Raw genomic sequence first — 65,966 nt, 5'->3', positions numbered from 1 at the left:
AAATCTTCCTGAAGAGAACATGGAGTATGTCTGTAGTTGCTTCTATGTGTGACTTTGTTGCATAAGCTAGTATACTGTCAGGTCTTGCTGGCTTCACACTGTTGATTTGTCTGATGACCATCCCGATTTCCTCGATCGTTGATGGAGTGACATCTATAGGAAGGTCTGTGTGTACTGCTTCGATGTCCGGTGAGTTCATGGAACTGGTCTATTCAAGAGTTCCTCAAAGTGTTCTACCCATCTTTCCTCTGTACTTGAATCTCGGTGATTGTCTTGCCTTTTTTGTCCTTGACTGGTCTCTCCGTTTACTGTTTCCCTGTCAGTTTCTTCGTTGTGTCATATAGTTGTTTCATATTCCCTTTCGTTGCAGCTTTTTCCGCTGTCGTTGTTAGGTCTTCCACGTATTTCTGCCTGTCAGCTCCAATGCTCGTCTTCACTTGCTTGTTTTCTTCAGTGTGTTCAGCTTGTGCCTTGACGTTTTCTATTGTTGTTCAGCTGTTGTTAAATGCTGTCATTTTTAGCGATACAAACATGACTGATCCGATTTTCTACAGTGTGATCCGGTATGACCTATATAGCATTGTGTGGGAATATTAATACCCCTTTAACCATTTTGTTGAATGCACATAAATTTACAAATCTCTCATCATTCTCGTTCCCATGCAATGAGTCCTTTACGTGCTTCTTTGGACAGCATCAGAGCAACTCACTGAGTGTGCGGAGCATTTTCTTCTTGGGTGCAATGGGTTTCACTTATTCCGAGAACTGTCAGTTTGCATCTTCTCATTTCCGTAGCTCCTTGGTTGGCTCTCCCACACTGTCAGAACATTCCGTGTATTTATGTTAATTGTTGCTGTGGTTGTTAGAAGGAGCATCGGCCTCGTGACTACCGAAGAATCTCGGCTTCCACGATGAGGCGTCATAATACTTCCTTCAATTCCCAGTACAGAGTTTCAATGGTTTGATTTGTTTATCGCGTTTGTCGTATGATCATGTAATAATAAAAGATAGTGCAAATGTTGATGGAGCATTTGTACTATTCAGTACGATCATAATAGTAATAGAAAAAAATTCTGAACATATATGACTTTACTTTCACCTAATGGATTGAACTGTCTAAGAATGTGTCAAACATCATAATTGCTAGGCTTCTATAACATATGATCGTTGTTTCATGTACAGCAGTTCGTATGGGACCTTCTCAATTGTTTTTCGTAGATCAAGGTAAAATGAAAAGGTAATTGACCTGCTATCCTTAAGTTCGGTTATGTAGTCAAGGGATTCTAGATGACAAATCATATATAAGTGACATTTTATAAATCCATGCTTAGCAGTATAAACGGGATATACATTACGACCAACATCAAACTGCATCTAAAGGCAAGTTCTAACTTTTAATCCTGTAGGAAATCGACAAAGAGGAAGGCCAAAATCACACTGCGTCCAGAATTGAAAGCAGACACCAAACAGAAGAACAGCAACTGGAAAGTACTGCCCAGTATATGGTTCGATGGAGATTGCTGGTGAGTGGCCTATGCTTCTCCACGAGTATCAGCAGGCGTAAGTAAGCACATAAGTAGCTCCTTTATGTACGAATTTATTAACACGACGTACGCGTTTTTCAATGTAAAGACCACAATCCAACAGTTATATTAAAAGAAATTAGAATCAATCGAGTATTTGGACTGCATAGTTACTTAGCATCACCACAGTTCTAACAACTGAATGCCGAATTTGGGTCAGAAGTGGGTTAAACAGATCATGACAACTGTTGACTCATCGTTAAAAACTAACAGATAGACCTATTAACTAATTTGTTGTTACACCTGCCCGTATGTACTGTGATTTATTTTCACTGAATGGCCCTATTGGGTATCATCTTCTTTGTTAATACATGTTGTGAATTAATGATAATGATAGTAAAAATTTGTAGACCTGTTATGTCAGAAATATATTATTGTCACACGTAGCACACATAATTTAAAATTAATAGTTACTTCATAAAGATTTGATGGCAGAACAATAAGATATGAATTAATGATTTACAGTGGTGCGAAGAAAGTCCTGACTGATAGCATAGAGAAACCATCAAATGAAAACTTGTATGACTTGTAAATAAGTTGTGAACAAGTTAAGTGCAGTGTAGGATTTCGTGTTTTTTAATTAGAAATTCTGGAACGGCAAGTGTAAAATGACTTAAATTTCATCATATCAGTGATTATGATAAGGATGAATACAAACCTCAGCGGTTCAGCTGCGTTAAATAAATACTCAACGTTGTTTATATAAATCATTGGTAATCGCACTGCCGTTTAATAGGTGACACAGACAACTTTTGGAGAGCAAGTCATCAATGGGAATTTTAAAACGAGTTATAGTTTCACGGTAAGGAAGGCTTAGTGGCAGTCTTTTCTTCACAGTTGATGGTTTCGTGATTCGTTTCAGACCTTTTGTATATAGGATGAACTGTTGTTAGTTTTTGAGTTCCGATAGGTTCAGTTGGTTGTCTATGTACTTCAAAGTAAGAACAAAGTGGGACTTACATCTAATTAGAAGTTTACACTATAATGAATAATAGGCAAAAAGCAAACAAAACTTGGGTTCTGATGTCACTTAAACGTGTATAAAATCCATGTTATTTGAGTAAGGCGCATATATTTTCATACGTGTTAGAAGATCAGTGCAAGAAAAGACCTCACCACGATATCTTCCAAAGATGTGTGATCTATCCACCATGTGTATTTCCGAAAGGAGACTGTTCCATATAAGTGAACACGTGATAATGTCGAGTTTTCCCGAGTTTCTTGGTTCGACTTTGATTAAACATGTGTTACTAGTGACAGTTGATGTTGATGCTATGCCGCTGTACGATTTAACTTTATGAAGCGAAGCGTACCGGTTATAAAATTGAATGTGATAATTTACAATGATGTTTTTTGAAAATGAACTAGTCAGCGAAGTTCCGTTGCAAAAGCAAGCTCAGAAAAATGCAATAATTCCCACTTTATCTGTGTTAGTAGTTTCCGGTCGTTAAAGTTGATGTCGTTTATTATGAAGTTGCATTGATAAAAAAATTTATATCAACTTAAGGTCTTGCCAGGTAGATAACGTAGATGTGGGTTCATATCAGAATCAATTTCATTAGAGTTTTTTATGCGCTCTTCAAACTTTTGAACTGCTGTTTTTATCCAGATTGTATCTGAGGATATCTTGTCGAAGGGATAGTAAGGCGCTACTTCCCCGAAGAATCTGATGTAAAACACAAGAATAGTCGAACCCGTGACGAAAAACGCTTCTCACATAGTTGTAAACAAAAAAAAGTATAGATGCAGGGTCGAACATTAGTCGTTCAGGGTCTATTAGTCGTCAATAATCACCAAGTAGGCGCAATAATGTTCGTTCCACAAAATTTGAATGTGTTAACATCTTTTATGTATTTTAGAAATTTTCCGACTTGTTCTTTTGTAGACTGTATTAGATTGAGACTATCATCTCGTCTTTTATGTCAGGTACATCATACCCCTGGAAAATAGTGTTGACGGACACTTACTAGTTAATAGATACATAACTCGGAATTCGTTTACCACAAATGATATATAAGCTCCCAGCAATTGACATTGACGCGTCTCTATCTTCGGATTACAGTTATTTCATTGATCGTTACTCTTCTATGTCATAACTGAACACCTTATATTTGAAATACATTATATACGCATAGTCTCTGATCCCAATATTAACTCGGTTAATACTTTTCTTACTTACTCACGCCTGTCACTCCCGATTGGACGTATGCAGCCGACCATCATTCTCCAACCCACTCTCTCCTAGGTCTTCCTTTCCAGTTCTATCCAATTTCCATTCACTTTTCTCATGCGTGTCTCCTTTCCTCGACGTAATGTGTTCTTTGGTCTTCCTCCTTTCCTTTGGCCCTCAGGATTCCATGTGAGTGCTTGTCTTGTGAAGCAGGTGGGTGCTTACCTCAATGCTTGTCCTATCCGCATATAGTGCTTATTCCTGATTTCTTCCTCCGCTAGAATCTGGTTTGTTTGCTCCCACAGTAGGTTATGCTGGTCAATACTTAATAATAACTATACACTCAGGTCATTTACCTAATTAACCGAGCTCTCTAGTCACCCAGTATTATATCATGACAAGTTACACTAGTAAAGTAGAAATTCAAGCGATTTTATGCCAACTAAAAGGTCAAAATCTGTAACCCCTGTGACTGACGATTCAGTACCTGACAATATTAAATCTTTACCTTCTAAACCCAATGAGTTTTGCGTACAAATATAAACATCACCACCTGGTTCTCCATATAAAAACCCCTATATCTCTTCGTGCAGTATGCAGACGGTAAGACTAGTTGACATAAGAAACAAAATACCCACATGCATCGAAATGTCAAAATAGGCTACCAGACGGCATGTTTTACCAAGACTTAAATCCAAAATCTCAAAAACCAAAGAGTTTAATACTTTATTTCACACATACGAAAACAATGATCGGTATAGTACTGATATCCGTCATTTACAAAACACAGAATCACAATAAAATGAATGTAAGAGTTATATGTGCTGAAGGTTACAAGTTCCTGTGAGAATAGTAGTTATTAAAAGAATAAATATGACTCAGCCACCATACAATCCCCGAGTCATAGGCGCTTTTCAGAAAGCTAGTACAAACAATGTAAGTTAGAAACACATTCCACAGCCTCCACAGCAGCAGACATAACCTCGAAGAAAACAAGTAACACAAGAAGCCAGTGCTTTTTCATCTACCATTTTCGCTTTCATTCTTACCTCTTTTGGATCATCTCACAAGAATCTACGATTGCATTGGCCGAGTAATGTAAAATACCTCTAAACTATCGCAAGCGTGTCAAACTCTAAATATTACATACTTGCTGTTAACCCAGGAAAGTCATTACTTCAAAACTCTGAGACCGTCAACATTTTCGTCGCATAATGCAACTTTTCGATCAAAGTCTGACATCAACACAATTATCCGAGAGCTTATACATCATTCGTATTAGGATCTTACCACAGTCTAACTCCTAGAGCGGTCTGGTAACAGCTAATAGATTTCACTAACAATACCGTATCAAAAACATTTCTTTATCCTTAAAATCATGTATTTTCGTGATTATTTGCTTATGCTCAAACGTAGTGTGGTTATTTGCATCAGCCTTATTCACAAGACAAAATGTTTGTTGCTTTTAATATCGAGCGTTTAAATATACTAATTTTTAAGGTGACCAACTGAAACTATAACAGCGTGTGGCCTTTCGAATTTTTTTCAAGTTATAAAACACTCACGTTCGTAACAAGGACTTATTACCATTTGTGTTTGAAAGATGGTTTACAACTACACTAGACCTCGTGGTCCGATCGCCGCAATGTATAGCAGCCCAGGACCATGTTATGCGCTTCCTAGTTTGGTTGGCTTTCCAAATCACGACCCTCGTTCAAATCATCTCCGTGGAGCACAGTGGTCTTTCGGAATTCGACACGAAAAGTTCAACAGCGAATGTAGCCCAGGGCCGTGTTATTATCCTGACTCGAAAATACTACGTGATGGCAAAGATGGGACACCACACTACTCACTATATAGCCGTCAGAAGGAGGCAATGATATTTTCAAATCCTGGTCCAGGAGCCTACACTCCTGAAAACAGTGATCACTTCGTTTTTAGCAAAGCCCCGGCGTACTCATTAAGCTCTAGAAACAAGGAGTTCAAGGTGGACGATGTTCCAGGTTTTTTACCATTTTCATAAATCTAAATCGATATTGTAGGTCCGAATAGATACAATATAGATCCTATGCTCGGAAAGACAGTTAGAAGTCAAAAGCAATCAGCCCCAGCATACTCGCTGTCCAGCAGAACAAAGCTTTTCGGTGCTGCTGAGGTAGGTTTATCCGAAAGGAATTTACTGCTGTAGACACCTGGAGCTGGAGCATATAATATCACTGATCTTAACTTGTACCGAGAAGCTGCCCCTAAATATTCTGTAACAGGAAGAAATCAGCTGCCAACCGACACTACGAGGAAGCCAGGTCCAGGCGCTTACTATCCCGAAAGAGTGAGATTTTTCGTATAACCTTTGCAAACATTGAAGTCGAGTTTTAAAATTAAAGATAGGAAAAAAATAAAAATAGACTTGTGTTTGTGTAATGAATGGTGATTCATTGACATATGTTTTTGTCTCACACTGTAGTTGTCAAGGCTTCTTAGTGGCTGATGGATAAGTTGTTTATCTGATTTCAGAATTTTGTCGACATATCCATGTTAATTTTTCTATTAATGAAATACTTTTGCGTTCCCGAATAAAACTTATGAAACGTTAATTTTCAGCAGAATATTTTGGTGTCATGAATTCCATTCTTAAAAAGATAGCTTGGTGAATGTTTACCTTGAATATTTTCTCCATCTTATCATGTGAATAATTTTGTCCAATCCACTTTTTGTGGCCATTGATTCCAATAACATTGATGTATTTAATCAGATTCAAAGTATTAGTTTCAACAAGAGCTCACAGTTTTTAGTAGATAACGTAACCATTAGACGTACTAACGTCAGACTTGGTAGCATTTTATACTAGACCTGTTAGTTACCGAAATAAAAGTACTTAAATTCAACAATTCTTCTGAAATATATATATATATATTTATATAATTTTTCTTATCCCTGCATATTTCCAAGAATATCTTCTCTAACATGATAATAAATTCGTGTGCTACTTCATTTATCATTGAACTTTCGTCCTTTTAGTGGTTCTATGATATGGCAATGATTAGCCTTCTATTTAAAACAAAATAAAACATTGATACTTACAGCCATCTAGTTTGACTGGTATACAATCTAATACTCGTTTGCCATGACCAAACAAGACGATAAGTACATGTTTTGGTAAGGTTTACCCATCCAGAATGGGACGGATTAGGAGACCATTTGCAACTTGTAATATAATTTTATGTATAACAGTAAATCTGATTAAATGTGGATTCAGAAACGTAACGTCTGAAGTAACGTATACAAAAATAGAAGGGGACAATAATTTAGCCCTCCAGTATATTTGATTACTAGAGATAAAGGTTAAAGGTCCTATTTGGATGTTTTGTACATTCAAACTTAGTGTGATTGGCAAGCATATGACAGATTAGTATCCTATTTGAGTCATTATAACGATTGTCATTTTTATTTAGTTAGGATAACTTGGTTTACTTTTCCGTGTTTTCAGTGGACTGAGTATTTTATTCCATTTGTACAATGTTTTTCACAGGAATGTTTGTGATTGTTATTTGTGTACTTCTACAACGCTGTTGCATATTTACTTTATTGTGATAGTAAGCCAAAATTTACTCCAATGTTTACAATACACTATAGTGTACTCAAGCAATACCATTTCCTCAAAGTCTCAATATCTGTTCATTCCGTTAGTTGACGCTTGGTATATTAGCATTCCATAATGTTATGTTTTACTGCCAAAGTGCATTATTTCCAAACAGTTGTGAGAGTTTCTGCTTCAATACCATACTTCAATGTTGACAGTGGCTAGTAGAAAAACACAGCATCGTCCCATTTAAATTGGGGTAAGTAAAACGTCATATCTACCCACGTGTTACTGGAGAAAATTCCGGCAAGTATAGCCCATAATTTTTTCAGTGAGTCAAAATATGTTTTGATAAGCTAATCCCATGAATACAAACCTTGAAACCGAAGTTCAAAACGTTTCGTGCAAGAGTCGTAATGCAGGTGAATGAAGGTTTGTTCAGTAATTGGTATAGAATATAAATCTAAGCTTCATATGAAGCATTATAAACATGACCTCAAAGTAGTTATCCAATCCCCTACGGTAAAAGTTACCGTTAAGTTAAATTTTCTGGAAACACTTTGGCTTGATATAACCTACTTTTGACTGAACAATCATTTTCTAAACGCCTAGGTAAAAGATCTTTGGATTAATTAATCGCTCCATTTGGTTATACAATACCCCTGTAATAAGTCTTCTTGAAATGATTCACGCAATTTCGGCCATTGTTTCTTCAAAAAGTGATGCTCAGACAAATTTATACAACAACAGATTTAAAAGAAGCTAGCCAGTTTTACAACACAAAAAACGTTGTGCCTATTAAGCTGATCTAGATTTGGTTCTTCAGACCGTCATAGCATATAGTAACTGATAACTACATTTGCTGCTAGATTAGCTTACTGAAGTTACATGGCCATTTTTAAATGCTGGAACATTTAATTAAATTTACGTGTTATGTCAAAATAAATATTAACGGCTTGAAATCAAACCTTTCTAATAACGACACTTTTGTTTATCTAAATCTCACTTGCGGTAACCACGCAACACTATTTATCATAGTAAAAGTGAGGCTGTTGGGTATGTTCTGTAAGCTTTCACACCATTCAATAAAATTTTGGTAGTTATTTACTTTGTGCATAATTTAACTGAACTATTTTCATCTTAAATGGTATACAATTGTCAGTAGTAGTTTGACTAAATAAACTTATTTTTGGCTATGATGTCTAAAAGTATATTAAGGTTTACTTATTGGTTTATATTTCTGTGCATCAAACATTTCTTAAAATTCAGCAATGTCTTAGTAAACCCGACAAACCTCATAAAAGTGTAGTGAAATTACAGTGGTCATTAATAAATGTTCGACAAAGCTTGTTTGTAAAGCACTAAGATACTGTTTAGTCCGTATGCAGTTTGAAACTGCCTTAAAATATGAAAACAGGGGTTTTTAATGCCACATATATCATATCTGGATTTTTAAATTTTTAATATTGAAGTGCTTTCAAGGCTTATACATCTTACATCTTGGAAAACGATGACTCTAAAGTAAAATATTCACCAAATGTTATCTCATTTGAAGCTTTTAGTTAGTGAGAATATTTTGGTATTTTTCAGTGTGAAGTCTACTGAATTTACTTAAAATCTGATCCTGTTGAATATAAAAGATATCACACTATATTCATTCTTTATTTAGCACATATAGTTGTCTTAGTTATACATCTGATGAAGGTCGTTTTATCTCTTATAGAGTGTGGCGCTTTATATATTTTTTTCAAGCTCAATAATATACTTTCTAAAACTTTTACTCTAAAATTTATTCACTTTCAAAACTTTATAGTCATTTCTTCTTGGTTTTAGGTTCACATGAATTCACAATCTGCTCCACAGTATTCATTTGGAATTCGCCATTCTCAGTATAAGGGCGAATTCATAACAGACGCTGATCTGGATCAATAACTATGTATCAAAGACCTAAACGTAAAGAGGAAATATTAGATTATATTACTTCGCGAAAACGAAGAACTGAAACTTAATAATTATATACGTGATAATTTATAACTTATACGATACATGGCTTACAATTTAACTGCCTGTGATATAGAACAAACACATCAATTCTCCTATTTTTATTTAACAAAACGTACTATTATAATTGGTTATTTTAACTTCAATTATCTGCTTTTAATATTTTTCTACTTGTTACTTGCAATTCACTTAATAGAAATAATTTAATATAAAAGTTGCTAATGTCTTTGATGTATTGAAGCTGATGAAAATAGACAGAAATATAGACACAAAATTGTTCAAGACCATATTTTTGAACTGTATCACAAACGCATGATAAACGCCTGAATTAGGCAACGCTTATGCAGTGTATAAAAACGTAAGCTGAAAGGCAAACTAAATTCATGCAGTTCTGATGAAAATATAGTACATTTTCTATAAATGCCCCAAGAACAAAATAAGCAATATATAAATGATCAAAGAGTTCTTTGAGTTTCAATTCTTACAAGCAGCACTGATGCTTAAGTAATAATTAAATAATTCGGAGAAATATAACATGCAGTTAAGGAAAATCCAAAAGTGTTTTGCTTTAAACTTATTCAACTTAATAATGTCAGTTTCTATTTAGTTGTAACTACGTAGTTAACATATTTTAATTATTCTATTTTTCACGTTCTATCTATTATTTAATTTCCCCGCTGAATGAGCTCTGGATACGTGTAAGTACTATGTCTATTAAATAAATACATTACTCAGTGCAAGAAAATCAGCGAGGCGTTCCCCTCAATTTTATGTGATAGGAAAAGACACCGGTTGTTGCTTAGTCGTTATGTGATTTATGCTATGCTCAAAAATCAAAATGTCAAAAGTTGTTGCCCTTTAACTAATCGAGATCGAGGTCTGCAGGACAAGCTGTGAGTTATATGTGGAGAAATTCAAATGCTTTACTTCCACCTGAAGTTTGTGCTAATGGTGTCGTTCAGAAGAACAATGAAAGCTCCACGACCAAACCATGCAACTAAGAGATCAAAGTTCCACCTAAAGTATCCAGAATTGCAGTAATATAATCTCGGTCACCATTCATATTATTGTTTAATAACAGTATAACATGGCAAACAAAAAATGTTTTTATTCTGCCGATTTATCCATTTCTGTTGCATCTCTTGAACGCAAGAGGAATATATTTGTTAATGCAATATAATTTATACTATAAAATGAATCAAATAATCTTCATCACGTTGGTGGAAGAAATTTAAGTGTGTTAACTTCCGGCTAGTATTACGTATAATGAACCCAACATTATATGCTCAAAATCCAGTTTTAAGTACTGAAAGTATGAAACTAATCCCTTTACTAGAAATCTTGCATAAGCTTATAAGTTCTAAAACGTTTCTGAAATACAATGTTAAATGTAATCTGACACCAAATTTATTTGAATTGCAGACCGAACGCAAATATGGATCGGTAATTAAACAAATCTTGAATTTTAAATCGTTGAGTTTGCTGATAATTTGCTTATTGTTCTTTCGCTCTTTAAACTAATCTAAAAGCTTCTGTAAACAAAATAACTTCACCTGATGACTAAATATAAAAAGAAATTGTTATTATAAAGTATATAAAAGTTAACTATTCGATAAGTTGATGTAGTTTGAATAATAATGTTTATGGATTTTTCGGGCTGATGATTCTTGTATGTCACTAGCTATCAATTGTGTATCTAAGGTACTATTGTATTTGCGAACAAAGCACGTTATATTGCCCATTTTTACCAGTTAATGATATCATAATATTCTAACTAATGAATTTAACATAAATTCGTTTCTATTCTTCGCTTTTATTTCTCGCTTCAGTCAATTCACCTGTAAGTAGTTTTAGACCGGAATACTAAAGGATATGATCTACCATAGATAACTCCAATTTATCGACTTAATGATACATAGTAAAAATATTTTATTCTTCCTTATTTTTATAAGAAGACACACCAAAGGATTTATCTGAATGCGGAAATGACATTGAATTTTATTTTACACTCATTTTTCTTTACTTAACTGAATAAATACACTGAGGGGACTGATCAACAAAATCGCTCTTTTGAATTTAATGAATAGCGTATTATAAACTTGTTTTCTTTAGAAACAAATGTTCAAAATATTTAAATCGAAATCTGATTTTTAACAGTAGTTCTTGTTGGCTACTAGCTCACTAATCTAATTATTGTGTTTGCTCTGTAGAACATCAGTCTGATTTCGTAATCTATGCACTAAAGTATACAACGGACAAATTGACAGCTCTTGAAGATATTCTCAATCAACGATCATGATGGATATCACGACGTATTTATAAAAGTCCGTATGGAAACGAATGTTTCCTCTGGGAACATTTAATATACAGGTTGATGATAATTAGCCGTATGATATGAAAGAGCATAAAAGCGGTGAAATAGTATTTCAAGTACAACGTTAAAAAATGAAATATTGATTTATCAGAAAATTCCCGAATACAACTGTATATTGCACAGAGATTCAAACTTGAAATGAAAAGGACTAGCTTTTTAATTTCACTTAAACTGTTCAAGTTAGCGGAAAGACTTTTCACAACTGGTCTTCTTGAAATAATGGATTGCATACGTCCATCATTTGGTCTGCTTGTTCTTCTGTTTAGAAAGTACTCAAGAATGCTATATTATTGGACATAAATTATCAGATATGGCTACTTGCATAGTTGCACACACATACACACACACATAAAATTACGCTAGCTTGCGATCATATTTCAACTTGACTTATATGGGTATATATAGATGTTTTGAGATAACTGGATAAAATCAAAAATTTTCTCGACCTGTTGTCATGGTGATTAAGGAAACAAGTATATTATTTTGACATTTTAGTGTTTATGATTTTTTTAAGTGTTTTGATTAGAGGAAGGACTTTCATGGTATCACAGATGGTTAATAGTACTGTGAAAGTCTGAATATGGTTTAGTTTAACGAGTTGAGGCTTCGACTAACCTCAACTTTTCAAGTACCCACTAAAGACAGATTATTAACGCATTTATATTTATACATTGATGAATAAACCGATAAAGCGATTGACATAAGATCACAGATAAAAATGTTTTTTCCAGTGCAGAAAACACTTTCAAAATGACTGAACTCATAATGAACGAGTGATTTTTCAAATAAGCATTTAACTATCGAGAGTGTAGAGATTATCCATCTACATTATTTGTTATTTAGTTAGTAGAGCCAAATGAGATCTCCTATTAGTAAAGTTCGTACACTAAAGACGCTATAAAATTGTTAAATCCCGATGAGAATAATGAATGGTAATTTTTAGGATCCATTTATGGGCCAATACTATACGTATATTTTTATCGTATAATTGTTAAATAGCTAAACTATACATATTCATGTCCCTCTTATTATGAGTTTTATTTTGACCTATGGACTATTATTATACGACTTACCATTCTTGAGTTATGGCCTGTCTATCAATTACTATCTCCCTTATTAATAGCCGCATTTGGCTAAATCTTGTGCAGACGATATTTCCTATTTTATGGTACGATGTGGTCTGTTTGGTTGGTATATAAACCCAGTATGTTTGAAATAAATGATTCATATCACAGAGAGCTGAGATTGGGGTTCTGGGATTAAAAGGCTGGGCTAGGCACGAAGCAGGACCGATAAGGGCTCTAGACTGCTCTTACGGGTCTTATGTGTCATTGGTTCGGTCGATAATTCACTGTTCTCCAATTGGCGGTATCATCACGTAATACATTAACAGGGCACACAGGCCACAAGTTATAACAAAAATAAGAAAATTCCTATCCAAATTTAATGTATAATAGAACCAAAAAGCATGATGAGAATAATTCATCTAAAATAAAAAAGGCGTTAATGAGGAAATCAAATGTAATGGAGTGTTATATATGTACTTACTTAGTTACTTACGCTTGTAACTTCCAATGGAGCATAGGCTGCCGACCAGCACTCTCAAACCCACTCTGTCCTGGGCCTTCCTTTCCAGTTCTATTTAATTTTTGTTCATTTTTCTCATGCCTGTCTCCTTTTCTCGACGTACTGTGTACTTTGGTCTGCCACTTTTCCTTTGGACTTGAGGATTCCGTGTGAGGGCTTGCCTTGTGACGCAGTTGGGTGCTTTCCTTAATGCTTGTCCTATCCACTCCCAACGCTTCTTCCTCCGCTGGGATCTGGTTTGTTCTTTCCCACAGTAGGTTGTTGCTATTAATGTCTGGCCAACGGATCCTACGTATTTTGTGAAGACAGCTGTTAAACACCTGTATCTTCTGGATGATGGCTTTCGTAGTTCTCCAAGTTTCCGCCCCATACAATAGAACTGTCTTGAAATTTGTATTGAAAATCCTGACCTTGGTGTTGGTTGACAGTTGTTTTGCGTTACAGATGTTCTTCAATTGTAGATATGCTGCTCTTGCTTTGCAGATCCGTGCCTTCACATCTGCATCAGATCCACCCTGTTCATCAATGATGCTGCCCAAATATATAAAGGTTTTTACATCTTCTAAATCTTCTCCGTCAATTGTGATTGGATTGGTGCATGCTGTGTTGTATCGGAGAATCTTGCTTTTCCCTTTGTGTACATTGAGACCTCTGCTGCTACACTGATCGTCTTCCGCATTTGTTGTTGCGTGTGCGATAGGAGAGCCAGATCATCTGCGAATTCTAGATCGTCCAGCTGCATCCTAAATGTCGACTGTAACCCATGCTTCCCCACAGATGTTGACGTCTTTATGATCCAGTCGATCACCAGGAGAAAGAGGAAGTGTGAGAGTAATTAACCTTGCCTGACACCGGTCTTTACTTCGAACGAGTTTGTCAACTGTCATCCATGCAGGATTTTGCAGTTTAGTCCATCATTGGGATTCCGTATGATATTGACTATCTTCTCAGGCACTCCTTAGTGTCAAATAAGCCTCCATAGTTTTGTCCTCTCCACGCCATCAAATGCTTTCTAGTAGTCAATGAAGTTGATGTAGAGTGATGAATTCCATTCAATCGATTGTTCCACAATGATCCTTAGTGTTGCGATTTTGTCTGTACACGATCGATCCTTACGGAATCCAGCTTGTTGGTCTCGAAGTTGGGCGTCTACGGAGTCCTTTATTCTGTTTAACAATACCCTGTTGAAGACTTTTCCCGGCATTGACAGAAGAGTGATGCCGCTGTAGTTATCACAGTTACTGAGATCGCCTTTCTTTGGTATTTTGACCAGAAGTCCTTCTTTCCAGTCTGTTGGTACTTGTTCCTCATCCCAAATCTTATTGAAGAGAATGTGGAGTATCCTTGCAATTACCACTACGTATGTTTTTAGTGCCTCTGCTGAAATGTTGTCTGGTCCTGCTGCTTTGCCATCCTTGATTTGTCTGATGGCCATGCTGATTTCTTCGATTGCTGGTGGACCAACAGTGATTGGGAGGTCCGTGTGTGCTGCTTCGATGTTGGGTGGGTTCAGTGGGGCTGGTCGATTCAAAAGTTCTTTGAAGTGTTCTACCCACCTGTTTCGTTGTTCTTCAATGTTGGTGATTACCTTGCCTTCCTTGCTTTTCACTGTTTGCTCCGGTTTACGGTGATTTCCATAGAGTTTCTTTGTTATGTCATACAGTTCTCTCATGCTTCCTTCTCTTGCAGGCTTTTCCGCTGTCCTTGCTAGATCTTCCACATATTTACGTTTGTCAGTTCTAATGCTCCTCTTCACTTGCTTGTTTACTTCTGTGTATTCAGCTTGTGCCTTGGCTTTCTCTGTTCTTGTTCGGCTGGTATTGATTGCTGCCTTCTTGTTCCTCCTTTCTTGAATCATATCCAGTGTATCAACAGTGATCCATTCCTTGTGATGGTGCTTATTGTGGCCCAGAACCTCATGACATGTTGAAGTGATTGCCTCCTTTATCCCTTTCCAGTTGCTCTCCATAGTAGTTCCCTCTCCATTGAGTAGATCGTGAAAGGCCTGGAACCTATTACTGAGGGCTATCTTGAATTCGTTGAGTTTGTTACTATTCCGAAGAAAGTCCGTATTAAACTTTTGTGATGTTGTCCACCCTGTTTTCCAGTGCTTCTTGAGTTTCAATTTCATCTTGGCGACCAGCAATTGATGATCTGATGCTATATCAGCTTACCTCTTGGTTCTCATATCCTCCATCGTCCTTCTGAACTTTTTGTTGATGCAGATATGGTCGATTTTGTTCTGTGCAGTGTGACCCGGTGCAGTCCATGTGGCTTTGTGTATGCGTTTATGTGGGAATATAGTGCCGCCTATGACCAATTTATTGAAGGCACATAGGTTTGCAAATCTCTCAAGATTTTCGTTTCGTTCTCCTAGTCCATGTCGTCCCATGTCTTTGTATCCGGTGTTGTCCATTCTAACCTTGACATTTAGGTCTTTTATCAGAATGGTTAGGGTCCTTTGTTGCGCACTTTTCGACGATTGACTGGTCTATCGTAGAATTGATCTGTAACGTCTTCATTGTAGTCGTTGGTAGGCGCATAGCATTGGATGACATTCATTGTAATGCCCTCTTTCTTTGTTTTGAAGGAGGCTTTGATGATCCTTGGTCCATGAGATTCACATCCTATAAGTGCATTTTGTGCTTGTTCGGATAGCATCAATGCAACTTCTTGTGTATGTGGGGCATTTTCTTCATCATGGCCGGAGTATAACAGAAGCTGCCCTGAAGTTAGTTGTTGTTGTCCAACTTGTGTCCAATGTGTTTCACTGATTATAAGCACCTCTAGGTTGTGTCTCCTCATTTCTGCAGCAATTTGGAAGACTCTCCCGGTCTCTCACATTGTACACGCATTCCATGTAACTAAATAAATGGTTGTTTTGATTGTCAGAAGGGGCATCGACCTCGCGACTTCCGAAGGAACTCCACTTTCATCATAAGCCGTCATAACTCTTCTAAATGAAGACCTTATGACTCCCAGGACATAGTTCAAAAGGTTTGGATAATTTTTTCTGGTTAGCGTTTTTTTAGCGAGTTCGTTTTCTACGGGATGGGGTCGCTAACCACATGCACAACCCTTCTCATTTACTTGGGCGCTGGACCGGCAGTAGCCCCCAGAGGGACTCCAGACGGAGTTGTGTTATACATGTAGATAAGATCAGATAACAAAACTAGAGTTTATACACTCAAAACCCTCAGTTGTTTTTAATTTTTAGATTTTAATCTATTCCGAAGAACAGTGTTTATCATCGCTACAATAAGATGCATGAGTAAACCCATAGAGAATTCATAAATCAGTTATCGAGTTGTATGAACGAAATTAATTACAACATAACATTACACTGTCCAAGGCTTCAGTAAAGTCTTTTTATAATACTTGTTGTTCGTATTTCTCTTTGAATCCAATAGATTTTAACTGTTTAAAAAAATGAGTGCATCAAGTTATACAAATTGTGTTCTGATTGCAGCACCCAATATCCTGGATGAGCGGATCTTTATATTTCAAATTATTTTCATATTTTCTTCCAGATTTCTGAAAATAAGTACCAGCTTAAATGATGATAATAATTTATGTACTTCAGCGCAGCCTAGAAACTTTAGTAAGGTCCGTTTCGACAAAATCGCTTCAGTAAATAGGATAGCACAACTCACCATCAGTATTATTTTGAATGATCACTTGGAGATTTTCACTTATGAACAGAATAAATTTCTTGGAATATTTTAAAATGGAATTTGTAGCACTTGTTAACTGTTTTTCTCTGATAAAGTCGGCGGAAAAAACTATATCCTGAAGCAGAAATCTCGGAACTGTCTGTGATTTAGAACTACAATAGAAATGACAAAGCAGAGAACTTATGTGTGTTCATATACTATGGTCACGGGATTATAACTGTATTTGAGTAGTATATTATTCGTGATCTAATGATCATTTCAATCCAGATGAAGTTCATGATCTGAAATTTTTCAGATATCTACTTCTTTGGAAATTGACTATTAACTGAGACTTTGTCGAGAATAACTTAAATGACCGAACATTTCACCACTGAAATGTTTAACGTAAAGGAATTTGAAAGAGAAAGGACTTTACATTGTCGTTACCTCAAGTGAAAAAATCATTCCGATAGATTAGTGATAGGTCTATTTGTTTCAATGTTCAATGTTTGAACCGAGATTTTCAAATAACTTCAGGAGTAGTTGAGGCTTGCACCGGGAAAGGGATTTACTCTTATGATCCCAGCAAATCAAAATAATCGATTTGCTGATCTCGTGTAAGCCTTCCACTCAAATAATAAACTAGCTGTACAAATTATTAAACACGTGATTAATTTCACGAGATTCGGGATTTTGCTTTCCAAATTTATTGGAATTTCCAAAGTTTGGTTATTATAATTACAAATAACATATCCCTAAAAAAAATCAACAGCCAATACCACCCTTCATTTACGAATCTATAACTCTTTAATCAAATATCTTGAAAATGATTTCAAAATGACCACTGTGACCTTGAATTCAAACATAAGGTATGACATAAAATTAAATCGATAAACCCTATTAAATGAACTTGGAAAATATTTTCTGGAAGATATGTCGATGATTTATCTCCATGATTTTGTCTTGGTACTATATAAACCCTCCGTGAAGAGTTTAGATCAAGCTCATGTGTTACATATTCCTTATAATTGTAACATAAGGTTCATCTGCAATACAGGTTCCAAAGTCATTAAACTCTTATTTGAAAAGGTTGTGATTTAAGGTATTGAAAAAAAATAAGATTTATACTGCTGCTTGAATTAATCTTAAAAATTCAAAAAAGTAATAGTTTGGCTGATATAATTTAATAGACCTAAAGTACAAATTTTTTTAAAATTCAGTTTGCAATACAAAAAAACTGTCCCGAAAAATCCAATACGAAATAGACTGTGCCTTCGTAACTGAAGTGTTTTTAAGCAATAAAAAATACAGTAAAAATGGTTTGAGATAAAAGCTATATGTTTTTGTTTAACGGAGATAAGATTGTAAACAATGTGTCATTTGACTAAGCATTGTACAATTCAATGTTATGTAAGAACAGGACTGAATCCATTGTATATGTTTAATACCATTTTTGTGTTCAACTATTTAATTCACTAATCAGTAGAGGTTTACCTTAGTTATAATAAAGATGATGTCATTTATATAAAAAAACATTGATTGTACATAAATCTGAATTGTGACTAATCATATTTTGAGACTACTGGTATTCTTAAAAATGCTAAATTACTGTTCAACGTATTACAAGCACTGTGGTAATTAACTATTAAAACCAAAAATCGAAATCCTTTGTCTAAACATTAAATATAGATATAACTAGATTCTTTTGTATCTTTGTGAACGAACACATGACTTGTCTGTAACATCTTCTAAAGTGAATGCGTAAGTTAATTCAAAATAACACTAAGGTATTAAGAAATTCTGGGATCTGATAGGATCAAAATAAATTTCCTGTCCTGTTAAAAAAAGTTAAACATGACATTTTAAAAGTGTATGTTCATCGTCAATTGTACAATTACGACACCTCTGTTGAGTGAAGCAAAGTAATGGTCAAATTACGTTAATCATGTTTGCAGTATACTAATTAGTCCGTATAATTCTGTATGACAGTAACTTGAATCATAAGCAAAGATGGATGGCGGCTAGCAGTGGAATCCAGGACGCGCCACCATCCGTCTTTGCTTATAATGCCTGTGACTTCAGGCGATATCGAGACAATCCTCACGGGATGCACATATATCAACAAGAGACTGATTTATTTGCAGTCCTAAACACCGATGAGAAGGCTCAAACAAACAATACGAAAATGAAGTGACTCAAATTGTTTTTAAATTATAAGGAAATTTTATCAGGTAGGCAAAGAAGAACTATCAGTTACATCGAACCATTCATCATAGCTTTAGTTTATTTCTCAAACATTAAGGAAGAAATTATATTTGTAAAAGCTTCAGCTGTTGAACAAATATAGTTTCCTTCTTAAAGTCTTACATCAACTTGGTGTCTAGCGACTGTCAAACTGCTTTTTCAAGTCTATGCGAAGGTTCACATAACCTTATATCTAAGAGGTTAAGCGTTCGCGCGCGAGAACGATAGGTCCTGGGTTCGAATCGCGCGAGACAGGATCGTGGATGCGCACTGCTGAGGAGTTCCACAATATGTGAAAAGGCCGTCCAGTGCTTCCAGGTTTTCCATGGTGTACTAGCTTCAGTTGACTTATGATCTCAACTATTGGAATTATGTCTAATAGCCTGCATTTCATACTTGTTCATATAAAGGACTAAAGCTGACCAGTCTTTGTTGGCATACAGGGAACGTAAGCCGATTGCCTCAACATCGGCATTTAGTCACAAGATTTTAATAAATTTAGATAATGTAGAGAAGAAGAATCCAGAAAGTAGGCTTTGTCCTATTTTGAACTTGTCAGCAAGATGTACATAGATCTCCGTGTCTTGTATTCCACTGCTAGCCACTATGGTGCTTTAGTAAAATCTTATGACTTAATGGCAATACCAGTGCAATCAGCTCAAGATGCCCATATGCAATTATACACTGACTGATTGCAGGCTTTAATATAAATAACGCGTAAAGAAAACCCTTACATATAAAACTCAGACCCGTTTCAGCTAACAGCTATGTGGTCCTGTAACTCAGTAGACAAGTGGATGGTATTGGGTTTGAGTCTGAATGTAAACATCAGCAGTTAAGTACAGGTGCGTCCAACTAACAAATCGAAAATAGGATTAAGTGGGCATCTTGAATTCCACTGTTAACTAACACGCAACTTTAGTAATAATACAAATTTATTTGAAAGTATTCACAAAATATGAATCTCAGCTTTTAGTGCTAAAATTTGTTTTGTTACATAGCCACTAATCACAGATATTATAAAACAAAGTACACATATTAAAAATTAAACTTCATAATTCCCCAAGATTTGCACGCGTTTTAACAGCTGAATTGATTTTCAATAAAAAAATTTTTATCAGTTTAATTAATTTTCCGTCAGTGACCAAAGCATCGTTAAGTTTTGACCTGACTTTCTTAAATGTCATGTGTTGGCAAAGTTAACTTCCATAAAATGACTAAAATATATGTATTTCAGTTTGGTTTCTTTTCGTTAATATCACTGTCCAATTATGCCAAGGTTCAAAATTAATGAAGCTAATATCGTCATGTATAACTAGCAGTTTATTTAGTCTATTGCAAAAGAAACAAAATTATATGACTATAATCCAATAGTGTAAAACATTAAATAATGCAAGATTTTCACTTTATCAAAGACACTTTTTACAAAATCTCTGATAGTTCTGTTATTTATCTATTTCAAATTAGTGAATATAGCGAAGAATAAATTCTAAATAAATTTTAAAGTTGATGAATATTTAATAAGAATTTCAGTAAATCAAGCTTACTGTTTCCATCTGTTCACCTTTTCTATTGAATAAGTTTATAGTAACTACTAACAAATTTTGTTTTAGGATAAACAATCTTAGCGAATCATTTTCTTACTAATATTAAACGAACAAAAACAACATAGATAAAAATAAGTTTCTTTGGTAGAAAACGCTATTAAAACCATCCCGGTCCAATAAGTTATGCCTATTTTATAGACAGTTAAAATTTTAACTTGGAAGATAACAAATGATTGGTTTGCTTTGTAGGCAAACAAAAGATGAAGATAATAATAATTTATTTTCAGTTAACTAAGTATAACAGTTCTTTGTAAAATGGATTCTAATTTCAGGCTAAATTAATACAATTAATCATTTTTAAGTTTACTACTATTTCATAAACCACCAAACAAGAAATAATTAATCTATAATCGTTGGGCTATGTTCGAGCTACTTTGTCCATCTGTAACAAAATGAAATGCTATTGAGATGGTGAAGAAGATTTGTAGCTCACGTGGATGATTTTGAATGGCTACCCAATCAACTTCATCAAAAAAATACTAGCCGAATGCATCATCAGAAACAAAGTCAAGTACAGAAATTAACAAAAGGATCATGCTACCATACATAAAAGGCATATCAGAAACGACGGTGAGACTGTTGAAAACCATCGGAATAGGCGTTGCACTTAAACCGACAAAATCCCTACAATCAATCCTATGCAAACCAAAGGATGAAATGATGAAAGAAAACAAACCAATCATCATCTACAAAATAAATTGTGCCAACTGAGAAAAACACTACATCGGACATAGCGGACGCCCTCTTCTTCTTCGCCTGCATGAACATCAATTAGCAGTCAAACGCCATGACATATCTACTCTTATATCAATGCATGTGGACAAATGAGGACACTCATTTGACTGGAAAAATGTGGAAATGTTGAATAGTGGAAATTCCAAAAACATCAGAGAATTTTTGGAAGCTTAGCACTCAAGTCAAGCAGCAATTAACAAGCACATTGAAATCGATGCAATTTATCAACCAATCCGGAAACTTATGCACAGACATAGGAACAAAAATTAGACCAGTGGGAGATATAACTAAAACAATGATAGTTTTAAGGTCAACAAGAACCAGTCAACATCGTCCAGAAGAATGATGAAAGCTCCACGACTAAACCATTCAGCTCGGAGAACAAAACTTCATCAAACTGAAATGATTTTTTGAGTCAATATAAACGAATGATAAATTACGATATCCATTAAACATGACAGTTGATTAGGTCAACAAAATAAATCTTGAACTCGTTGAATTTCGACACTTGTGTAATATCCATCAAAATAGTATGAATAAAATTCTTATAACAGAAATTCAGCTCCTATTCAGCTGTCTATTGAAAACTATTATAACTCTAATTTAATTTTACAACTTTTCATATCTGTTAAGTACACTTCACTTTATTTAAATTTTGTTTTCTCAGTATAATTTTAATATTAAAAAAAAATAAAAGAACATATGAACTTTTCATTTGAATGCCCTTTCTTGTTTTAAAAGTATATTATTTTTTATAAAAGAGAAAATACAAATTCATTCCCAATAAAGTACTTAAAAACTGTGAAATCAGGTTACTCAACACGCTTTTGCACTATTGTTTTCTTACAAAATGATGTTACCTAATTCTAAAATACTCCTGTTATTTGTTAAGCCTGGAAATAACTTCATACGATTCTTCACCATTTTGTGTATTATAGTGTAATGAGGACATATTCTATAAACGACACACATGAACTTGCTTCAACAACCGAAGAAATCAAGATGACCATCAGATAAATCAAGACACGGAAAGCAGCAGGGCCTGACAACATACCAGCTGAAGCACTAAATTCAGACACAGAAGTAACTGTAAAGATGTCTCGCATTCTATTCAGAAAGATTTGGAGGAAGAACAAGTGCCAACAGACTAGAAAGAAGGACACCTCATCAATATTCCAAAAAAGGAGAACTGAACAAATGTGAAGACTATAGAGGCATCAAACTGCCGTCAGTACCAGCAAAAGTTTTCGACAGAGAGTTGCTGGACCGAATGAAATATTCAATAAAAGACCAACTTCGAGATCAACAGTCTGGATTCCTTAAGTATCGGTAGTGAACAGACCAAATTGTGACACTATGGATCATCGATCAACAATCAATTGAATGGACTCGTCAATATACATCAACTTCATTGACTATGAGAAAGCACTTGACAGTGTGTTTAGTACAAAATTACGGGATCTTCTTCGACACTATGGAGTTCCTGAGAAGATTGTCAACATTCTCCGGAATTCATACTACGGACTACAGTGCAAAGTCGTGCTTGGAGGACAGTTGACAGATGCATTCCAAGTAAGAACCAGAGTCAGACAAGGCTGTTTACTCTCCCCCTTCCTCCTTCCTCTGGTGGTTGAATGGATTATGAAGATCATGATATATGAGGGAAAGCACGGAATACAATGGACGGCTCAGAACCAATTAGACGATTTGAACTTCGCGGATGATCTAGCCCTCCTATCCCATACACACGAAAAATGCAAATGAAGACAACTAGTGTAGCAGCAGCCTCAACATCCAGCGGCAGGATACCATCAGCAACAGCCTTCTGTGGGAGAGAACAAACCAGCTTCCAACTGAAGAGGAAATTAGGAAAAGACGATGGAAATGGATAGGACATATCATACTATCAAACTGCATAACGATTCAAGCCCTAACATGGAATTTTGAAGGGAAGCGGTAAAGAGGAAGGCCAAAGAACATATTACGTCGGGAAATAGTAGCAGATATGAGAAGGATGAATAACAACTGGAAAGAGCTGGAAAGGATTTTCCAGGATAAGGGTGGATGGAGAGTGCTGGAGGGTGGCCTATGCCCCTCCATGAGGAGTAACAGGCGTACGTAAAAATCAATAAAATGTAAAAAAAAAAGATAGCACAACACCAACCTAATGGTTAAATATCCTTTATCTAAGTGTACGATTATATAAAATTACACAGTGATAATATACTTTGTCAAACAAGCTGGTTTTTTGGACGCTAAAGTAGCCATTTACTGTTTTATTTAAATCAATATGAATGTTAATGACCAGTGACTAGGCCGAACTTCTTTGACATCCTATATTTCACTAATCTTATACTTCTGAATACAAAACAAACAAGAAAGTTGAAGAGTTTTGTTTTTATTCTGTCCATAGTTTGATGTTATATACAACACAAGTTTTTTTCTAGATAGTATTGAGAAAACGTATGGTCAACTAACTTGACAAGTCTCTTACTTTAGACAGAAACATGAGGAAACTAAACTGACATGCATTATTCAGGAAATTAATCTTTTTTTCATTTGCTAAAAAAATTTGTGGTAATGTTTGACTTTTAAAAGGCAATGTTTCCTCTGAGATAACCTGATAAATTCATGAATTTTGAGCTTCTCTGTCTGAGTTATGGGATGCTGTACATGAATTAAAGGTAATATTCCTTTTACGAATTAATATGGGCTTGTACTACACTAACATGCGTGTTCATTCACCTTTGCTAAAGTATATGAAGAAAATCTGAGAAATGAGAAGAAATAGTCTCCGTAATACTTCAGTCACATTACTTTCGAAATCATGTCAGGCTGCCAACTTCAACATTGAAAATACTTTACTTCTACGCGTTCACTCATTTCTGATTTTGTTTCAGATCAAACAAGATAATCAAGTAAAACTTAACTGTTATATATTTTGTCCTTAAGATAGTTTGACCAATGAAATAATATCTACTGACTGAATAAAATAAATAATTGTGAATCGCTACTATGTTTTTATGAACCATTACATTTCGAAAAGCAAGTCTCGCCTCAAATATACCCCTAATAACAGAGGGTCACCAACCGATCACAGATGGGTCTTCCTTTTCTTTCATCTTTATCTTGAAATTTCTCTGTGAGGTCTATATACCACAAATTAATAATATACGAGTTTCGTTTAAAGTCGACTTCAACTAGACATGTTGCGGGAGGGAAAATTGTATAAATACTAAAAGGATCACATCTCAGAACATTTTCAGTGGTATATATGGAAAAAGATTGTTTCTTGAAAGATAATAAGTTCTTCAAACTAAAATATCTTACTCTTCACTGTACCATTTGAATTTTTCAGCAATGATCATTCATTTTACTGAAACAAATAGGATGAAAACTTTAAAAAGCTCAAAATCTAGATCTTTATGAAGAGCAGAAATTGTGACATCTAACCAAATTCAGTTAAAACTTTATGGTTATCAAAATGACTGTTTGGAGAAACAAGCCCAAAGAACCATTGAGAATATTTAAGTTTCATTGATGTAACAGGTAAGCACAAACTCAAGTGAGAAATTGACAGTTTACGGTAATCACATAACTACTGATTTGGTTTTTCTATACGTACAAATGTGGATGACTTTAAAACAGATCACTTTGAATGAGGTTAACTTTGACCTTGAACTCCTTTTCTAGCTTTGACGGTGATTTGTATTGTTTAGGTGATTTTCAGATGATAATTTATTAAAACGATAGGTGAGTTTCACAAGAAAATAATTATAGGAGTTACAGTATTTTTATTACTTAACCTTTTGAATCTGTATCAATGAAAATATAGTTGAAAAAGCATTAGCTTCTATTAACATATGAAAAAAATTAATGATCAAATACTCATATACTAGCAAACATTAAATTTTGAAAGAGAATGAAGCAGGCCACTAAATTGTTCAAACTTAATAACCTTGATGAAAATGTCATTCGATAAAATCTTAGATGAAGTACAAATGGAGAATTAAATCCGGTTACGTCTTGCAGTTGGCTAGATGAATTTAAATATATGAACACAATCTGACTGACCATACAGTTCAAACTAGGGGCCTTTAGATTATTGCTACATATTCTAGAAAATAATAAAAATGACAAAGGAACTCAGTAATTTAATTAAAATTTAGAATAAATGGAACCAAATTCCAAATGATTTACAGGCTACACGTTCATCTTTCAACACATTTTTCACCACATTACAATAAAAATAATATTACAGGATATAAATAGATAAAGTCAACTATTACTTATTCTAATAAAGGTCTACTTTCAGGACATTTTGTTAGGGTTGATCTAATAATTTTGATAACAAGTGTAAGTTAAACTTTAGTATGGCTGAATATCTATCATTTATAGTCAAATAAAGATTAAAATTTGTCTCAAATTACTAATGAACTAATCGTTTTTAAAACATTCAATGACTAATAATGTAGTGCTTCATACAGCTTTAGTCAAATTTAATTAAAGAATTTAGATAGATTTCTTTATTTCTCTAATGAAATAAATAAAATGCTTATGTATGATAGATAGCGAAAATTAATTTCTGTAATTCAAGGGTACGTGAACGTTTAGGTTGTTTTGTGTACAGGATTTAACTTTCAGATCAAAAGGTTTGACAACATATTGACTCAGCACAGGTTTTTTCAAGTAGATTACAGATCAACATTAGTTTTATTCTGGAGGAAATGTAAGTCTTGAAGACATTATCAATGTAGAATCTGCTATCGATTTTATCGTTGGCGAAGTTACTAAACGAATGATCTTTCGAAATAACGTGATTATCTATAACACACCTGACAAAATCTCCCTTAAATCTATAAGGAATTCGATACTAAAAGCACCTAACCTCCAAGATAGTCCATGCCAACGTATTCGTCTTAATAAAAAGCACTAGAAATACTCATGACCTATCTTGCTTAGATTCGATTCCTATTTATTAGCTAAACAGTTGAAAGAATCCTAACGGCTAATCTGTGCACTTACGAAGTTTAGGAACACTCGAATAGTCTCAGATAAAACCACTAATCAAAGACTTACGCCAAAATATACCTTGAGATTACAACAAATCCCGTTGCCTCAGTAGCTGGATCCACTGATGCGCCTAACCTATCTCATGTCCAACACTACGATTTACATTTCGTATTCTTGTGATTGATTGTACTCTAAGTTATGAGTCCAGATGTAATAAACATGGACTGGACCCTTTGTAGAAGAGAAGACTCAAACTAAATTTAATCATTTTCATCAAAATACTTAATAAACTATCTTTTACATTCGGTTAAGTAATTCAGTATGCAGAAACGTTTAATTACAACGTCCGTAACTTTTTGTCACTAGTGAAACAACCTTATTCTAAATCATTTCTCTACATGAATTATTTTACCTGTAAATTCTCCAGACTCTGGAATAATCTACCACAATCTATTCGTAAGATAAAATCACTCTTATCCTTTGTTGGCTGCATTGATACATACTGCTCCTCTGAAAATGCATTAAATGTTCCAGCACTTGTAAGTGTATCTCATTCCACAAGTGGCATTATAGGAACTTTAAATGTTTAGACATTCTTTTTAGTGAGTTCACTAAGTAAACCGCCTACCTGCTGTTACTTTACTTTAACACAGACCATGGCAACCCCAACTAATTTGAATAATATCTAACATGAATAGTATATCACTGAGTCACATGACATATGCATTATGGTAGACCCGATTGACGTATTTTACTAATTATTGCTTGTTGTTCCGTGCTCTCTGTTTCCATTTCTAGTTGTAGATGATCATAGTGAATTCGTTATGGCACAAGAAATGACCTTAAATGCACCGTTCACAAATCAACAGGCTATCCACTTAAGAAAAATTAAAAGCTACTGGCTGATGTATTGCATTGCGGTAAAATACATGTTATGAATGTACTACCTGAATAATTTTTTGAACTAGTAAACTTGAAACAATCTTATATCACATATTTGTTCTCAACATTTAATGTTACTATGTATGTCAAACTGATCATGCCTGTAAACTGACGTGAATTCTGTAATTAGTATTTCTAGAATATATTGTTATTATTACCTTATTAAAAGAAATTCGAAGTACGCGATTTCACACTTGCTTGTTGAAAACTAGTCCATGTAACATTTAAACTACATCGCAGTTGTCTTTTTTTAAATTCTTCAATGTATTCAATTCTAGAAAATCGACATCTGAAATTTCAACATGCATTACAACACTCATCGTTAGGATTTTTGATCAAAATTCTGTACCTAACTGTTTTCTGACTTAAAATTTATGTGGTAAGAATTATCTGAAACATGAATCACTTTTTCTGAGATAATGAAGGTTCAATTAGAAAAATTCTATTCAATTTCAACACACTATATTGATGTAACTAAATTACAGTCAATATTTATATTCGCGCTTCAGAAACATGCGCTAGGCATGTTGACCTCCTCTTCATAAGAAACAAGAGTAAGTAGTCGTTAGTTCAAGCTTACTAAAAGCAGTTCCCTATTATTATTCATCTTTTCTGGACAGCTTCATAAAAAATATAAATAACTGTCAGTATAGGGTTGTGGGAATTATTGAGTCTTAACTGAGATCATGAACCGATCAATGTTAGGCTACCATTGAAAACCTGAAAGCACTGGACAGCCTTTTTGTGCTTCTATGGAACTCCACAGTAGTGCTCATCCACGATCCCTCTCTCTGCCGCTCTGGACTCATACCCAAAACCTTCGGTTTCGTGCCTAACTTGTAAACCACTGAGCCAGGATCCAACGGAGTTTATGTATAACTTCAACCAATCCACGATGTTGCGCAACCATCTTCCGTTGTTTTCGGTGGGTAAGTGCAACATACCCAACTCGGCTGAAATCCACTGGTCACGGCTTTTCGTAGTACGGCGAAACGGCCGTCCAGTGCTTCCAGGTTTTAAATAGTGGTCTAACATAAATCGGTCCATGATCTCAATTAAAATTAAATGGCTATTGGTATGTAAATTCTGAAAATCGACGTTTTAAATAATGACCTTTGAGAAACACTCTATTAGCTAATATTGAATAAAATAACTACTGGGAACAGATCATTGACTTCTAATAAACAATTTCAGTCTAAATTAGTAAAGTGATATTGTAGTATTTTTACTAAATAATGATTCCTTTGTACTTGATTTCGCGCTTATTACGAATTCCAAATAAAATACGTCCAGTTGTGTTCATTTAGATTTACATGTCTTAAATGGAACTGTTTCGAGGATTATTAGTTAGCACATTAATTCGTCTACTTCGAATCATTATAGATACATTCCTCCATCTTTATAGAATGGGGTATTTCATACTAGCCTTTAGATAATTATTTCACTTGTCATATATAACATATTTCGTCTACCCTTATCAAAACATCTATGATAGTTTTACGCACTGACATCTTGTGAGACATAGAGTGGTTGTTTTAAAAATTCAGACTTGAATCAACATAGGCTTTAGACTTATACATTCTGTCAAGACAAATGAAGTGGTGAAATAAGGTCACTAAGCTACAGAGAATTGTTTCCTAAAACAGAAAAAGCTCTAACAGTGATATCATCTTTTATATTATTTAACAATTGAAAATTTTATTGCTCGATATACGAGGTCTTGAGATTTCTGGCTTTAAATATACTCACTGTAAGCGTGATGATATGTCAGACTAGATCATTTCTAAAATTGACTTTCCTGACTATCAACCATTCAGACTCCTGCAAATTATAAAAATGAACACAACTGAGCATAATAACTTAACATGTTAATGATGCACAAATCTGTAAAGCAAATTACCCAGATTGACAACTCAGTTCTTATGTTTCCAAGCTCCAAATAAACTTAAATTACTCCTGTCCTAGTTATCTACGAAAAATCAGGAAAATATTAGAGAATTATACTTGTTACTACTCACAGTAGTTAAATTTTTTCTGGAAATTAATTTGTTCTTTAAATACATTCATTTCTAATTTGAATCCCTAAATGACTGATAACTGCTTATAGAACCTAATTTAACTTCAAAGAACTTATATTCTTTTGTTAACGCATATTCACGAGATTTCTGTGATCTTAACAGACAATTTCTCAATAGAGATAATAAACTTATAGACATTCTGATGTGAGGATCAGCCGTCTAAATGAATCTGAAACCATTTCGAAACAATACCACTAAATATTTTTGCAGTTTTAGATAAAACATTTTGGAACTATCCAACAGAGAAAATGAAACAATCGTTAGCTCTGATAGTGTATCTTTATACATTAATGTTCCTAATGATAAGTCCCTAGATTTCATTGATGGTTTACGAGAGAATGATAACACTATATCTTCGAGATGCCTGTCAACTACTAGTTTAATAATGAAATCAATTTAACTATACCTGCATTTGACTTAATCTACGTTCAAATGTGCTTTGCATAAGTAAACTGATAGGGTAGCCATGAGGTCGCTTGTATCACTGATCGTCACTTATTTATTTATGTTCCATATAGAACAACGTAGAATCGAAACATTCTATAAAACAACGGACACTTTGAAATGCTTTTATCAAATAAAACGTAAAATCCCTATCACTTTGATGCAGATCTGCGTCTACAGACTAGAATGTGTAAATTGTGATGCTTGCTGCATTTGCGTTTTTTCGTAAAATCATAATACTAACAAAGAATTTGGCATACTAAAAGACCCCCAAATAATCGTGTAGAATCTGCAAATCAAGTCAAAAATAGCAGTACATTCCAGTTTTAAAAAACCATTAAATAGATATCAATTATATCAAAGTAATTCAAAAAGGTTTTTTTAATAATCAGAAGTAATCAAATTCTGTATACTAACTAGTAATACCTAGAACTGTTCAATATGTACTCTAGTTATTACTTAAGGACCAGTATTCACGTCAGAGAGAACTTGATATAACGAGTCAATCGAAAGTGGGCAAATGAGATCCTTAATGACGGTAAGAAATCACTTGAAAGATAAATGAATGTATTAGCCAAGAATTGGGTTGCTTTTCTAAGGGGAAGAAATGCGTATATATAAATGAGTATTTATGCATATCATTCGGTAGCTACGATGTTTGCATGAACTAATGATTACTTTGAACTTGTGTAGTGAAGGAGAAAACAGGAGAGGACAATTGAATTACACTTAGCACATTACAGAGTTAATTGGTAAAATAGAAAAACCATACTATAATACCTAATTTGCAAAATGTTCAATAATTGTCTCGGACTTCATTGTTCTTGCATTTCTATACTAATTGCTTTCTATTCCCGTTCTTCCTTTCTTGATCTTCCCAATCTTCTGCTGCCAGACATTACATTCCTGGCTCGCGTTATATACTACTTATTTCAATATAAGTAGCACGCACCACACTTGGTGACTGCCTGATTTCGAATTCCATATACAAAACACGTTCGTTCGTGCTCACCCATTACTTCTTGATCTTAATTGAGTTATTTCTGAGATTCTTAGTCCTTACAATATTTAAAATACTTCCAAATATCACAGTTGCCCTATAGCCTTTCTTTCCCCCTCCTACCTTCCCTTCAGACCTATTTTAGTTTTGATTGTACTGTAAGTTGTCCACTTTGTGTACATTGTATTATCTGAATTTGTGTTTATTTAGTTTTTTATTTACTTTTGTCCACTAAAGAGGTATCTTACACTAAGTCACCAAACGTCTGAAACCTAGAATACACTCATCGGGACTTGATTAATACACTTTTTTTTATTGAGAATCTAACCAATTCCGAATTTATTCGAAATTATCGAGTGAAGCCTTTGTACTGACACTTATAAAAATCTATTTATGTTAAGTCTTTTTGTTTTTTTATGATTTGCGTATTACACTTAGATGAAATCGACTATTTAAAACATTCTTTCATATTAAGGAATCCATCTGTAAGTGACGTATACGTAGTTTTGAGAAGTCCATAAGAAGTTACTGTCAGCAAAAAAATTTAATCAGTTACTGTCACTTAAAATCTCTCAGTTTGTAGTTTGAATCCGTTATTTGAAATACAACTTTTTGTTTCTCAGTTTAGATTTTCATTTTAAAATATTGCGGTTGCTTGAAACTTCAAACAAAAACGTATATAGTGATACTTCTGTTACTTTCCCTTCTTTCGAATGTATACCTACCTACGTTATTCCCTGTCTTGCTTTATCAGCCAAGACCTTTGATTCAGAATTATGGTCCTGTTATGTACAGTTCAGGTCAATCTTTTCCATATTGGATTATTGGCTTTATTTATCCATAAAAACACAAATCGATTTATACTTTCCTTCACGAAGTCATATCCAGATACTCATAGGAACATTTACGTGGACATTATTCGTGCGATTACTTAAGACAAATTTGATGTACCATTAAATGTGTTGTTACTCTTGGTTCTAATATTTGCATATTTTATTTACTTTGTGGCTCTGTATAAAAAATGCTTATTCATTTTACTCTCAGTGCAATTTTTTAGTATATCATGTTATATTAGACTTTGTTAATCGTGCCCGAGTTATTCTTTAACTTGTCTGGCTATCATGTTTTCTGTTGGGTTTGGAAAGTTACAACTTGAGATGAGTGAACTGATTTATTGTATAGCATTTGATTATTTCCAGATTATTGTCGTTCTTTTGTGGTTAAAAGCAGCTTCAAGTTAAATTACCTGATGTTTTTACTAGATGTGGCTTGCATAAAATCTCGGCCGTTCACTTCTGAATTATCGAATAGTTTGATTCTTAGTCAATTGAATCACGTCTCAATATAGTTAGGGATACAACTGTTCTTTGAAGTAAATATTCTTTATCCGTTTGATTTAGTTTCATAATTTTAGCGTGCTACTTTTTGTTGACTAACTCTTTCAGCTGTATAGCTTGGATGTATTTTAAGCACTTCTCTTGTCTAAATTTATGATGTCTATAGTACGAACCGTATCCAACCACGCTACTGTGTTCTCAAGTTACCTGTGGGGAAAGACGATCATCTATTATTTCACTGCAGTCCGTACAGATATCAAGATATACCAGTTTGAAAGTTACAGTGACCTTATGTTCGTTTTCGGGACGGCTTCAATATTACTCCTGTTTTATTCCCAATTTTATTTTAAACTCATTAAACTAGAGTGCGGAAAAAGTGCCTTACTTACGAATTATTAGGGGGATAGAATCTTCTTGTATACGTCCTGCGTTTTGTGCTGAAGCACTACATGTGTGTACTGACTCACTTTCAGAGTCAGAAGGCAGAAAAGTAATCTATGTACTATTGCTAAACGGGGTCATTAGCAAACAGAGAAAATTCCTAGCTATATTTCGGTTTATTAAACGACTCCACCGACATTGAATTATAAGGAAACTCACCATTCTTAAAGATCATGGAATTATAACATTCATATATCACTTTGACAAATCGTTAAAATATTTTCCAGCTACCGAATTCTGACAAATAACCGTCTACCCAATTGTTCCACTATACTATTTAGAACAGCACTGATAAACAAAGTAAACGCGTAAACTACATATCCCGACAGTCGATATAATATAAACCTGTAGATACTTCAGGTTGTTTACCATTACCGATTAGTCGTTCGGTTAACTTTAAAAAGGCTAGTCAACACTTTGGGTGTATACCCAGTGCTGCAAAAGATGCTGATCTGAAGCGTAGATTTCCCGACTACTGTGTCAAACGTGACGACTCATCAACTTCGCCTGATAGCATTCTGTGCTTAAATGATCGTTTTGTTATTCTTCCTTCATTAGAGTAGTTTGATCTTAGCGATCTTCACACTGGATATTTGGGAGTTGAGAAAGTTAAATCGTTAACAAAGACTATGGTTTGGCGATCAAAAATAAACGGAAATAGATGTCCCACAAAAAACAGACGTCAGTTGTATCGTCAGTCAAGAAGTCATAATTCAAAATGGACTCCACGATCAGCATCGTCTAAGGCCTGACATTGATTTTATTCACGTTTTAATGTTCATTTATGGTCGAATATTATGCCATCAATAAGCTTTTAAATGGTGTGAAAAATTCTTTACAACTTCACTCAATGATGACTTCATAATCCAAATACTAAACAAAATGTCCAGCCAGGAAGGAAACCTCACAGTACTGGTAACTAATAATGGTTCTAATTTCACTGCAAATGCAGTTATCACTTTGTTGAATGGTACAGGCTGAAAATATCCATTCACTCTGAAAGATCTTTGTTTTAATCGTTAGTTAAAAAACGTTTTCAAGACCTGAACCTCTATTTTTCTAGTAGTGTTACAATGTTCGATGAAATGAAGATGAAAGTAAACACTTTTTCTGTGTTGCAGGCATCAGAAGCATTCTAGAACAAAAGAGAACCTACTACAATTAGTGGAAAATAAACTTTCGTTCGAATATGAAGTATAGCAGAAAGAGTATGTAGCGGTAAATAAATCCCCAAAATAAATAGCACTGTAAGTTTTCGACATTGGATGCTGACCATATGTTTTAGTGGACTCATCTAGCTGAAGGCGCTCGGTCAGGCATCCGCACCAGATCACGTGTGGTAACGCCGTGCTCAACATCAACCGCAATCGCTAGCCAGATTAGATCAGAGAATTCCGATATATTGGTCATCGCCAAATATACTCTTCCGATCTCCTCGACTCTGTCTTTTGATTTCTCTGGGTGGGAACGAAATATATTAGGTGTTACTGGTAGAAGCGTTGTCAAACACTGAATACCTGTGACATCATCATTGGTGAGACCGACGTGATCTGGTACACCTAATTGCAACTGTGAGTCTGTTCCTTTTTGGGATTTTTATATATCATTGCCTTATTTTTTTATTTTTTTTAAACATTGTGATTTTTTTTCGTGTTTTTTCTTGGATATATATATCTTTTCCCCTCGTTCATTATCGTACTTCATACTTCATCATGACTGAACTGACACCTAAAGTACTCAAGCTTAAGACTTTGTCCCTGCCTTCGTTTCAACTGGTGCCTTTCTGGCCCGACAACATCGAAGCCTGGTTCTGCTACGCAGAAGCCGACTTCCACGAGCACGGCGTGATCGACACACGTGCACAATTCCTCGCAGTAGTCAAGGCACTACCGCGCGAATTCAACAGGTACGTAACACCTAGTATGTTTACTAGTGATGTTTCTGAACCTTACGAAACCTTAAAACGTTCGATTGTTAAACGAGGAGACCTAACCGATTGACAAAGGTTAGATCAACTCTTTAATAATATAGACCTGCAGCACGGTTCTGCGACGGACAGGTTGCAAAGGATGAGAGAGGTTATAGGCTCTTCTTGTCTAAACTTCCCCAACAGGTGCAAGCGGTTCTGGTCTCGTTTCAGAACAACGCCCTAGACGAACTGGCTGCATCTGCCGATCGTATCTTAGAAATTACGAAATCTTCTACTCCCGAGGTATTTTCAGTCAAAGAAAAGCCTCAAACGACTCAGAATGACATAATCAAGTTATGCCATACACTCACGCGTTATCTTAGTCTTCGTACCGACCGTAAGAGATCGCGCACCCTACGTAGAAGCACTTCACGTAAGCGATCTGTCTCTAGACCACGAGAGACAGATAACCCCGACTGGTGCTGGTATCATAACCAGTATGGAAAGTCTTCCAGAAATTGCAGAAAACCCTGCAATTTTCCCAACACGAAACCGACTGACCCGAAAAACAACTCAGGAAACTTCCAAGCCGGCACGCGTTAACGGCAACCGTAGCCGGCGAACATAGCCGTCTGTTGTACGTCACAAATGTGACAACGAGAGTTCGCTACCTCGTCGACACTGGCGCAGAAGTTAGCGTTCTCCCGGCGAATTCCAACGACCGGCTTCACGAATCGGCTCTAAACTTACAGGCGGCAAACGGAAAACCTATCGCTACGTATGGCAAAAGGTACGTTTACCTTAACATGGGCTTACGCAAACCCATTCACTGGATCTTCGTTGTTGCAGATGTTTCTATGCCAATTATTGGTATGGACCTTCTACAACACCATAATTCAATCATCGATACGCGCAAACGGAGGCTAGTGGACGGAAACACTAATTTATCCGTTTGCGTAACTTCCTTCTCTGGTTGCAGATTATCCCCAGTCACAATTAAGCATATGATAGACACACTTTATCAGCCACTACTCGATAAGTATCCTGGGATACAACAAACGCAACCGAGATTACCGTGTGTAACCAGCAACGTTACACATCACATCGCGACTACAGGACCACCTGTATTTTCTAAAGCACGACGACTAGCTCCCGAAAAGCTAAGGTTAGCGAAAAACGAGTTCGACCATATGATAGACTTAGGAATCATACGACCGTCAAGTAGCCCATATGCATCGCCGTTGCACATGGTCCCTAAAAAGGACAGCAACGATTGGCGTCCAACCGGTGACTATCGGCGATTGAACGCGAAAACCATTCCCGATCGTTACCCGTTGCCTCACATTCACGATTTGACAGCTACCTTGAAAGGTACAACTGTCTTTTCGAAAATCGACTTGGTTAAAGCGTATAACCAAATCCCTATGGCTACTGACGACATACAGAAAATAGCTATCATAACTCCCTTCGGACTCTATGAATTTTTGCGAATGCCTTTCGGTCTAAGGAATGCTGATCAAACATTCCAAAGATTCATAGACGACGTTTTTCGAGGTCACAACTTCGTACATGCGTATGTTGACGACTGCCTAATCGCAAGTCCGGACAGAGAAACACATCTCAAGCATCTGGATCTTGTTTTCGAACGACTACAAAAACATGGCACTACTGTAAACGTTCAGAAATGCCAATTTGGAACCGACTCATTAGACTTTCTGGGACACACTATCGATGCTCAAGGTATCCGACCCCTTAGAACTAAAGTGGCGGCCATTCTGGATTACCCAGAACCGACCACCGTCAAGCAATTACGCACGTTTAACGGCCTGGTAAGTTTCTATAGACGTTTCATACCGAAATGCGCATTACTTATGAAACCTCTGACCGACCAACTTCGTGGTAATGCGAAATCCATTAATTTGGACGACACCGCACGAAAAGCATTCTCCACAGTTAAGGAACTGATCGCTAAAGCAACAATGCTTGCACATCAGGACACTGAAGCACCCATTAGCATCGCAGTAGACGCATCCGACTCAGCAACCGGAGGAGTCTTACAACAATGGGTTAACAACTCCTGGCAACCCTTGGCATTTTTCTCTAGAAGGTTGCTAGACACCGAATCGAGGTACAGCACATTCGGTAGGGAACTCCTAGCTATGTATTGTGCTGTACGGCATTTCCAACACTATATCGAAGGCTGTGAATTCACTCTTTTCACGGACCATAAACCGCTCACTTTCTCGTTAAGCTCTCCTTCTGACAAGTACTCTCCCCGTGAGTCTCGACAACTGGACTACATTTCGCAGTTTACTTCGGATATTCAACACATCTCTGGAGCAAACAATGTAGTTGCAGACGCCTTATCTCGCATAACTTCCTTGAACAGTTTCCAAGGCATCGACCTTCTTAAACTCGCCGAGCTTCAAAAAGAAGACAGTGATCTTCAGCACGAGTTATCGTCCACAACACTTAAACTACGCATCAAACAGATGGGAACAGGTAAGGAAACCTTACTTTGTGACACATCGACAGGTAGGAATCGCCCAATCGTGCCGAAACATTATCGACGCAATGTCTTCAATACATTGCACAAACTTTCTCATCCAGGTGTTCGTGCAACCATCAAGCTTATAGCAGAACGGTTTTGCTGGCCTGGCATGAATAAAGACGTGAGGGAGTGGGCACGCTCCTGTGTAAGCTGTCAAAAATCTAAGGTTATCAGACACAATAAATGTCCCCTAGGCTCGTTTAAAACTCCCGATGCTCGTTTCGACCATGTTCATCTGGATTTGGTAGGACCTTTACCAGATTCAAATGGATACTCTTACCTCTTAACCTGCGTAGACCGTTTCACTCGATGGCCAGAAGCAGTACCTATTAAGGACATCACTGCTGAAACAGTGGCCCTCACCTTCGTCGAACGATGGGTAGCAAACTTCGGTTGCCCTTCAACCATCACCACAGACCGCGGACGTCAGTCTGAATCTGAACTTTTCCGTCGTCTGACCACACTTTTGGGAATCACTCGCTTCCGAACGACTGCCTACCATCCACAAGCAAACGGGTTGGTAGAACGCTTTCACCGACAACTAAAAGCTTCACTATCAGCTGCAAACGTTTCACAGTGGACCGACGCTCTTCCACTCGTCTTACTAGGTATCCGCAATGCAGTGAAAGCTGACATTGGATACACTGCGTCTCAACTCGTTTATGGAACGACACTTCGACTTCCAGGAGAATTCGTGGATCCTTCATCCTCGTCAGTGAACATGGACCTAACCTCCTACACGAACAGGCTTACAAACGCAATGCGTTCAGTTAAACCTGCTTCCACTCGACCACAATCAACCGATGTTTTCGTTCAACCTAACTTACGATATAGTACACACGTTTTCGTTCGTCGAGACTCGCATCGACGACCATTCGAATCAGCATACGAAGGACCCTTCAAAGTTCTTCAACGTGAATCTAAGTACTATATAGTCGACAAGAACGGAACAAACGATAGCATCAGCATCGATCGCTTAAAAGCAGCGTATTTAGAAGGAAATCCTATCCACGTCGATTTTCCTTCAGTACAATCGAACGACACGACTCCACTCATAATTTCTCAACCGACAACCAACACTAGCGATGATACTTCGAATGTATCTGAAAATATACCTAAAACGACGCGTTCTGGAAGAAGAGTAAGATTTCCAGAACATTTAAACGACTACTGCACGTAAGGCACTACTCGACATTTTATATTATCTCGATCTTTCTTTTTAACGATATATAATTTTTTTTAAAAAAAGACAATTTTATTATGCCTATATATTTTTATTTTTATTTTAAAAAAAACAAACATAAAAAACATTTTTTTAACGCTATTATGTGTGCTTGAGTATATTTTCCATTTTTTCGCCGACATTGTGTTTTTACGCACATACGAATGTATTTCGACATGCACTTACAGTTTCTTTTTTCTTTTCCAGGACGGCTGGAAAAGAACGATGACGTTTATGAGGAGCCGAAATTTTCACTGTACATTTTCTTTTTTTACTATGTTGTACCTCCGTCCCATATAGTAAGGAAGGACGACCAGACGCTGCTAAATTTAGTAAGCTATCAGAAGAGTGTTTACCAACGACAAACTCGTTGGGTTTAAACTTCTGGCTGGTCACGTCTTAGGGTCATCATTGCCACACTAGGGGGGGAGTGATCTGTAGCAGTAAATAAATCCCCAAAATAAATAGCACTGTAAGTTTTCGACATTGGATGCTGACCATATGTTTTAGTGGACTCATCTAACTGAAGGCGCTCGGTCAGGCATCCGCACCAGATCACGTGTGGTAACGCCGTGCTCAACATCTACCGCAATCGCTAGCCAGATTAGATCAGAGAATTCCGATATATTGGTCATCGCCAAATATACTCTTCCGATCTCCTCGACTCTGTCTTTTGATTTCTCTCGGTGGGTACAAATTATATTAGAAGGTGTTACTGGTAGAAGCGTTGTCAAACACTGAATACCTGTGACATCATCAAGTATGTTGAAAATTCCTTCACAGCTTTTTATTTGACACTATTATCATTTATTTGTTTCTTCTCCTTGCCTTGTATTTCAATCTTCTTTCAGGTCTTTTTTAACCTCAATTTATGTTCTTTGGTCTTGCTCGTCTGTGCTTTTATTGTTAGTCTTTGATTAAAAACCCACCTTAATTTTACTACTGCAAACTGCTGGACTATTGAGAGTAAGGTCGTATTTGTCCAAATTCAAAGTCGCAGAGTGGTTTACAGTATGATTGTTAATCTTTCACTGTCTGCCTAGAAAGATTGCAGGAATCCTTAAAGGCAGATATCTGAGCCATATTGTTGGGAATATTTTTATTGATTCTCAGGTATTGGACTCTCTCTTACTAACTATTCTTTTTGTTGATTAGCATGTTAGTTAATGTTAAAAATCCCTCGAATGCATGCCACAGGTTGTACAGTTTTATGTATCATATACTTTTGTGATATTTTGTTTGATTCCTGAAAGTAAAGCGGATTATGTTGAGCACAGTGTTTGTTTTTTGGTGTAATTTAATGAGATTCACTCCTAACTCTTCGTACGCTATTCAGACGAACCTGTTCTGGGTTTAATCGAGTAAACTTCGGTTCGTTAGCTGTGAGTCTAAACTGACTAATGGAGTGTGATCGTTGCATGGATATTTAGAGTCTAGGGAATGGCTTGAGACGGTTCGCGCTGATCCTGGTGGAGAATCTCTGAAAACATTTGTCATCATTATTTAAGCTGTGGCGGCATTAGCGTTTGTGCTAAGTGGTAAGTGGTCTGAACATTATTGCACCTCTTTTTGGGATCACATATATAATTCATTCAGTCGTGCTCAAGGTGTCCTCTCTGACATCAGTGCTAATCGACTAGTACACCAACATTAAGAAATCCCTTAAATCACTGGTTAGTATAACGAACCCGGTTATACTGCCTCTACATTTTATATTATTGAGTAGTTGTCTTTCCAAATGTCCCTCCAGTAATATGGAAGACTTGCTTCACTCTATATTTGTTTGATAAATATAACTTTTTTAATCCCACATTAACACAAGCACATATTCATCCAATTTGTGTTTTCTGTGTATGCCATTAAAACAACAAATACATCATTAAATCACAAGTGAACGTCTCTTAATGGTTATGAAGAAACGTTTGTAGTGACTCACATTTATCACGAGAACACGACTGGTTTAATAAAAACAATTATTATTATAACCAACTGTACCAGTGTTTGTTTTAATGTGCTTTTGTTTGACTGTGCTAATGACAGCTATATTGTGCTTCCATTCCTATTCTTACACTTTGATTGTAACTTCGCGCGAATTCGGTTACGTTCTGTAACCAAGCTTGTATTCTGGCACGATCTCGGTATCCTTTCGATACCACGAGATCCTCAGCGAATATATCTCGATTTGGTCCATTAACTGCCTTCTAATATTTGGATTCTTGGGGATTTTATGGATCTATTTGGTTACGTTCGACCTACGCCTTCTGATCTACTTGGAACGTATTTCTCTGTAGTGGTGTTCATAGTTAATCTCGACTCGACGCCACGCTACACGTTATCCAAATTTTTATTTTCCATCATATTTAAAGTGAAAGGTGTCTAAATGTTCTCTACCACAAAAAGCAGATTTACTTAATCATGATCCCTAAATAATTATTATATGGACAAAATGTTCGTCAAACTTGCTCATCTTACAACATAGCTGCTGCTATGGCTGAATCTATATACTGCACAAATACACAGCTCTGTATGAAATAGGTTGATTTGCTATGTTCTGTATTTTATGTGATTGGTATACGTCAACTCAATTTAACGTTTCTGTCTCAATTTGTATATTTTCAGACAGATAAATCCTGTATAAGATAAACAAGAGAATACGCAAACAAAGGAGGCTTATGTGTATAGGAAGATCACCACGGTGATAAGTATACGATCGTGAAATGGATAATAACGAGATAGTAACATGCTCTCTGGGCTAATGAGATATCTCAGAAGACTGAATAAATTCATCCAGGCATGCACACACTAAATACGCCTTGTTTAGCATTAGATTATTTCGTCTGATGATATGTCTAGATCTAATGTAATCTCGGTATCTTCAAGCGAATAGTTTCTCACGATCAACCGTGTCTGGTGCTTGAATCACTATTTAAGATTAAAGTAATTAGTTGAATGCCCATATCCAATATTTCATGTCATTTAACATTGTGCCACATCCAACCCCTTTGCATCTTCTCCCTAACAAGATTGTGGTTACACTTCCGTCTGCGTCTACACGAACACAATTGAACTACATCCAACCAACTAATGCTTTTTCCCTCGTTATTATCGTTCCTTTAATTTTAAGATTGTTTTTGGCCACATCGTGTTGCGGATATAGTTGAAATCATTCGCACCTAGTAACTTTATAAAGCCAAATATTTACAGAATTGTTTTTAAAAGATTATAATAAAAACTAAAGTGTAGTGACTCACGTTTATCACGAGAACACGACTGGTTTAATAAAAACAATTATTATTATAACCGACTGTACCAGTGTTTGTTTTAATGTGCTTTTGTTTAACTGTGCTAATTATAGTCATTTTGTGCTTCCATCACCTTCCATCATTGTTCCGCGGTTTTTGGTACTATTCGCACGTACTCCTGTCTTCTGCTTCCACTTGTACCATTCCTTGGCACGATCTCGGTATTCGTTCAATACCACGAGATCGCCAACGAAATAAACCTGGTTACGTTCGACCTTCGCCTTCTGATCTACTTGGCTCGTGTTTTTTGGTAGCGGTGTTCATAGTCTACCAAGACTCGACTCCACGCTACAATTGGTGATCCCAAAGTTTGGAACACGCCTCAACATCTGGTGAAATCTTCCAAAGAAGCCAATTCGTTGAGTCTATAGTTTATCTATCCACGTCTGTCGTATATTTTCATATTAATTTTTAATATATAATATACACGACATGACGGATAGCGACAAGAATACTATTAATGTTATAGACTCAGACGTACAGGCCATTCACTTTCGACCTGCATCATTCATTCCCCACGACGCAGAGGTTTGGTTTGCTGCATTACAGTCTCAGTTCGAGACTCGTCGCATCACGAGCCAAAGGCAAAAGTACGCCTTCGCTCTCGAATCATTACCCGGGGACTATTTAGTTGCTGTACGTGAGGTCATCCTCAATTCCAATGTGCCTAATGATTATCATCGCCTCAAAGAGGCAATTCTCCGACATTTCCTCCCATCGAGGGAGGAACGATTGAGGACATTGTTAGCACGGCACCCCCTGGGTGATGCTAAACCAAGCCACCACCTCACGCGCCTGCAATCTATTGCAGGACCAACAGCATCTGACTCGGAAATAGTTAAGGAATTGTGGCTCGAGTCACTATCAGCTCATATCCAACCTACTGTGACGGCACTGCTCGAGGACTCACCGCTTAACCAGGTAGCCCTCCTAGCAGACAAAATTTTAGCGAGGACTAGTAATAGAGACACCAATGTAGTTGTTTCAACGGCACGTCCTAAAGTAGACATGGACGCCGGTCATTCCTCAGCTCATGGCGACAGGGACGGGTGTATTCACACACGTCTCAGTTTTCGAGACCGTTGTAACGTACCCCAACCCTACGTCCCCCGAGCTCGATCACGATCTCGCAAACCCGTCACCACTCGCCCAAAAAGGGCATCTTCCAAGCCACGCCGAAAGGCGGCTTCGGAAGCGAGTGACGGTTGGTGATGGTTCCATAGGTCCTTCGGGTCTGGCGCCCGCTGTTGTCGAGCACCATGCTCATACAAGGCGGGAAACGCCGGCGCCGGCGAGTAAAAGCGGCCGTACTCGCCGGCCCTTCCCCTAGGTTGGTCGCTTATTCTATGAGCACGATTATCGCACAAACGCTAGGTTCTTAGTAGACACTGGGGCCCAAGTTTCTGTCGTACCACGAGGTAGCAGCAAGTCACAAACCACAGTGCTTCGACTACGCTGCGAATGGCTCAGTCATTCCTACCTACGGTACACGACAACCCGCGGTCAACCTGGGCAACCGACGACGGTATCTGTGGACGTTCATCATTGCTGATGTTCCCACAGCCATACTAGGTATCGATTTTCTACAGCACTATGAATTGCTTGTCGATTCACGTAGGCTGCAGCTAATCGATAATTCGTCGAACAGCAAATTCATGGGCCGTAAAGCCCACATGAACGCGTAACGAATCCTCGGCACTTTTTACTCGCGTGACGATAAATTCCACGCTTTATTCGAGAAATTCCCCGTACTCACTAAACCACTCGAGGAGATTCCATCGGTGACCAACTGTGTAGTACACCACATAGTCACCTGTGGACCACCAGTCACGGCAAGACCTCGCCAACTGGCACCGGACAAATTAGCTTTCGCTAAACGTGAGTCTTACAATTTACTAGCTACTGGTATTATTCGTCCTCACAGTCCATGGGCCTCTCCTCTTCACATGGTGCGCAAAAAAGATGGGGTTAGTTGGAGACCACGCGGCGACTACCGAGCTTTAAACATAGTTACGCGCTTTAATAGCTTGCCCATCCCCCACATACACGACATCACGGCATCGCTCGAGGGCACGACCATCCTTTCTAAGATTGATCTGGTACGAGCATATCATCAGATCCCAGTCGCTCTTGAAGATATCGAAAAAACTGCTATCACGACTCCTTTCGGTTTGTTTGAGTTCCTACGAATGCCATTTGGATTACGGAATGCTGCTCAAACTTTTCAAAGGTTTATCGATAGCGTTGTACGAGACCTCGATTTTGTTCACGTCTATATTGATGGCCTGCTAATCGCATCATCAAACGTAGATGAACATTATCAACATCTTACGCTATTATTCCAACGCCTTTCGGATAATGGAATAGTAGTAAACCCAGACAAATGCGAGTTAGGTAAACGAGAAATAATATTTCTGGGTCATGTTATCAAGCAGGAGGGTATTCTACCTTGTGAGGACAAAGTGCAAGCAATAAAGGAGTACAACGTGCCGTCCTCACTCAAGGAACTGAAGGCTTTTCTCGGTTTGGTTAACTTCTAATGTCGTTTCATCCCACACGCGGCAGAACGGTTACGACCACTAACCGACTTACTACGCGGCAACCCACGCAGATTGGATATGAACGATTCTGCACGTACTGCATTCACTGAAATCAAAACGGCTCTTGCGCAAGCCACTCTTCTCGCCCATCCCGATCCATCAGCCACGCTTAGTATAGCGGTTGATGCATCCGATGTGGCTATAGGAGCAGTCATGCAACAAAACATCTCCGGTAGTTGGCAACCCCTCGAGTTTTTCTCACGACGCCTTACTACCACGGAGACGAGATATAGCGCTTTTGGTCGCGAGCTGCTAGCAGCCTACTGCGCCATCAAACATTTTCGGCACGCAGTAGAAGGACGTCAATTCATCTTATTCACCGACCATAAGCCCTTAACGTATGCTTTGCATACCAAGTCTGACCGCTACTCACCACGAGAGTGCAGACATTTGGACTATATTTCCCAGTTCACGACAGACCTTCGTCACATTCAAGGCAAGTCGAACTGTGTTGCCGATGCTCTATCACGAATCCGAACGAATGCAGTTACTCTGCCGGTGCTCGATCTTCCTGCTATGGCCGCTGCCCAAGCAAACGATCCCAGTTGTACAAAATCACCACACTCTACGTCCCTTCAGTATCAGGAAGTACCTCTAGCCACGACTTTTGGCACCATCCTATGCGATATTTCTACTGGTCTTCCTCGACCCATCGTACCCTCTGCTTATCGCCGTCTCGTATTTGATGCCCTGCATGGATTATCTCGCCCAGGTATCGCAGCTACATTACGTCTCATCGCTGCACGATACGTCTGGCCGTCCATGAATAAAGATGTTCGTATGTGGGCAAAGCAATGCTTACAATGTCAACGATCAAATGTGCACAGGCACGTAGCCGCCCCCCTCGGTACATTCGCTACGCCTGGTGCTCGCTTCGATCATGCTCACTTAGACATTGTAGGACCACTGCCACCATCGCACGGGTATGGTCACATACGTGCATCGACTGTTTCACCAGATGGCCCGAAGCTATACCCATCACGTCTATCACGGCGGAGACAGTTGCTCACCGCTTCGTAGAACGATGGATAGCACCATATGGTTGTCCCTCGACTGTCACGACTGACCGAGGAAAACAATTTGGGTCCGCATTGTTCTCCTCACTTACTCGGCTGCTTGGTACAGAACGCATACGCACTACCGCCTACCAGCCAGCTTCAAATGGTTTAGTTGAAAGGTTCCACCGTCAACTTAAAAGTGCTCTTCGAGCACACGAAAACGACGACTGGTACGAAACCTTACCGCTCGTTCTCTTAGGTATTCGAACGAGCCTGAAGGCAGATATTCAATGTTCCGCCGCTGAACTTGTATACGGCACGACATTGCGTCTGCCCGGGGAATTCTTCACACCACGGAGCAGACATGATTTCGATAAATCAGACTACGTCCATCGGCGGTCTGCGTTTATGCGAACGCTGTCTCCGGTGTCAACTCGAATACAACATCGACAGGTCACTCTCGAGAGAGAGTTATCTACCTGTTCACATGTTTTCATACAAGTAGATTCGGTACGCAAACCTTTGCAACAACCTTACGAAGGCTCTTTTCACGTGATCACTCATCACGAAAAGACCTTCAGGGTTGATCGACATGGCCGCGTCGAGATCGTCAGCGTTGATCGTCTCAAACCAGCACACGTCGATGACAAGGCCCTATCTGATACCATGAGATTCAATGCTAGACCTATCAAACCTACTAGCGGAATCCTCAAACCATCTTCAGGTCCCACGCTAGATACATCTGAGACCTCATTCTCGCGTCCCGGTCAACAGCACGCGTCATCTGCACCGTCTACGGACGAGACGACAGTCTCACGTCCAGATCAGCAGACCACGACGCCCTTGACTTCGGGTGAGATTGCAGGCTCACGCGACGCGAACGAGACTACCGTCTCACGTTCCGATCGCCGAGTACGGTTGCCCGTACGCTTCCGCGACTAGTCGCACAGTGAACAACCGATATGGTGTAGGGTTATTCCTATACTACACGCATGCTACACTCTTCTCTTTTTTGATTTTCTTTTTGTTTCCGGAGCCCACGCCCTCGACCATCCCCGTTTGGTTCCGCCGACTTCAGTCAACCTTGGCGAAAGCTGGACTGGCCACTCATGCTCTTGTCAACGCACTCAGTCGATATATTGGTTTCGAATGCTTGGCATACGCTTGGTCTCGAACTTGGTCGTTACGGTCGCTTCTGGTCTTTTGGCTCAACGTGGTTTCGTCCTACGTCTGCAGCGTTTCTGGTCCGCATTCCCTACGATTTCAATCTTCAGATTCTGGATACAAACCACTCTGGTGTGGCATGCCAACTCACGCAACAAATACAGCACACCGCTCCTGGTACCGTTCTCCGAAAAAGACCTTCGTTGGCAACTCGACGATCGACGATCGCTTTCCTGTTTGCCAATTCCTCCGTCCTACAACCGCTCGTCAGCCGATCAGTCCCACGATTTAAACCGCCATTTATCGAAAGTGTAAACCCTTTCTAGCGAGGGGCTCCTGTAGTGACTCACGTTTATCACGAGAACACGACTGGTTTAATAAAAACAATTATTATTATAACTGACTGTACCAGTGTTTGTTTTAATGTGCTTTTGTTTAACTGTGCTAATTATAGTCATTTTGTGCTTCCATCACCTTCCATCATTGTTCCGCGGTTTTTGGTACTATTCGCACGTACTCCTGTCTTCTGCTTCCACTTGTACCATTCCTTGGCACGATCTCGGTATTCGTTCAATACCACGAGATCGCCAACGAAATAAACCTGGTTACGTTCGACCTTCGCCTTCTGATCTACTTGGCTCGTGTTTTTTGGTAGCGGTGTTCATAGTCTACCAAGACTCGACTCTACGCTACAAAAGTCTGAGAGTACCATGATAAACGTACTTAACTCGTTGGTTGAATTTCATCAGATGGATAGTTTAAATTTTAATTCTGATAATTCACTTGTTGGAAATGACTCGTTTGGTAATTATGAATTTCAGATAGATAAAGGAAATAGAAATTATAATGTTGAAAATCTTGAAGATTTGACTTAATCGCCAATGAAAGACCATTTTATATACACATTAACACCAAAGTGGCGGTTGTGGTAAATAACTATCACGTCTACTGTTCGACTAAATATTATGTGTTATTAAAATCAGTAGTAATATCATAATACAATTTTATACGGTGCACTTCAGTCTCAAGTTATTTCTTGTACCTTGTCAAAGTTCTAGACTCATATGGGTTAGCAGTGTTGGCAAGGGAAAAAAAGTAGGTAGGTATTTAATTAACTTAGTTGAAATTCGCACTTAAAGTTCTACCAAACTGGACGGTTGCTACATTAGATGACCGACTACATAGCACTTGCTAGTATTAAGTAAATTAGGCAATCATTCAAGCCTAATCCATAACTAACGGGCTGACTTCTAACGACTTGATAAACTTTGAGCCTGTCGAAATGAGAGTTGTTAGCCAGTAGTTGGATGAATATGTTTGTCCGTTGTGAATGAGGAGTTTGACACAAACACCAAATACAAGCAAACATTGGAAGAAGAAGCCGCATGCCAGATATGATCTGGATAAAAGACTTAGTGCAGCAACTACACTTGAAATTTCATTATATATTTAAGGAAATGACATATCCGAATTCTGATGTGGTTTATCACGAGTGATACTATAAAATATAAAATATCAGGCAGAAAGTAAAACAGCCATTTTATTATCCTAGGATGTGCACTTATTTTACAGAGCCAGGTGTGCAATACCCTGGATTTATCGAGAACTTTCCAGTTACTCATTAACTGGCGCACTTTTACTAGAGATTTAGCTTCAAGTATTTAAAAGTACTTCCATTTATCTTCCATAAACACGTCAGCACTTCCTTACCAGAAAAGATGCCACGAATGTTCACAGTTTGTCGCCTTTACACGCAACACCTTTTGATTGGTATACAAGAACATATCCGTCTCACAGCCAAAGATGTCAATAGTACTCGGAGTTTGACAACGCCTTTACACATAACAACTTTATGAATGAAGCATATCAACCGAGTCAAATCAGAAGTCAGAAATGAAAGGGTTCGAAGATGTATTTCAAAAGCTATCGATATGTTGGGAAGCGTTTGGTATAAACTGGTTAGTGGTTGAAAGGGGTGTGTAGAGCGATGTACCCACTAGTGATATAGTGCACATTCGTGACACAGTTTCTTCAGTTAGGTGACTCCCGTAAGACTCATGAAGTCAATACCAATGTCGAAGACCTACATGATCCTGTTCGGTGGAATTATTTACTTTTACACTAATCATAAAAAACTAAACTCATTCAAGTTAAAAGCCTGAACCAAATCCCTTGCAGAATGTTTACTCAGGAGAATGGGAATTAACCGTTAACTAAACGTAACTATATCTAAAATGCTGTATGTCATTCGTAGGTTGTTCATTGACAAACAGATGTACTAACTCAATTGTTTTCCTTCTGTGGTTTATTGAATACATCCCGACTCTCCACAGTCTTTCAAAATTATCAAAACAAGACTTAATTGCCGAACTGTAGGTGCGACATTTTATCTGAAACCATTCTTATGTAATCTTGTCAGACTAGACTTTACAAGTTGTTGGAAGTTAATTTTTAGTTGTGTATTTCTGTAACGAATGATGTGAGCAAAAAAAGCATCAAGTTCTCTTAAGTGTATTCCGTAATCTTTATTTTTGTCTAACATAAGTACTACTGAAACTGTTTGTTCACATCAAAGTTGAAGGTACTTTGAATAATATTGTGTCCACAAATCAAAATGGCGTGCGTCGTTACAGTATGGTAGGGATTTAGCAACATCGTAATAGATTGCACTCTTATATGTCATTCAGTCGTGTAGTACGTCTCGGCTGTTGCGTCACTGGCACAGCGTTATTCGGGGCTAAAGCAGCATGGTCCGCCGATTGGAGTAAAGGTGATCAGGCTCTACCATTTTTTGGCCAGTTGAAAAGTTTAGCAGCCAGCATCAATAAAAGATTTCCATCAATACTAAGTGCTCGTGCTATCTGTAGTGAAAATATCAGTATAAAGCCATGGAACTGGGACTGGGACGGAAGAAATCCCCCTAATATTAGGACGGATGCCTCTTTACAGAATGAAATAGTGATACCAAAACCAAAGTGTACACGACACCTTCTATTTATTCGCCATGGCCAATATCATTATGCGAAAGAAGATTCTGACTGTCACCTGACAGGGCTTGGACGCCAGCAACTGGAATGTACTGGAATGCGTTTACGAGAACTCAATTTCCCATATAGGAAATTATACTACTCCACGATGACGCGTGCTGTCGAATCAGCTGAGTTGGTGTTAAATCACCTTCCCGATGTTCAGGCAGAACCATCAGACGCATTACGCGAGGGTGCTCCTTACGTTCTGGAACCACCCCTCGTATATTACCAACCCACACCAAAAGACATAGAAGAAGATGGCTCCCGCATTGAACTTGCATTCCAAAGACATATACACCGTGCAGATGTGAAACAAGAAGCCGACACATATGAAGTGTTTGTGTGCCATGCAAATGTTATTCGCTATTTTGTTTGTAGAGCTCTACAGTTTCCACCTGAAGCTTGGATAAGGTTTTCCCTTGATCACGGCAGTATAACGTGGCTTGTCGTCCGGCCTGATGGGCGCGTTACGTTGAGATGGTTAGGAAACTCAGGACATATGCCCCCCGAACTCATTTCCGTCCAGTAAATTTCTAGGAACTTTGCTTCATTGTACAGTGTATATTACGTGTAATTAAAGTTTCTTGTTTTGTAATTAATTTCTTGTAAAATTAGATACATTTTCCAGATGGCTGACATGCTATTCTTTTCTCATTGATTACTCACCATTTGTGTGTAATAGTAAAGGCCTTTACATAGTGTTACCTATAAAAAAACATTGGAAGCAGTCAATGGCGTAAACTGCTCTGCCAGCGTTTTGGACTTTCTATAGCTCAATACTTAAATAGTAGATTAAATCATTAGTTACGACAGATATTATTGGAACACTTAACGCAATTAAGTGCATGCTCATGTGTGGCTTCAGGCTAGTGAGGTTAGCTAGATTCCTTAACCAAATGAGTAGCTTAGACGCAAAATCCGACTAATCTAACCACCGATCTAATTTTATTGGTACTTGCTTTTGAAGACAAATTCTAGTCAGCACATCATGGATTTGGTTACTTTGTCAAAAATAAGAATGACCATAAAATTGGGCACCGTAGATCTTCCATACATACCAACCAAACCAAAAGCCTACTGGAATCTTAAAAGTAATAGTTGCGTATTGGAGCCTCTTTTGCCTAATGTATGTAAAGCATAAAAATGAGAACAATGTTAAAACTTATTGTCGTAAATTTAGTATACTGGTAAGCGAGTTAACACGGAAAGGTAAGAAAGTAAGTCTGTAGATCTGCTTATATTTTCATTAAGCTCAAATGCTTAACAACTCATTTGCTGCCTTGGTTTTGGATCAGATCCTTTCCCTCTATTTAACTAAATAAGGAGTTCAGATAAACTTTTTGAAAGAGCGAGTAGTTTTTGGTGGTCTGTGAATCATATACTCTTACTCTGTTAATAGCAATACGACTTGGAAAGAAATACGAATCAGTACTGTGTACTGTAAGAAACGCAAACCTTGATATTGAAAAAAGGTATTGTTCTTTAACAATAACTGAATGGTAGTTTGGAAACAGTACTTCCTATGATTTATTATTAGATAGCTAAACAAGTAAATTACGGTCGTTTGACTTTGTGAATATCTACTTATACAATTAGTCGTTACGATGATATTACTTACCAAACAGATCTTGTACTGCTACTTTGATAACAAAGATTTCCCTGTGTTTAGGCCTTAGGTCTTGATGTTTATTCACAACCCTTTTAAATGACAAAAACACATGACCGACTCAGTAATAAATGGAAGAGAATTATATACAATGAACTCAAAGTAAATTGAGTTTCTAGGAACGTATTCCAGTACAATTAGAACAATGTGTTTATATGTATTCGTGTGCAAAGTTATGACCGGTGGAGGTTAACTGTTTTGGGGATTAAACAGTTTCGTACTGACAACTGATGCATTATTTCACAAATTAAATGAAGTTAAAAATGTCGGCCACTCAACTAGAACTTAAAAGTCAAGATGCAATATGTTGTCTGAAGTCTGGAGGCCGGGTTTGATCCTTGACGTTGCCATAAATTCTTATCATAAAAAAGTTCCAATCCAGGAAGCATCTCTAAAATACTTAATTTAAATAATTCTTTAGCTTATACCAGTTCGCAGCAAAAAATATTCAGAACTCAAACTGATCTCCGTAAAGTTGAGGTCGAAAGGACTATTGTCGTAAGTTGCAACATCTCTTAAGGGGTATTTTCCTGACGGGAAGCGCTTGAATGCTTTGCTAAAAATGCAGAAGCGAGGTCGAGGGTAGTCAACTACCAACTGGACATTATAAAGCGTCACTGCAGGCACTGCTTTGGGAAAGAAGGGTCTGTCATATATTCCAGTTTGAAACTAGTGAGGTGAAACGCAAACAAACGATTACCTTGTGAAAACAGTATTACGAAATAAGCAGTTTAACAGGAATTCTAAACATGATCATTCCCAAGTTTTCTTTTGTAATTAACTGTCTAGCGATAAACGATGAAGTAATAATGACATTTTCGTAACCCTCAGGAGGCATACTCCGTCTGTTTAAGCCTAACTTCTCATAGCTTAACAATTTGGGCTTATCTGATTGTATATTCGAAAAAACGCTATTACCTCTCGGCCGATGTTGTCTGTATCAAATACTAATTCTACTCATATGAGTTGTTAGTGTACAAGGTACCAGAAGTTGATTATGTAGCTTACTTAACTCCATCGCACCAGATCCCTGATGATCCGAATCCAGAATTAGGCACTGTCAAATACGGGAAAAATTTTGTTTTGTGTAACATGATGGATGTGTTAACGCATTTCCTTAGGTAGTTGAAGAGTGAAGACCAAAATGTGACATCTAGACGTTTCATATCCGAAAGAAAATCCCGTGGTCACGAGATTCTTTCCGTCAGTTGTCAGAGAGGAAGTTTGGTCTATTACAAAGTTATTAACACCTCGTTTTTCTGTCAACCAAATCTAATCGATCTCCTGGATAGTATCATGACCGACAAAACCCATTTGATTCCAGCTAGCTTTATAGCGTTTTGGCTTCATTCATCAAAGGATTAAGCTGTAGCGAATAACTTTTATCACGTAACAAACTAATACAAAACATTACGTGGGATAGCACGAAGTCTGTTCTCAGATACTGACTATAGGCATAAATACTGGTAAAACCACGGTGATTTGGACATACTCAACAGCCACTAACCAAAGGGCATTTAGAAAAAACCGAAGATAGATCGCAAACTTGTTGCCACTAACAGTACAACCCAATATTCAGCTTAATGATTCTACACCAAAGAGAAACGGTGAAGTAACTAACAATTAACAAGAACACATTGAAAAAAGTAATAAAACATCAAAACGACAGAGCATGAAGTATTACATTTAAATCTATTTGTCTCCAGATTTCTGCAAATGAGTGTATTCGCTTCCAATATTTTAGAGGCCTATTCGGAAGACCGGTCTCGGAAAAAACCATATTGTTATTGACAGTTTTCCATTTGTTCTCTGCAAAAATATATGATACCGATAAATAACAATTCTACAGGATAATGTGACTTTCTGGCTACTTTCACAAGGTATAGTTCATACATAGATCTCATATTTGATAATAATCCACTTTAATTGATAGTGTCATGGTTTAATATACATCTATATCACGAGTTGGCATCACTAGTAAGTCATTGTAATTTTGCCAGTTTCTGTCTGGATTCGTACTTTCTTCATAATTCCTTGGTTTCTACTGAATGTTTGTAATGCTCAGTATACCTAATTTACATTAGGTATTGTATTTTGAAAATAGATAGAAAAAATAGGCTTAGAAGTGTTGTGAAATATTCTGTAAAGTGAAGTAATCAAGTATATGGCAACCCGATTTTAATGATTGAAACATCCGTGACTCTCTAGTAACGTATTCACTCTAAAACACAAAGCGATGCATGCTCAATTGGTCACATAATATACAACGACAGGATAAAACTTTTCCTGGTTCAGTTTTACTTTACACATCGACCTATCACCCGAGTTAATAACAGAAATTGGCGTTCGTTGGAGCTTTCTGCCTACTCAAATTGTATCCACTTATATAAGTACAAAGGGGCACCGAATACATATACACCACACAAGTCACTTGATTTGTGTGTGGGCTGTGATACTGCCAGAGGGCCCAGACCGAAGCAGGTTTACGCAAGTTCATTCACAGACTACCTCGACACGCGATAATTAGTGGCATAGGAGTAAGTCCTAAGAAAGCTATTGCAGCCAAACTAAGATGCATCATCAGTCCATGAAAACAATAACAGGTAAACTGACCCATGTAGGTATCTACATACTACCTGGTTGGGGTCTGAGTGATTATCGTAACCAGTGGAGACTGGGTGAAGTAGCTCAGAATCATTCGCTACGCCGCAAGTCCGGCGACCAACGACTGGTTCATACGCCATTTGTTCCTTCAGGAAACTGGAGCCCATGTGCACCATTGGATTGTAAACAGGGTTTTCCAACTCCCCTAGATGGACTCACCGTGTCCGCAAACCCGGTTGAAGCGCCGGACATTCGCATTTCGTCCTCTCAATTTCGTAAACAACCCCACCACGAGAAGGCAGTGAGTAGGACTTCCTTGGCAGTGGCTGTATACGCGTGGCCATATGAGAGGATTTGGAGAGGGAGAGCTGACTCTCCCTACCCTCGGCCGCACCAAGGCATTTAATGATTCTTTTTCTTTACGCCGTATACACATAAATAAATGACTAGCAAACTACAACGACCAAATCAACACTTGAACGATTTTATTGTAATCTTTAATGTTGTTTTAAACTTGGGTTAATTTTAATTTGGTCATTTTTTCTCTGAAATGGTTTACACTGAGTCACGAAACGTCAGAAAATCTAATTTTTCTACTCATTCGGATATTACAAATATATTATTTTTATTTATAATCTTTACCGCTGTTTAATTCTGTTAACCACAACGGTTTAAATACCCCTACTGAATTATTTTTACCGTAATTGTAAACCCTTGTTAGAAATTACCGAAAATATGTACTTAATCAAAATGTACCTCACAATATTTATACTGAAATAATAGAGTTGATTTTCGCGGAATTGAACAAAAAAGACCAGAGGGTTTATACATAAAAATACTTTCTAAGGACTCTTATCAAGGGGCTTTAAGTGTCAAATTATACTTCATGTGAATAAAAATGAAATATTACAAAATAATATTCATGAGATTAAAAGATGGTTATTGAACCACACGGTGATTAATCATAATTTTAGGCAGAAAAAACGTACTCATGTAATGATGTGTTATTTGACGCTCTTTCAGTTGCGGTGGATAAAGGTATTTGTTCAATTACTGAACAATATTTATTGGCACCTTCCTGAAAGACCAATCGGAAAACAGGTTAGGGTTAACAACACGAAAAGTTACATTACTCAAGCGTAAAAAACATATTATGGTTAAAATCAGTTAGCAAATAGAACTCACTTGGTTTTTAGTTATTCTGGTGAGTAAATGAAGTTTCTGAAACGTATCATACCAATACTTCACAACAGTCTCATAGTTATTCTACAATAGTACGAATAGAAGCTAAACATACAGGAAAACTGTAGATTGTCACTTCTAAATGCTGATTCTTTTCATGTTTGATCGGTATTTCACGTACGGATTCTAACTCATCTTCTGAAGTGTGGGATATAATATCAGTATTCTCAAGGTTTGAGACTCCAGATTTCGGTGTAAACCTCTGTTCGGCACATATGTTTGTAAAAGTGACGTATCCTGAACGCTTTTTCGACCTGCGAGTACAATCAGAAAGCTGGGAATCACCTTTAAATGTGGAAATCTACCTACATCCCAGTTATCTGCAGCGTATAAACTTTTTATCTCTCCAACGTCATCAAATTCTATTCTCTTAGTCGAATAAATTTGAGAATTGATTGAAGTCTTCGAAGCATCATCCTGTAAACTGTTAAGTACATCTCGAGACTTCTTTGCTTTTCGGCGTTTTTTATAGGGTTTACGCACACTAAGTAATTTAGACACACTATTTGCAAGGAGTATACTTGACGTTTTGCGTATCAACATCTTCACTAGATTCTTCCTGCATGTCAAGGAATTTTCTCCCTTCAGTATTCTAAAGGGAAAATTGGACTGAATAATGATATGCAATAAAAGATAACTGGACTGTCGTTTTTCTGTTTTTTATAACAGTTCCATCCACCTGTTTCAATCAACAAAAATGGAGGGAAGTTATGATGAACAAATAAAAAGTAGTATGTGCTCACTGAAATGAAGAAATGTCCGGTCTCTTTGGAACAATTCTGAAGGGTCTCACGCTGAAACGAAATTCCCGTCTAGTATTCCCCAATGGTAAGTGGTGGTTTTGTGATTAAACCCATAGAATTATAACTAGTAAACTCTAGGTTGAAAACTCACTGCTTTGGCAAGCGGGTTAGTGTCATTAGCTTTTATACGAAGTGTGGCTCGAAATCGAGTACATAAACCCATAGTTTGTGAATTACATTGAAACCAAACTATAATTTTTGAAAGGCGAAATTTAATGGATAGTAATCGTTGTGTATGGGTCATGTCACCTATGGTGTATAGCTACTGGTTTTATTTTGGGATACCTAGCTTGAAAAGTCCCAACAGAACTGTGAATAAAGCCTTAGACTTCTTCAAATATTTCTTTTTGGATGTCTTGAGTCTTTTTATGAAATCGGTCCTCACCAGTAGCATCATGTGGTGACTTAGTATGTACCACGCATGCTGTAATAGATTACGTCTCCAAACAAATAGATTGTCTTACACCCCATGATGAGAACTATAAACCTAACTCCGACATTTCTTGTCGGAAATTTTTGCCACACGCCGACAATACTTTGAAAATCCATATTCGTTGGACAACTTGAAGACTAATTTGAATTTACCTGTTATACCAATGTTTGTTGTGATATTTTTGGACTAAATACTAGTTGTATTTATGAACACATTATTTTCATTGCCAAAACATTTTCTGAGCATCTTACAAATTATCACTTTCTATTGAATGTCAACCACTACTTTACAATATCCAACTTTTCAAGTCATAATAGCTGAAGTGCGTCCGAACATCATGCATACATACCAAACTTGTTTTTTCATTTAAACCGATACGAAAGTGGTATATGAAAATTTATTAGGTTCTTTGATTGCCTTGAGCAATAATGTAAGTATATTTGAAATGGGACTCTCTCACTGTAAATACAAAATATTGCTACAGGACTGACCTGTGTCAACACCTAAAATAAGGATAGGAAGCGAATTAGTTGAGTGTGTCCATCGCTTCACTTGTCTTGGCAGTCTCATCAATCTTGAAGGTTTGGTGTCTAACGAAACCTGAACACAGGTTCCAAAACCTCGACTGGTTTGTAGATAAACTTGTCACTTGCGGTATAGCCAAGAAGTCTGTTTCCCAACCAAAGAACACATTTACTGTACAGCATTTTGCTCTGTTATGAGAATGGAACATGGTCATTAGGAATATTTATTCGTAGGTTACTTGTATTCGATTACAGGTTTTTTTCGAAACATTCCTCGCATATTTTTGGACAACCGATTGAGCAACGTTGAGGTTAGGTATACACTACCAGATAAAAATGGTAAACGATTCAATAAGATAGTGAATTTGCATCAATTAAGGTGGCTAAGACATGTTACGTATACTCAACTACCATTTACCTCGACGAGTGACGCTGTCTGGCGTAGGAAGGAGTAGACTGGGAGGCAGATAGAGGCGGCCAAACCAAGATGTGCCACCAATCCATCAAGCCATTGGTAATTGGATTGAACCCTCTTAGTAGGTGCACGCTAACTGAGTGAGGTCCGCGTGATTATCCTAGCAATGGTTGGGCACAATTTAGAATCGTTCGCAATGGTGCAGGTCAATTTACTCTGTCTTCCCTTGGAACTTGAGTCTCAAATCTCCTTACAACTTTTTTCTTCTATATCAAATCCTTTTACTAATACTGGTACGACTACTTCTACTATGAGGTTTGTATTGATGGCCATTCGTACCAACGCCTTTGTGTTTAAACGAAATGATTTGTATTGATAGTTTTATCTGTGCTAATGCGGTATGGCAAATTGGACCGATGAACATGTGTCAAACACTACGTTGCACATAACTCACCGACATGAGACCCTAAGTTAAATTGTACCGAATTCCAAAATGTACGGACATAGTTTGTCCTTATTATGATACAGTTTTGTTCCTAAATTGTTTAAACTGGATAGATACTTCGAGTGATTCACAGTCGCTTGCCCAATAATAAACAGATGGTAAAAATACTGAGTTCCTCAGGTCACCAGAAACAAACGTCAAGACAGTGCATAAACATTTACTGCTGTTAGTAAGCTCCAAAGTCTACGACATTTTGAGATCATAAGGTAGCATGGATTCTAGCGGAAATAGATGAGAACTCTTGACTTGTTGTACCTAGGTATTTAGTTAGTATTCAGATGACGGAGATTAAGGTACGACAAATCGGTTCCTAAGAAGAATTATATTTATGAAGCCTGAGACTATTGGAAAAACTGTTGAGGGAAGGGTTGAGTGATGTTATTTAAAAAATTCTGGGCTGACTGGATATACATCCACGTGAGATTATGGTGTCATACGTATGACATCAAAATTTAAAATAACTCGACTACATGAAAAAACGAACAAAAAATTTTCATGCTGACAAAAAAAGTTGTGAATCTGGTGTGGACATAGTATTTAAAAGATCAAAACGAGTAAGCGGTTATGATACTAATGCAGTAGTTGGACTGCTCCCACTAGGACCAGTTACTGAAATCCAAATAATAGACAACAAGATTATCCCTTGTATGGTTAATTGTTGCCGGGTGAAGCATACTTTAACCAATTCTTGTAGTAATTAAAGTGATGAGGTAGTCACCTAGATACGACCACTTGATTGATTAACGTTGAAATCACGTTACTTGTAATTTTGTCTATAATCCAAAATCCATTTTATCGTTCCCTAAGTCGAACAAGTCAAATGACTTTAGTAGTGTTTGGGTTATCTCATCGGAGTAAATGCGCTACCTGTAAGCTCATTTACCAACAGTTAACCGGACCAGAATGAAGGACTACGCATAATTATACTCCTCAAAATCCTAAGGTGAACGGACACACCGAGAACCTTATGATTTTGCTCAAATGCGTGCTTCAACTAACTAAACTTGGATCTATTATGATCTTTGCTTCAACTGAGTGGACTAACCTTTCTGCGTACCATAGGTTTTGGCAAATGTTCACAAGAAAGCCAACAATGCGTACGCATTGTTGAACCTGGCACATTTGTGTACTGTTTGAAGTCGCAACACCACTTTACCGCAGAGAAATGTATGCATAGTAGGAGTAGTAATAGTATAAGTGGTGCCAAGAAACTTAAGGTATTTACAATGTAGTTCAAGAAAAAAGAACAATTTCATGAAATCTGAATTGGTATGTTTTAGTTTCGAAACCCAGTATCTAAGTTGAGACAAATGGTGACTGCATCTACGTCATTATGAAAAGACTATACTTTGTGGACGAATCAAAGGAACTTAAGATAACAATGACAAGGTAAATAAAAAGTCAGATCCGCTCGAAGTCACCCGCCGTTTCGTTCAAACGACCTTCAGCAGTCTGAATGAGGCGGCCACTTCGTGATTCAATTGCTAAGGGTTTGTTGGGTGTCCTTTGAGATGCATGAATATTGCGTGGAACCAACAGAGGAAAAAAGTATGTTTGGTCGTGGTTGATCACTTTACAAATTGGTGTGAGGCGATTCTCTTAGGAAGCATGGGTTGGTTGTTTTGAGCCAGTTCGGTTACTTGTATCAACTTTGAGAGCACACTTTTCGAAGAATTGTGTCAAGTTTGGTAGATTCGCAAAACGCAAACTACTGCCTACCATCCAGAAGGCAATGGGATTGTTAAGCAAATTCATAGAACCGTCGAAACACTACCAAAAACATTTGCTAATCAGGAAGAAGCCAGATCGCTTCAAACGAATGTCTACTGGCATATCGCGGTAGCGTCCACACATCGACTGTACATGTGCCACATCTGCTATGGGCAGGAAGCGATATCAGGCTTAAAGCAAATGTACTAACACCCACGATGTACCAAGACACATTATGGATATCCTACATTATTGTGAAGCTTCAAGAGGATGTATCGAGCTATTACAATATGGCATTAGCGTAGTTGGGTGTGGCACAAAAACATCGAAAAGATCATTATGGTAGAAGGGCCTGTGTTTACAAATTTCCCCTATATCTGACTCCAATAAATAATATCGCGTTAACCGACTATTTAATGCAGGCTAAATCTTCTAGTAGAATTATGGATTTACTCGAGATTATTCAAAAGCCTGAACAATAGTTACAGAGACAGTTTATTGTGAATTACCGGTAAAGTCCTCAAGCGTACAGGAAGCGAGCACAAAGGGTAAACCAAGAGTGTGTGTGTTGAAAATCCATATATATATATATATTCGAGTGTTAATCAAGTACGGATAAATCATTGATTGTCTGTGTATCACAACCGATGGGAGAACGGATTGAAAATTGATGGACAGACGTGTGCTCAATCATATTCACACAGAAAAGTACATGGTGGATCAGGTGTCTAAATTGCAGTGAGCAGATAAATAATACGAAAGTTGAATGGGTTTACTACAGGCCCATGGAGTGCTCTTTCAACCAAGAGAAAAGGTATGACCAAAAACAGAAATTTAACCTGTAGGAGCAATCACTAAACACGGGAAATGGAAAAAGTCTTGTGAAGTACCAGCCTTAACAGAATCTACGTCTGTAATAAAATATACTAAAGACGATTCTCGATTATCTATGATTGTTTTCTATAGTTGCCCGAAACCGGCGTATGACTGTAAATGATATATATCTAGCCAAAGATTGTATCTTGCTTTTTAAAAAGGTGATTTATTATTATGTTTTGTTCAATTTATTGCAGGTCTTAATGTGAGGAAGGAAAATTGACTTCTATCCTGTTGTAATTTTGCGTTGCAGTTTGTGCTTCGATACGGATGTTCACTTGGCGTTAATGTTAGATTACTAACTATGCGTGTAAATAAATCCCTAAAATAAATTGCTCTGTAAGTTTTCGACATTGGATGCTGACCACATGTTTTAGTGAACTCATCTAGCTGAAGGCGCTCGATCAGGCATCCGTACCAGATCACGTGGGGTGACGCCGTGCTCAACATCTACCGCAATCGCTAGCCAGATTAGATCAGAGAATTCCGATATATTGGTCATCGCCAAATATACTCTTCCGATCTCCTCGACTCTGTCTTTTGATTTCTCTCGGTGGGTACAAATTATATTAGAAGGTGTTACTGGTAAAAGCGTTGTCAAACACTGAATACCTGTGTCATCTTCATTGGTGAGACCGACGTGATCTGGTACACCTAATTGCAACGGTGAGTGTTCCTTTTTGGGATTTTTATATACTATTACCTTATTTTTTATTTTTTTATACATTGTAATATTTTTCCTCGTGTTTTAAGATATCTATATATTATTCCCTCGTATTCTCGTACCTTATATTCCCCAATGACCGAAAAGACTCCTAAAGTTTTTAAGATTAAAACCATGACTTAACCTTCGTTTCAACTCATGCCTTTCTGGCCCGACAACATCGAAGCCTGGTTCTGCTACGCAGAAGCCGACTTCCACGAGCACGGCGTGATCGACACACGTGCACAATTCCTCGCAGTAGTCAAGGCACTACCGCGCGAATTCAACGGGTACGTAACACCTAGTATGTTTACTAGTGATGTTTCTGAACCTTACGAAACCTTAAAACGTTCGATTGTTAAACGAGGAGACCTAACCGATTGACAAAGGTTAGATCAACTCTTTAATAATATAGACCTGCAGCACGGTTCTGCGACGGACAGGTTGCAAAGGATGAGAGAGGTTATAGGCTCTTCTTGTCTAAACTTCCCCAACAGGTGCAAGCGGTTCTGGTCTCGTTTCAGAACAACGCCCTAGACGAACTGGCTGCATCTGCCGATCGTATCTTAGAAATTACGAAATCTTCTACTCCCGAGGTATTTTCAGTCAAAGAAAAGCCTCAAACGACTCAGAATGACATAATCAAGTTATGCCATACACTCACGCGTTATCTTAGTCTTCGTACCGACCGTAAGAGATCGCGCACCCTACGTAGAAGCACTTCACGTAAGCGATCTGTCTCTAGACCACGAGAGACGGATAACCCCGACTGGTGCTGGTATCATAACCAGTATGGAAAGTCTTCCAGAAATTGCAGAAAACCCTGCAATTTTCCCAACACGAAACCGACTGACCCGAAAAACAACTCGGGAAACTTCCAAGCCGGCACGCGTTAACGGCAACCGTAGCCGGCGAACATAGCCGTCTGTTGTACGTCACAAATGTGACAACGAGAGTTCGCTACCTCGTCGACACTGGCGCAGAAGTTAGCGTTCTCCCGGCGAATTCCAACGACCGGCTTCACGAATCGGCTCTAAACTTACAGGCGGCAAACGGAAAACCTATCGCTACGTATGGCAAAAGGTACGTTTACCTTAACATGGGCTTACGCAAACCCATTCACTGGATCTTCGTTGTTGCAGATGTTTCTATGCCAATTATTGGTATGGACCTTCTACAACACCATAATTCAATCATCGATACGCGCAAACGGAGGCTAGTGGACGGAAACACTAATTTATCCGTTTGCGTAACTTCCTTCTCTGGTTGCAGATTATCCCCAGTCACAATTAAGCATATGATAGACACACTTTATCAGCCACTACTCGATAAGTATCCTGGGATACAACAAACGCAACCGAGATTACCGTGTGTAACCAGCAACGTTACACATCACATCGCGACTACAGGACCACCTGTATTTTCTAAAGCACGACGACTAGCTCCCGAAAAGCTAAGGTTAGCGAAAAACGAGTTCGACCATATGATAGACTTAGGAATCATACGACCGTCAAGTAGCCCATATGCATCGCCGTTGCACATGGTCCCTAAAAAGGACAGCAACGATTGGCGTCCAACCGGTGACTATCGGCGATTGAACGCGAAAACCATTCCCGATCGTTACCCGTTGCCTCACATTCACGATTTGACAGCTACCTTGAAAGGTACAACTGTCTTTTCGAAAATCGACTTGGTTAAAGCGTATAACCAAATCCCTATGGCTACTGACGACATACAGAAAATAGCTATCATAACTCCCTTCGGACTCTATGAATTTTTGCGAATGCCTTTCGGTCTAAGGAATGCTGATCAAACATTCCAAAGATTCATAGACGACGTTTTTCGAGGTCACAACTTCGTACATGCGTATGTTGACGACTGCCTAATCGCAAGTCCGGACAGAGAAACACATCTCAAGCATCTGGATCTTGTTTTCGAACGACTACAAAAACATGGCACTACTGTAAACGTTCAGAAATGCCAATTTGGAACCGACTCATTAGACTTTCTGGGACACACTATCGATGCTCAAGGTATCCGACCCCTTAGAACTAAAGTGGCGGCCATTCTGGATTACCCAGAACCGACCACCGTCAAGCAATTACGCACGTTTAACGGCCTGGTAAGTTTCTATAGACGTTTCATACCGAAATGCGCATTACTTATGAAACCTCTGACCGACCAACTTCGTGGTAATGCGAAATCCATTAATTTGGACGACACCGCACGAAAAGCATTCTCCACAGTTAAGGAACTGATCGCTAAAGCAACAATGCTTGCACATCAGGACACTGAAGCACCCATTAGCATCGCAGTAGACGCATCCGACTCAGCAACCGGAGGAGTCTTACAACAATGGGTTAACAACTCCTGGCAACCCTTGGCATTTTTCTCTAGAAGGTTGCTAGACACCGAATCGAGGTACAGCACATTCGGTAGGGAACTCCTAGCTATGTATTGTGCTGTACGGCATTTCCAACACTATATCGAAGGCTGTGAATTCACTCTTTTCACGGACCATAAACCGCTCACTTTCTCGTTAAGCTCTCCTTCTGACAAGTACTCTCCCCGTGAGTCTCGACAACTGGACTACATTTCGCAGTTTACTTCGGATATTCAACACATCTCTGGAGCAAACAATGTAGTTGCAGACGCCTTATCTCGCATAACTTCCTTGAACAGTATCCAAGGCATCGACCTTCTTAAACTCGCCGAGCTTCAAAAAGAAGACAGTGATCTTCAGCACGAGTTATCGTCCACAACACTTAAACTACGCATCAAACAGATGGGAACAGGTAAGGAAACCTTACTTTGTGACACATCGACAGGTAGGAATCGCCCAATCGTGCCGAAACATTATCGACGCAATGTCTTCAATACATTGCACAAACTTTCTCATCCAGGTGTTCGTGCAACCATCAAGCTTATAGCAGAACGGTTTTGCTGGCCTGGCATGAATAAAGACGTGAGGGAGTGGGCACGCTCCTGTGTAAGCTGTCAAAAATCTAAGGTTATCAGACACAATAAATGTCCCCTAGGCTCGTTTAAAACTCCCGATGCTCGTTTCGACCATGTTCATCTGGATTTGGTAGGACCTTTACCAGATTCAAATGGATACTCTTACCTCTTAACCTGCGTAGACCGTTTCACTCGATGGCCAGAAGCAGTACCTATTAAGGACATCACTGCTGAAACAGTGGCCCTCACCTTCGTCGAACGATGGGTAGCAAACTTCGGTTGCCCTTCAACCATCACCACAGACCGCGGACGTCAGTCTGAATCTGAACTTTTCCGTCGTCTGACCACACTTTTGGGAATCACTCGCTTCCGAACGACTGCCTACCATCCACAAGCAAACGGGTTGGTAGAACGCTTTCACCGACAACTAAAAGCTTCACTATCAGCTGCAAACGTTTCACAGTGGACCGACGCTCTTCCACTCGTCTTACTAGGTATCCGCAATGCAGTGAAAGCTGACATTGGATACACTGCGTCTCAACTCGTTTATGGAACGACACTTCGACTTCCAGGAGAATTCGTGGATCCTTCATCCTCGTCAGTGAACATGGACCTAACCTCCTACACGAACAGGCTTACAAACGCAATGCGTTCAGTTAAACCTGCTTCCACTCGACCACAATCAACCGATGTTTTCGTTCAACCTAACTTACGATATAGTACACACGTTTTCGTTCGTCGAGACTCGCATCGACGACCATTCGAATCAGCATACGAAGGACCCTTCAAAGTTCTTCAACGTGAATCTAAGTACTATATAGTCGACAAGAACGGAACAAACGATAGCATCAGCATCGATCGCTTAAAAGCAGCGTATTTAGAAGGAAATCCTATCCACGTCGATTTTCCTTCAGTACAATCGAACGACACGACTCCACTCATAATTTCTCAACCGACAACCAACACTAGCGATGATACTTCGAATGTATCTGAAAATATACCTAAAACGACGCGTTCTGGAAGAAGAGTAAGATTTCCAGAACATTTAAACGACTACTGCACGTAAGGCACTACTCGACATTTTATATTATCTCGATCTTTCTTTTTAACGATATATAATTTTTTTTAAAAAAAGACAATTTTATTATGCCTATATATTTTTATTTTTATTTTAAAAAAAACAAACATAAAAAACATTTTTTTAACGCTATTATGTGTGCTTGAGTATATTTTCCATTTTTCGCCGACATTGTGTTTTTACGCACATACGAATGTATTTCGACATGCACTTACAGTTTCTTTTTTCTTTTCCAGGACGGCTGGAAAAGAACGATGACGTTTATGAGGAGCCGAAATTTTCACTGTACATTTTCTTTTTTTACTATGTTGTACCTCCGTCCCATATAGTAAGGAAGGACGACCAGACGCTGCTAAATTTAGTAAGCTATCAGAAGAGTGTTTACCAACGACAAACTCGTTGGGTTTAAACTTCTGGCTGGTCACGTCTTAGGGTCATCATTGCCACACTAGGGGGGGAGTGATCTGTAGCAGTAAATAAATCCCCAAAATAAATAGCACTGTAAGTTTTCGACATTGGATGCTGACCATATGTTTTAGTGGACTCATCTAGCTGAAGGCGCTCGGTCAGGCATCCGCACCAGATCACGTGTGGTAACGCCGTGCTCAACATCTACCGCAATCGCTAGCCAGATTAGATCAGAGAATTCCGATATATTGGTCATCGCCAAATATACTCTTCCGATCTCCTCGACTCTGTCTTTTGATTTCTCTCGGTGGGTACAAATTATATTAGAAGGTGTTACTGGTAAAAGCGTTGTCAAACACTGAATACCTGTGTCATCTTCAAAATTATTGATTAATTGATTGATTGAATCAATTCGTTTAATTGGGCAGTTTAAGTCAGAAGCCAACTGAGCTGAGAATATGTATAATTATGGTCTAC

General features: G+C 37.8%; 3 protein-coding genes across 5 annotated transcripts; 2 read left to right on the top strand and 1 right to left on the bottom strand.

The window, feature by feature from the left end:
- Nucleotides 1-5,238: 5,238 nt before the first annotated feature.
- On the top strand, nt 5,239-9,848 carry ODF3_1 (Outer dense fiber protein 3; the record flags this gene model as incomplete). Of its 2 annotated transcripts, none has more annotated exons than XM_051211198.1 (4): nt 5,239-5,756; nt 5,796-5,908; nt 5,942-6,082; nt 7,283-9,848. In XM_051211198.1, the coding sequence occupies exons 1-4, from the start codon at nt 5,357-5,359 to the stop codon at nt 7,292-7,294; spliced, it is 666 nt and encodes a 221-aa protein (XP_051071236.1). In that variant the 5' UTR covers nt 5,239-5,356. The 2 variants fall into 2 exon arrangements, with proteins under 2 accessions (XP_051071236.1, XP_035590069.1); XM_035733537.2 differs by having other exon boundaries at nt 9,167-9,265.
- A 39,051-nt stretch (nt 9,849-48,899) lies between these two features.
- On the bottom strand, nt 48,900-59,199 carry MS3_00003405 (uncharacterized protein). Its single transcript, XM_035733536.2, has 7 exons — nt 57,076-59,199; nt 55,598-57,025; nt 55,386-55,560; nt 55,132-55,350; nt 55,020-55,100; nt 54,824-54,912; nt 48,900-53,039 (listed from the first exon to the last, which is right to left on the bottom strand). Exons 2-7 carry the CDS (start codon nt 55,639-55,641, stop codon nt 53,015-53,017), a joined length of 633 nt encoding a protein of 210 aa, XP_035590068.1. The 5' UTR covers nt 55,642-57,025; nt 57,076-59,199; the 3' UTR covers nt 48,900-53,014.
- PGAM5_1 (Serine/threonine-protein phosphatase pgam5, mitochondrial) lies at nt 49,139-50,159 on the top strand (the record flags this gene model as incomplete). Of its 2 annotated transcripts, XM_051211197.1 has the most annotated exons (2): nt 49,139-49,900; nt 49,943-50,159. In XM_051211197.1, exons 1-2 carry the CDS (start codon nt 49,212-49,214, stop codon nt 50,091-50,093), a joined length of 840 nt encoding a protein of 279 aa, XP_051071235.1. In that variant the 5' UTR covers nt 49,139-49,211. The 2 variants fall into 2 exon arrangements, with proteins under 2 accessions (XP_051071235.1, XP_012797526.2); XM_012942072.2 differs by having other exon boundaries at nt 49,139-50,093.
- Nucleotides 59,200-65,966: the final 6,767 nt, after the last annotated feature.

The sequence above is a fragment of the Schistosoma haematobium genome, chromosome ZW (assembly GCF_000699445.3).
Source record: "Schistosoma haematobium chromosome ZW, whole genome shotgun sequence".
Classification (NCBI taxonomy): Eukaryota; Metazoa; Platyhelminthes; class Trematoda; order Strigeidida; family Schistosomatidae; genus Schistosoma; species Schistosoma haematobium.
This window is presented reverse-complemented; position numbering and strand designations above follow the sequence as displayed.

What these genes read in the sequence shown, in the direction of transcription:
- MS3_00003405 (XM_035733536.2), bottom strand. Translation starts at nt 55,641, where the DNA reads ATGCAGGAAGAATCTAGTGAAGATGTTGATACGCAAAACGTCAA. An exon ending in ACGCTGCAGATAACTGGGAT is followed by an intron (nt 55,351 to 55,385) that starts GTAGGTAGATTT and finishes GGTGATTCCCAG; the next exon opens with CTTTCTGATTGTACTCGCAG. An exon ending in CCAGAATAACTAAAAACCAA is followed by an intron (nt 54,913 to 55,019) that starts GTGAGTTCTATT and finishes TTGGTCTTTCAG; the next exon opens with GAAGGTGCCAATAAATATTG.